The sequence below is a fragment of the Acanthochromis polyacanthus genome, chromosome 19, assembly GCF_021347895.1.
Source record: "Acanthochromis polyacanthus isolate Apoly-LR-REF ecotype Palm Island chromosome 19, KAUST_Apoly_ChrSc, whole genome shotgun sequence".
In the NCBI taxonomy this organism is placed as follows: domain Eukaryota; kingdom Metazoa; phylum Chordata; class Actinopteri; family Pomacentridae; genus Acanthochromis; species Acanthochromis polyacanthus.
In genome coordinates, this window is record NC_067131.1 from 6,228,165 (window position 1) to 6,283,245 (window position 55,081).

Here is a 55,081-nt window from a genome sequence, read left to right on the forward strand (position 1 = left end):
CTTTTTAAATCTTTTTTTTTTTTTTCCTGTGTGTGTGTGCGAGGGAGAGTGCAGAACTCCAGCTTGGCAGATCGGCAAAAAATTTACCAAACGACAAAACGGCAAAACAACGAAAAAACTAAAAAAAAAAAAAACAGTAACACGGGAAACAGAGAAAACAAACAGAAGAGAGAGGGTTACAAATAAACATCTCGAGAGCCAGGACTTGAGGGGGTGGAGATATCGGAGGAGGGCTTTTTTTATCTCGTTTTTTTTTTTTCTTTTTTAAAGATACGACTGTCGCGGGCGATGGTATGGATGAATGGATGGATGAATGGATTGGATGTAGAACAATTAAGCAGCACAGCGAAAAGGGTGGCGTTGAGGTCACACGGCAGCGGTGCAGATATGTTACAAAGCCTAAAAACACACCACCAAGGCGTGCGCTTGGGTGCATAATGATATGAGAAGACGGCTCACAGCATCGTGGGATCAGGAGTTAAGGACACTATCATGAAGGTTCTTTAAAAACTGTTGGGGGGTCAAACTACCGTCAACCTGTTTTTTTTTTTTTTTTTGCTCCCCATCTCCACAAACAGTCGTACGGCCATGGGACTAGAGCTGGCAGCCTACACGAGCGTGCAAAATTCATGTTGTTTTTTTTTTTCCCCCCCATGAATGATCAAGAGCTACCGAAGTATTTTAAAGGTGGAGGAGAACTACGGAGGAAAATGCTGCTCCTAAACTAGAGGGGGTCACAGAGGTCATGGGTGGCTCCCATGCCCAAATGCACAGGATGAGTGTCTCTGAGATACATGTACATATATTACACTTTTCTACATATATCTATACATACACTGTATTTACACAGTGATTATAACAAACCAGGCCCTTGCAGAAATCAGAGAAACATCGTGGGAGGGAAGGTTAAAAGAGAAAATGGTTTTAAGAAGAGAGAAATCAGGGGAGAGAAGGTGGGAAGGGATTAATGAGGGAGAGGCGGCGGCGGGCGAAAACATGCAAAACGCAGATGCCATTTTTAAATTTTTTTCTTCCCGGCCCACTCTCTCCCTCCACTGCATATAGACGCAACAGAAACGTGTTAACACGCAACGGGTTTAGCTTGAAATTTTGCACAATAAAATCCCTCTTTTTAAAAACTCAGCTGCTTAAAAAGGAGCCTCGATACAGAATCAGTCAGACTGACGACGACGGAAAAAATTAAAATAAAAAACACAAACAAACAAAAAAGGCTCCGGTTATTCACAGGAACGCAAATAAAGGAACAGGACACTAAAAACACAACAAATCAGACGCCCCTTCCCTCCCTCCCCAAACCCACAACAACACGATTTCCGTTGTGTCGGAAAACAAGCACACAAACGAAAACACAGAAACACGTAAAAAGCCTAAAGTTCTACACTTTGGTGCTTCATGTTTTTGATATCAAGTTTCTCTCGTCGTCAACTTCTCGGACTGAGCCAACTTGATTGTTTTTCCCTCTTTAATTCAGTCGGGGGAAAATCTCCCTACATCTTTAACAACGTCCGGGTAGCGAGCGCAACACTTCCTACCCAGTAATCCCTAAACGTGTCCAAAATCTCAGCTGCTAAACTTCACACTCCTCTCTCTCGTTTCCTCCCTTATTAGATAGTGAATATAAATGCTTGGTTGGGTTTTGGTGGTTTCTGGTACATCTAGTCATAATTTACACAGTATATTCATAACTCATACTCATAAACTGTCACAAGTTCAACTGTAAATCCTCTCCTCCCCCAGGACGTCTCATCTCGCGCGGGCAGAAAAAAGATGGCTGCCAGAGGGAGGGACAGAGGGCAAAGACGCGCCCTCCAATCAGGCGCCAGATGCATGCATCATCCCATGGGGGCGGAGTCTTGTGTTCAGCCGGCCCCCAGCAGGTCAAAGGAGGGACAGGATTGGTTGGTATCGTGGAGAGGGATGCGATCTCGCCCGGCCGGGCTCCTGGCACTAGCCAATCCACGCAGAGGACGGACCTCTTAAACACGCTCGCTGAAAAAACTGCCCCCCAAAACACACACTCCAGTAGACTGGAGGCTCAGGACCACTGAGGGGGGAGAGCAGGAGCAGCAGGTTAGTGTCACGATGCCTGAGATGGTCTGAAACCAAGCAAGCACAGGTTAGATGAAAAATCCAAGCTAACTGTTGGATCTTATTTTGGTACTTTGGTACTGTTGGAACTTTGCATGCACCAAGTTAGCTGCTTGGATTAAAGTAGTGAGGCAAGAAACATGAGCAATCAGGGGTTTTTACACAATTTTTTTGCATTTTAACCCTTTGGTGCACAATACAGGTGAAGAGATACCCATTTTCCATTGAATATGGCTCACTTTTGACCCAAGTTGTGCATCAGAGGGTTTAGTAGCATCCAGCAGAATGCTAGCAGGCTATGAAGAGGGATGCTGGACGCGTTTATGTGCCTACATGATCATCTTCTTCAACTCCGAGGCCACCGGGATCCCTCCAGGTTAGCTAAAGTTATATTTTTATAAAGCCAAACAGTTTAATTATTACCCCACACTGTCTGTTTTACACATTTGTCACAGATTTCTTTAACAACATATTGCTAAAGCATCAACAGTGTGACGTGCATGAGCAACAGTCACATAGCAGAAGTGTGATATCTCTGCCTTAACATATTTTACTCTGAATTCACAGGTTTATTTTTAGACTTTATTTGCTAGATGTGGAGTTTGTTGCACGTAGGCTCCACATGTGCACGGCGAATTGATCGAGAACACCCTGAAAAGGAAGATTTGGTAGAAAAATAAACAACTGGCTACAGAAATGTTGACCAAAAACAAACACTCTGTTGGCAGAGTCTTCAAATTGGTGCCACCACATGAAGCAACACGACTTATTTGTTTGACCATTTAAAAAAAAGAAAAAGGTAACAAAGCTCTGTAAGACGAGTGCAAACTTGAATTTACGTCATGTTTTTGTAAATTCTTAGAGATTAAATCTTTCTAAACAGAGTTATTCGAGTCATGGAGTGACAATTTGTATATTTTTTTTAAATTTGGCAGCAAAGCTCAGAAAAACATAATCAAAATGTCCTTTTATCCCATATTGTGCTGCCTTATTGCAAAGACAGTTTTCCTGTGAGATTCAGGATTTATTACCCGTCTGATCGTCTGAATGCTCATATTTTTGACCAGTGGGATGTTGTAGTGATGCGATTTTGCTCCCAGATCTCAGCAATGAACTTGGTGAATATGAGACTCCATCTTCAAATAAACCTGAATAATTCTCTTGGCAAACAAGCTGTGGAGCTGCCACAACATCACCAAAAATCAAAGCGGACTCACGGGTCTTTTAAATCAAGGTTATCAACATTTTCAGATTTTGTTTCGCCACCAAGATTTCCAATGACAGCACCACGACAGGCATAAGCGTGAAAATCTAAAGTCATTTGACTAATTTTTAAAAAAATAACTGAAATATTGAATTGCCTTCTTAAAGTGTTTTTTTCTGATGGTAAATTTGAACCTGACACAAAAAAATGTGCTCACAAATTACAGTTAACAGCGACCTGTAGCAAGAAGAAATGAAGCTACTCAACTAATAACTGTGCTTGCTTTGACTTAAAGCCAACATTTCTACAACTGTTCTGACCAGAGCCAGCTCCATTTGTAGAAAAGTGAGAATCTCAGTGAAATCTGGTGCGCTTAACATGTCAGATTAGTGTTTAATTTGCCTCTTCACGGAAACAAAGTCTCATTCTATGTACAGCCATGGTCATAAGTTTGGACACAGCATGACTTCCTATGTCTGTTTTGATGTCTATTACAGAACATAACTCATATTTTTTGACAGCACCAGTTTAATTAGTCAACAAATCAACAAGGGATATAATATTATCAATAAGTTCCAACAATTGGAACAACTTTGTTCCCAAAACATAATAGAAGAAAATAAAAATAAAAAATGCAGTACTTTCACAACCGAATTTGGTAAGAATAACAAAATGACACCAAACTCTTTTGATGTTTTTTAAACATGAAACTTAATATAGTTCTCAGGAGTTGTGTACTGTATTGTAAGTGACAATTTTGTGGTATTTTCTAAGATTCACAAGCGTCATGGTACTTGTGTCCAAACTTATGGCCATGGCTGTATATTCTGATGTAGTGATTTGTTTCTGTGCAGGTACCTGATCACTGTAGTGGTGCAGCAGGCGCTCCTGAGCAGTGGAAGTGAACGTTGAGCCACTTGCCATCGCGACGATGCCACACCCTGGTCTCCTCTGATTGGCTGGAACGAGGGCGGCCCGTGGAGTCCACAAACTGTGTGAGCCGGATGTAGGCGATGCATGCGGCGTCCTCGCCGATCAGGTGCACGTGCGGGTTGAGCAGGGTGGTGTGCACGGGCTTGCTGTTCTTGCTCAGCACTTGGAAAGAAAGAAGATAAATGTGTTCAGTCATTTCTGAATGGCAGAGACGGTCAAGGTTAATGGTTGCAGAAAGAATGGGAGAAATATCATCAGAACTGCTATTTTTCATCGCTATAAAGTGAAATATGAAAAGTAAAGTCAGTCAAACACTGCGGCCTCCATGTTGGCTGGTTGATTGGTCAGTTCATAAGCTCTCATCACACCAAAGGCTCATTGGACGGACCACCACCAGTGCTATATACATAAAAAGAAAAGTGCAACATTGCAGCCTTCCTACACTATTCCATTTTTTTGAGCAGCAGAAGCAACAGCAAACAGCTCTGAATTTGCTCCACCTAATGTCAGCTCAAAGTAATTTAACATTTACTTGGAATTAACTCCAAACTAACTGGCTTAATGTGCAAGAAGTCGTTGCAATTTGTAACAACAAATGTCGAGTGTAAAACAAAAAGCTGGCACAGCAGCCAACATGTGAAATCATCTAAAAACAGCAGCTGACATGTCTGCAATAATTTAGTCAGCAGCTCTCATCCTGGATGACAAATTCATATATCGCTATTTTAGGAACTCTTATGAAAGCAGCCACGCCCACACTGGTCGACTGTAAACCTGTTATCATTTCAGTATAAAATAAAATAGGTTAAAATGATTCATTCAGCTGCAAATAACAGCTTTTTATGATAATTTGAAGCTAATTTAGATTAATAAGGCTAGCAAGTAGAGTGCATTCACTGATAGTTCATCTAGAGATCATGTGTAGATATCTTTTATGTTGCTTAGTTGACTTTAGCCCAAGGAAAAATTGTGAATTACATTTAAGATTTCAATACACGCAATTAAACTGAAACATTTTGGCTATTAATCAATAATGTAATTGTTATTTTCATTTTTACAAGGAAATACACCACCAAAAAAACTCTGAAATATTAAAATAAACTGCTTCATTTTGATTGTAAACTAAGTATGAAAGACAAAACTAACATTTTGAAGAGGAAGCCTTAATTTTTTCTCATTTCGTTGAACCACACGATTAAGTTATAAATATTCTAATCTGGCTGGTATTCCAAGCAGATTTCAATAAAACAGAGGGTCATGTATGAACAGGAGGAGACTCACAGTTTTCAAAGTAGAACTTGTGGAAGTCCATCCCCTCCACCAGGTTCCCCAGAGCCTCGGGTTCAAAAGAGGTGAGTCCAGGATCACAAATCCTCCTGAGGAATGGCATCGAAAAAGAGCAAAAGAACAAGAGAACTCTACTGAATCCTGTTTCACTTCTTTCAGAAAGCATCTGCTGCTTTACCTTACAAACACAGCTCTACTCACGTGTAGGCATCGAAATCTCCATTGTTGATCGCTTCGATCAGCTGCTCCGTTATCTTGATAATCTCCTGTTTACGAGCTAAGAAACGACACGGGGAGACAGAAAGAGGGAGACAGATGGCGGCTGGTGAGAAGCCAGTTGGAAGGTGAGACAACAATTAACTGTGCAGTAGTTCAGCCTGATGACGTTTTCTCTCGTCGCTTCAGCTCCTGCCTTCCTTCACGCGCTCGTCCTCTGCGGCTGCAGCTCAACACTCCTCTTTAACCTCGTCACTACGTCCCAAAGCTGCTCGACCTCATCGCTGTCTGTCGCTCAGCTTCTCGCCTTCTGCGCCACACACCAGCAGACTGAAGGCTACTCTGTGCTGCGAGCAACACGCTGCCACCCAAACAGAAGCAGCAGCTCTGCTTGTAAATACCGCAGGCTTAGTTTGACAAACAAAATCTTAACACCAGGCCAACTTGCTAGATTTTCTCCTGCAACTGTTATTATGCGACGGCAGATTCATACATAATGAGAACAGAAGCCTCTCTGTCACTAGTGAGAAAACTTGGCAGTTCTGTCTGCCGAGGAAGACCACGAGATATGACTGAAAGCTACCAGAAAATGAATTCTGAATCATAAACTTGCTTCTGACAGTGCTCATTCTCTAAAAGCCCCATTAATTAACTTAAATGGCATGTTATATTTATGTCTGCTCTGACCTGGTTTACTCATAAATTAATAAAACCGAAAGCATTTTAAATCATGTCAATAGAAAAACTATCAACTGTCTCCCACTGAACACGCAGCAGTCCTGAAAAATGACCTTTAAACTTACTCCTTAATCGATATTAGTGGTTAGTATTCTGATGCCCGACAAGAGCGTGAAACATTTGCACACATGCAGCTTTAAAGTAACCAAAAGTTTCAACACTGTGCAACTTTCCCCTTCAAAATAATGGCACCCTCAAGGATAAGGCTGCTGATATTTTGCTTTTTCTCGTCCACAAATGTCATAAAAAGCACCAAAACCAACAATAAAAGTATTAACCTGATGCACTGTTTCATTCTGCCACAGACTGAACTATGAAAAACATGCCGATGAATCACACTTTTGGGCCAGATGACGTGTTTGTAGTTTATTTTGACTCGTTCCCACACAGGCCGTCCTGCTGCCGTAAAAACACAACAGAGCGGCAAAAGTGAAATAATCCACATCTAAAAATAGACCCCAACAAACTCATTACTTCTTTAATAATGCCAGAAAAATACTGCATTTTTAAAATAATAAATTGTATAATTTTTTTATCTGCAGTGAAGAGTTTTGCCAGATTTTCTTCACTAGAAACAAATGAGTTTGGCACCAGGAGTACTGGGAAGTACAAAGACAGATAAACACATTGTTGGTTCTGGTATTTTCATGGGATTTGTTAACAGTGAGAAAAACATACAATAATACCAGAGTTATCCCTCCACAAGCCATTTCGCTTAGTGTTTTTAGTGTTCTAGTGTGAATTATCTGCTTTAAGACCAGGACATGTAGTAAAGACACTGTGGTTCAACTCATTTCAAGATGCTTTAACCCTCTGAACGCCACCAATGGGTTTGAAAGGCAACTTATTAATTCAATTGCCACAAAAAACATTTATCAGAGCCAAAAAGTGTAAAAGCAATTTCCCCTCTGGAATCCATAAAGTATTTCTGATTCAAAACAGAAAACTGGTCTTATCATTTACACGAGGACGCTTGCAGGCAAAAACGTCAAAATATTTCAACAAAACACCCTATCGTTTATACGAGGACGGCGTTTTGGGGGCTTAAAAACGCAAAAATTTGAAACCGGCCTCCAGAGTGGAAAAGTAGAAAACGCTCCGCCGTTACGTTTCCGTCTAAACAGCAAAACGCAAAACTTTGCCGAGATCTGACCACGTCGCGTACTCGATTACGTCACATACGTGCGCCGGTGCTTTGGTTTGCCGGCCGGTACAAGGAAGTAAACAAAGATGTGTGATTATTTCCATCCTTCGTACCTTCAAGCAACTCTGGCAGCTCTATGTACACTACAGGAGTCGTACCAACAAACGTGCAGAATGTGCACAGATTCCATTCATGAACATTTACCGCGGCAGAGATCCGAAAAGGGAGATAGTACGCATGCGCGTAGACATGACGGAGTTTTATCACAGCGCCACCCAGCTGCCTGGCATGCATATCCAATCAAATTCCACACACTATAGAGTCACCGTATATACGCAGATTTCCTTCAAAACCGCTCGTCTAAACGTGAAATGACAAGACGCCACTTTTGCGTTTTCTGTTAAAATGGTCCTCGTATAAACGGCCCCTTAAACTCTCAGAATCCTTTAACAAGTCTGCGATCCACCGTTTTGTCAGAAAACATGATCTAAATTCAAGCTAAAAGTTGTGATTTCATCAAAATCACTTTATTCTTCAGGTCTCATTTTAAAAAAAGGAGGCAAAAATAAACTATTTGCTGACACCAGATTCTTTGAAAAACAGGAGCCATTAGTGACTCGGCTTTGACCAACAAACGTGACAAAAATTCAGTCACTTTTGGGCTAAACTAGGCTGAACTGTCAGCTCTGTATGCAAATATACTAAAAGAAATATGAATAGTAAAATATCTACAGCATTAAGAGTCACTGTTTTCTAGTATTGCTAACACCTGTGGGCACTTGCTGATTTCAGTTTTTAAAACGATTTGTAAAATAAGCGGTTTATTTTTAAGTAACTTTTCTTTTTTTAATGGTCCATAGCATTAAAACGAATGTCAAACGGCACAAAAGACCTTCCTGAGTTCTCACTACTTCGAGCTACGGTTGTTCCGTTTCCATCGAGGTGCAAGACTTTATACTGGAGTGAATAATGAGTTTACTGTGAGTAAAAATGTGACAGGAGCAAATGGCTTGGTGTTCAGAGGGTTAAACCTTCAAAAGCAGGATGAAGTACGTAAAACTCCTGACTAAAATGACCTCTTGTAGTGGACATCATATACAGCCAGCACTGAGAATACACAGATGCAAGGTTTTAGTGAGCGACAGCTACAGTGAGGAGATGGTGGAGGGGAAAAGCTGAATTAGTCAGTTAGTGCAGATGTGTTCTTACTCTGCTTAGTGTTGCTTTTAGCAGTGTTGCTCCCTATTGGAGCGGCAGGCATGGAGGACTGTGAGAGCTCAGAGTCGGGGCAGGAGCTGTTGCCCGTGCTGTTCCATGCCATGCGCTTTACGTCATGCGGTGGAACTGAAACACACAACGGATGGTCAACAAACACGTGGATGGACAGACAGACATGGTGACAGAAATGTGCGAGTGATCGTGGACACACAGGCACGGCATGCAAACACAAAACAAGTGCAAAAAAAAACCTAAAGCTGGTGTTGGTTAGTGGAACGAAGAACACGTAAAGTTAAGAGTGGGTTTCTGACAGGCATGCAGACGAAAGACATCAGTGCAGCTCTGATGGTGATGCTATGAGATGTGGGAGTCATTTAACTGCCTGCTCTGCTCACATCTACTTTGCTCTTAGTGCTCATATGCATCAACAAAGCCTCCTCTGATGAACCGGAATGAGACAGGATCGAAGACATCGTTTGTTATTAGCTCGTGTTATGCCTGTGGGGAAACTTAGCATGTTCAGGAAGGAAGGCAGGAGTGGACAAAGCACACAGGAAAGTAGTAAAGAGGAAGAGAGGAAAGAGATTAGGCTGTCCTTTAGTGCAGGTGTGTCGGACGAGAGGTCAAGAGACGAGAGGAAAGATTAGAGCGAAGAGGAGGGAAGATGTGCGAGAGGGGAGATAATGGGAGAAGAAAGAGAGCAGCGAAGAATGGCGAATCAGAGAGAGATGGGGAATAAATTAGTGAGAAGATTAACAGAGAATAAAGCATTAGAGGAGAATGGAGGAGAAAAATGTGAGGACAAAGAGAAACATGATGCTCTATGGTGTGCATGGTTCCAGGAGAGTCAGACGGGCAGCAGGGCCTGTCAGACTGGGCGGCCAGTTTAGGACACTCAGCTGCAAGGTAAGCAAGGCTTCCTCCAGCTGGAGCTGTCACATTAGGAGGACAAGGGGAGAGATGCAGTGAACACCAAGAAACACACCCACACACAGACACACTAACTCACACACACACACACAAACAGATTTCAGGGTTCCCACAGTGGCCCTGATGAAAAATGCCACGACTTTTTTTTTTTTATGACTTCCATAATTAGATCGAAATGGCTCTGTGACCTGGAAAAAAAGCATCCCTGTTGCTTCTAAAAGTTTGGTCGGAGCAGTGGAGGTAAAGTGAGTGCACAATGTACAAATAAAAGACGGATACAGCAGTCAGTGTGCTAAACAAAAATGCATCCTTGTTTGAATATATCTTCTTAAAACTTGTGGTTATTTTGAGTAGTTTTAGCTCAAAGGTGCTCCAAAGTAACTGCTGAGATCTGGGAACGAGGTGACGTCGCACTAATAATCCATCATGTAAGGTGGACACTGGGGATTGAATGATCTGGTTGGTACCAGGACATATGCCGACTCCATTAAGCGACAGGCAAAAGACTTACTGTGAACTGAGAATATGAAAAATCATAGCTAAAGAGAACTGTGGTGAATATTTGCATTCGTTAACAAAAGACGCGATGACAAGAACATGGACTCTGTTGCTGCTATTTTACTTGTAGGTATGCAAAAATTTGTGTGAAGTATTTTTAGTGAGTACTTGAGTCTGAAGACTTCAATAAGGCTGAACAGTTTATAGAAATACTAGCAGATTCCCAAATTCCAGCAACTGCATTTAAAATATGTCACAGCATACCATTACAAGTGAAGCTCTGTGATGCTACACAGATGCTTCAGCCTACAAATTACATCCTCGAGATGTAAAGGAACATGTTCTTTTAGTACAGACTGCAGCAAAAATTGCACAATGACTATAGAATTGTTTCAGTGGAAAATTCTCACTAAAGTCACAGCTCATATTGCAGTATCTGGCAGTTACTAAAGTTCTATATAAACAGTAATGTATACTGTAATAAATAAGCAAGTCTTGCACGTATGTCTGTCTAAATATTTGAAATATGATTGTTCTTACTCAGCCATCAGCCATGCAGCAGCGACGCCAAAAGGGCAACAGTGCACATACTTGGCAGTAGCGTGCATGTGTGGAATATGTAGCTACGGCCGACTGAGCATTTATGGAACAGAGTCTTCCAAGCAGATTCCCATGGAGTAGCATAAGTAGTATAACAGCAACATGTCCATAGTGTCCATAGCTATCCATATGCACAATGTGTCCAATTTGTGCAGATTGAAGGCTTAAAACCCATCAAGGACAGGTTATTGTAAGCAGTTGGTTTAAACTGATTACTCCATTTTTGTTCTTTTGACATATTTTTGGTTTCTATTTGTGGTTATGGTGAAAGGAAAGCTCTAGTGTCTGATTCACTGGATGGAAATACCCTAAAAGCTCCTTTAACTGAAAACCTGACATCCACATAAAGATGACGTGTGCTTCTGTTCAAGTACAACTCGTAAATTTCGATCTGTAAATGAAAAATTCCAGTCATGCTATCATACATAGCTAAATATTATGCTTTCTTGTCCTAACAGTCACAAGATGGATTAAAAGGATCATGACTCACTAAAAAAAAAAGGCATGATTTGTCTGAACATATATATGGGTGTTTTCTCTGAAATATTTCAGTCGTGAACCTGATAAACATGAACAGGGAGTTGCAGTGCGTGATGCTAAGACAACAGCTGTGGAACCATTTTAAAGAGCTCTGAAGGACTTGAAAACACAGACTTGTGTCTAAAAGCATCAACAAGCTAAGCTCAAGTTGTTTTCCAACGTGCACTCCAGCCCTGAACTTGTCTAGACATTAAGTGGAGCAGACGCATGTAAGAATGGAGAATGTCAGGATCAGTTGGACCAGACATTAAATGGACTTTACTCAGCCAGCACTCATGTACAAAGTACAGTCCAATTAAGCCATATATGAATGAAGCGAGTGTTGACATTTCTATCACATGAGGGGCGCAAAACTAGAGGAAGACAATCGTGTGAGGGTGAAAACGACGGTACATTTACACAAAATCACCAATGAAAGTGTCTAACTGGGAGGAAAAAAAAAAGAGATTTCGGGTGTACTCTGGGTAAGAAATTCAAAGAACAGCAGAAGACTTGATTAATTATGATCAAATTAGGAACCAGCTACATGACCACAGGGTACTTTTTTGTCTTGTGTGTTGCCTCCTGAACACTCCTGATGTGCGCTACGGGTGAAATGGCGACTCTGGACAATAACTACTTCAGTTATACGTGTACAAAAGAAGGGACAACTTTTTCCCCTCTTTCAATTCCTGTTCGAAAAGATTCTCCTGTTCGAAAAGATTCTCCGGTTCCCAGATCCCAGCTGGAGAAAGATCCAAGTTGTAATTAAGTGGAATTATCCTTTAAATAAATAAATCTGTCAAATTCTGTGGTGCTCCCCGAGTTTCCTGGATTTCCTCGGAATGGAATATGGAAAGTTTTAAAACAAACAAACATAAAAGGCAATATTCCACAAATCAAAAACCAGTGGGAACCCTCAAAAAAAAGCTTGGTGGATCAGAGTGAGGGGGAGCTCAAAGATGTAAGAAGTCATTGCCAGTGACTACAAAAAGCCAGGGTGGGAGTGGGGGGAGGTGGGTGGGGTTGTGTTAGGTCCTTGCCAGGGGCGACCGCATAGCTTCTGGTTGCCATGGATAAACTTACTGGCAGGTGAGCTTTGAGGTGAGGGCAGAAGTGGGGGCATCTCCTCGGTGGCGCTGCTCTGACTCAGCGCCGAACTGTCCGCTAGAACACACACACAAAACGCAGCCGGACACACAATAAATACAGACATACGCACACAACAGGCGCACAGTCAAGAGTGTGGAGAGACACATCTCAGCACACCTGCCAATCACTACAGTCAAATACACACACTTCACTAGATGGGAGACAGAAAGAGAGAGCGGATAAGAACAGGAAAAAGGGAATAAAACACTTGAGTACCTTTCCTACCTTTCATTTCCTCCTCGTCGTTGGTGGCGTTGCTCTCCGTGGATCCCTGGGGAGAAGAAGGTTAGAACAGAGAGACACTGAAATTAACACAGTTGGGATGCAGGAACGCGTCCAACAGGGCTGTGCGATGTTCTGTGTCGGACTTTCAGGCAGACAGAAACACACATCTCACCTTGACTCCATCGGGAGGGTTGTGCACCACTGTGCTCTGAGATTCCTGCATTGCAGAACAGAACAGTTAGTCCAGAATACATCTCTGAAACGGTGCCTCTCAACTGGAGTTTAATTAGGCCCCTTATTCTACCTCAGCCACAACCTAACATAACATCTACAGGCAGCTAATGTGTTCCCTAAACTGTCAGGACCTCCCATGTTTTGGGCTGAAAGATCAATCAATACTTTTGCTTAGTGCTGCAACTAATGTTTATTTGCATTAATCATTACTGTGCTGTTTATTTTCATAATTAATAGATTTATGGTCTGATCTATAAAGTGCCAGAAAATAGTTTTAAATGCTCATCCTGCATATTTAAATGCCTATTTTGTCCAACAAACAGCTTCAAACCAAAAGATGTTCAAAAATTTCAAACAGAAGACAAAGAAAATCAGCAAAACTGTTGGGGAATAAACTTCTCTTATCAATTAATAGACCAATTGTTTCTGCTCCATCGTCATTTGTCAGACTTCACTGTGATAAAATCACACTGTCTTAACTTTACAAAACTCTTTTGGCAAAATAAAAGAAATTCTGTGAAAAATAACAAAATTTGCTGCACCAACATTTTAATTATCAAAGAAACTGTTGAATCAGTTAAATTAGAGTTTCTTCCAATTTCCCAATGCGATCTTTCTAAACTAAAACCAACAGTCCTAAACCCGCAAACATTCATTGTGAAATAATATAACAGCAGAAGCAGCAAGTCCTCACAAAGGAAAAGCAGCTAAAAGAAAACGTGACATTTGTCTTTGAGAAATTACTTAATGAGTTGAACAGATTAATATTTGACTGATCCGCTACGTGTTCGACTCTAGTAATGCATTACACATAAGTGGGACACGGTCTTTTGCAGCTTTTGTACATGCCATTTTGCATAACAAACCCCACTTTGAGGCCCTGCACCACCAGTTGAGAAGCACAAGCGAACCAAACCAGTCTGTGTTATCCAACCACAACGCTGCAAGATGTCATTTAATGCATGCTAGTAAAGCGACTTAAAACCACAACATGCTAGTACTGGACGGTTAAGTTTGGCAGTATGATAAGGATGTCAATGATGGTAAGATAAGATAGGGTAGAGCTGGAAAAATGGTTAGATGGGTCAGATGTTAGGATGGATGGATGGTTGCAAGATGGCAAAAGGATAAAAGAAAGCAGGTCAGGCGTGGACTATTAGGGATTATATACAGACATAAACACAGGGGCCATTGCAAGACAAGACTGACTTCTAGCTGGATATCAACAACGACTGCAACTCTCTGTGCTGCCACTTCAGACGCTTACAATCCTACAAACATGCTTTTCATAAATCTAAAACAGGTGCACATGTGAGTCTGAGATTCCAACTTGGGAGGAGCATTTTAAATCATTGCCAATGCATGTGTGGCTCTGGAACACGTGCACCTTGAAGGGGGATAAAATGGCTCGAGAATGGGAATGTTACATTACAACACCTCCTGGATGGTGGATGAAGGATGACAAGCAGCGACTATGACGATGGAGGACGATGCACGACGGGCTACTATGCAGCTACTGGGGGAGGGAGGAAGGGGGGAGGTTAAGAGGCGGGAGCTGGCACTGCGGCGGCCTACTGTACCATCTGGGCGTTGGTTGCCATGTTGGTGTCTTTCAGGGCATTGATGGCGCTCACTATACTGTTCTTACTGTTGTTGGTAGAAGGCTGGGACGAGAACGCAAACACTCAGAGTGAACACATACGCACACATACACACAGATGCATTTGAATTGCACGCCTTTTTAGGGAATGGGGCTAATGTTGGTTGAAGCTCCCGGGCTGTTGAGAGCTAACAGGGGTAAATGAGAGGGTGAGTGCCACAGAATGGCCTCTAGATCATCCTTTTTACTGCCTCACTAACTCTCTATGCCTCTGCCACTTAACTACACAGAGAGACCCCTGGGGCAGAGAAGAAAGAAAGGGAGACGGGAGCAGGAGGAGGAGAGGGAAGGGAGATGCTTAATAGCGGCAGAGACTGATGGAGGCTGCTCGGAAGGAGAGCAGCAGACATCTGACTGAAACCGGCTAAAGGTGGGGAAAAAGTAAAACCAACACAGAAGTAACTTAGAACTATACATGAGAATACAACGGGAGCTGGAGAAAAGGCAGTTCTCAAACTTGCAGATGGGACTACAGGATTTGTGGAATCTAAAACCAGGACACAGAAAGTTGCCTGAGGTATAGCACCATCCCCCTACAGAAATAAACAAGGACACTGAGAGGAAAAACAAAACAAAACTGGAAAACCCTGGAAAAAAAATATCATTACTGTGTGAAAAAGAAAGAAATAATGGGAGGAGAAAGTGAGCTCAGAAAAAGAACAGAAGGTAGAAAAAGGGGGTCAGCTAACAGAGGAGAGACAGGACAAACTGTGGTAGAACAAAAGAGGGCAGAGAGGTCACGAGACAACCTTACCTTAGCAGAATCTGACTTCTTGTTGAGTAAACTTTTGCATGCTGTAACAAAAATAAAATAAAAAAAAGAGGATAGAAAGGGGAAAAAAAACAGGTACAAAATTGAGTTTCACTGATGCCACAATGCAAATCCACCTAATTCCTTCTCTGCTTTTACTCCAACTTGGATCTGCAATTAATTACCTAAGAAACTCCAATAACTCATCCTTTGTTGCAAAGCAAACTTAGACGTTTCCAGAGAATAACATGCATTTAATGGATTTCTTGGGCATTTTTCCCTTTGGCTTGTACAGGTTGCTACACTCTGCAAAACCCATTCACATCATAATCCATTCGTTGCCATCTGGGGATAAAAGAGAAACCTGAGAGCAAAGTAAACTTCCTCAATCCATTTCCTGTCGGAAAGACCCCAGCAGATCTAGCAGGAGAGTGATGGACGGACTCAAACTGCCGCCAGGACTGACAGCGATGAGCTCGGTTAATGTAAATCATTGATTTCCTTTAAGGGCTCCGGTCACTTTTCCCTTTCAGTCTAAAGCTCTCAACTCTCTCTTGCTTCCTTTTCTCCCATTTTTCTACAGACACACAGGTTCCCAAAAAATCTTATCTTGTGTTTCTTACCTTTCAATAAGAAATGGGAGAGGGGAAAAAGGAGGAGGGGGGAGGGATGGGGAGGGTTGTAAGAGAGGGCTTAGCATTTCAATACAAGAGAGTAGAGATAAGGGGTACAGCATTTACAGCAGCAAACAATATCAAGTGACAACTCATGCTCCTTAATCTGGGCTGTAGCGCTGATATGCAGCTTCTATCTCGGCCTGGCCATGCAGCATCCAAAGAGAAAAAAAATACACATTAAAAAAAAAAAGAAAGAAAAGTTTTCATTCCACAACCAGGAAAAAGGGAGAGCTGATTGTTCAGAGTGCAAACATCTGCTCCTCATTCGGCTAAATCTTCAACCAAACAGCCATCGAGGTGCTAATCGTGACAGCGGGGGACCACCACGTTCACATGCTCCCCAATTATGGCCTTCCCTCCTCCATTCAAGATGTTACAATTTCACATGAAAGGATGGGTACAGTCAAGATGCTGCATCACTCAAGCGGTATACAAGCGGCTTGAGTGAGGAACGGAGAAGAATGCATTAGAAAGCATGTGAAGGCGCATCACCCAAGAGTTTTTTTTTTTTTTTTTAAGAATTTAACCACACAGGACACCCACATGCGAAAGGCAGCAAGGCAAACACCTTTCCAGAAACATACAGAAATTCTTCAAAACGCACACTTCTGTCACATTTTTTTTTCGATATAATGTGGTTAAAAAGGAACAACATGAGCAAACTGCCAAGCCTTGCCTCAGCCAGAACTCTACGAAGAAGTGCAAGGAAGCAGTTCCAGTAAATTAAAAAAAAACAAGTGACGGGATTTTGCAGTGATGAGTGACATCATCAGAGCACCAAAAAGCCCAAATAAATGTCAAAAAAAGAGAGATCTGGATGATTAGAATAGAGGTGACATGAGAAAGTCCAATCTGAAGAGATGATGTCACACATGATATTTACAGAAACTTACAAAACAGGCAACTTGGTCCAGTCTCAGTGAGGAAGCCCGCATTCGGAGGGCTTTAGCTGACAATCAAACCACCACAGACACCCCGAATCTCAGTGCACCAGTCACACATTCTAGCAGTAACACCCGCCGCCCCCACAGGTTTTCTCCACATTTTACCTTTGCCCTGCCTACACACAGATCCTACAGAGAAGATTTATGCACACTGTAGAGCAAAGAAGACTCCCTCGTCTGGAAAAGTGACAGAGAATCTGTTCTGCTCTACACTGTCTGCTTCTAATGTACTGAATCCATGGAGCCACCATTGGAATCGCCGACCTTCACCACCCATTTCCCACCCAGCAGGATGAGAGCAGAGCCTGATTTTAGTACTTTCAAAACAAAAATTAATCCATCTCTGCATTCACTGTGGGATAAGAGATGCAATACGCATTTGCCACATCTGACGCCACATTCGCTGCCGTGTTGGCCTGTAGCATTCTTTTCTCTTTTTTGAAAGTACTAAAACAGACTTTCGGAGGGGGAGATGAGACGAGGGATGCCTTTAACCTCAAGGGACTCGTCAGGAAGGCTGCACAACGGCGATGGTGTCAACAGTTGGTTTGGGTAGCAGCATTGAAGGCAGCGCTCCCATCCTCCGTCTCTCCCCCAGCTCCTCAACATCCACCTTTCCCACCCCTTTCCCGCACCAGTCCCAGGTCCGACGATGGCAGCACGCCAACCCAGCTCTTGCCGGCCCCCTGCAATGTCAGTTCTCGCCCCCAGGATACATGCCCCTCCTCATCCCCTGCCCCGGTCCGCCCCGTGCCCGTCCTCACAGCCTCGGCCGGGGGAGAGCACAGGAGCATACAGGGTCAGCTGGAAGTCTGGATGGAGCTTGCGAGAAGTGACGACAGAACTAATTTGGAAGATGAAATGGGGGGGGATTACAAGGTCACGGCTAAGTGGCGGTGAGGTGTAAATGTAAAAAGCACTTTGGAGCGCAGGTTGAACTACATCGATTACCACTAAGTGATGTTGATGTACATGACTGCGTACGGAAAATCTGATGTCTTTTGCTGTAATGCAAAAACACATCCATAATACCCTAAATGAACGGAGTTTTGTGTGAGTCTGCATGCATATGTGTGTGAATGTCGATGAGGATGCTAGCAGAGGCTGCATGCAGGAGTTTGGGGATGGTGATGAGGGCCCACCCTGCCCTATGAACCAAAGAAGTGTGTGCAGAGAGGAAGTGGATGGGCGTGTCTCTGGGACGTACCTTCCTGAGCCAGTGAGGCCGTGGAGGAGGCGGCAGCAGCAGAGTTGGTATGCTGCCGGCCCACTATTGGACAGAAATGCTACAGTTGGGAGGGGCTATGCAAATTAGGCAGGTCTATCTCACGCTGTTCAGTCATGGGCCTAGAAAGCCACAGGGCGTGCTGGCTGCAGCCCAGATACATCGAACACTTTGATAGAAATGGGCTACAGCGAAGGCGTGCACCCCTGTGGATCTCTAGGCCCAGGGTTGAAATCGTTAGCCATCGACTGACCAATTACTTAGAGGCTGAGCACAAGGCTTCAACGAAAACAAGTCACTCTCAGCAGACTGATAAGAAAAAAAAAAACGCAGAACCTTAGCAGTCACCTGTTTTTATAACCACCACACTATGCCCCAAACAAAAGGAAAAAAATGTCATTAAAGTCTAGTCTTCCTTCTCTCAAGCATGCAAATGCTCCACGGGCAGCAGAAAAAGAGGGACACAGCCACTCGCTCGCACACAAACACACACACACACACACACAGAGGGAGAGAGACATTAGCATGGACAGAGACGTAACCGACACCCACATATAATCTGGTACATGACAGTGTATCACATTCTAGCCTGCATACATAAATCAGGATGCAATGTTCTCATCATAAAAATAATCCATCGGTATCAATACATCGTTTCTACTACAACACATACGGAGCATCATGGTTCGATTCAGTTTAACGTTGTAAGCAAGCAAACTCCTGTGCACACACAAAAACACATTGTTATTTTGAGGATGAGTGGGTGAGTGTGCGTGTGTGGTGAGGGGGTTAAAAGAGGTGCAGAGGACTCTATCCACTCTCCTTCCTCCTCTCCCTCTGCATGTGCTGCGTGGGAGGCTGAGGGCGAAGGGCACACCCACCTGAGAAGTTTCTGGACACCAGCATGGTGGTGAGAATGGCTCCCTGGAGGAGGAGAGGAAGGAGGAGAGAGAAGTGAGGGAGGTATAATGAGCACACAGAGTTTTGTCTTATTCAACAGGATTTCAGTTTTTCTTTCTAGACTGTTTTGTATTCACTTCTAACGGGATGATGACGTTTTTATCTTTCTGCTTTTTCAACAGCAGTGAGCAGCAATCGAGCTTTAGCGTTTGTTCTAATGACTTAAAGATTACTACTCTATTATTGGGAGATCCACCATCACATTAACTGTATATTCTCATATCTCCAGTGTCCTATAATGCAAATGAGTTTAAATGATGTGACAAAACAAAATAGCTGTCACTTGATCCATTAGTTTGCATGTGTGGCTGTGAATGCAAATTACAGCAACTAGAGCTGGGCATCGCTGGAATGTTTCAATACGGCTGCCAACAGAGGAGGAAGCTGAGGTTCTTAAAAGGTTAAAGACTGTCTCAAGACATGCAGCAATTTAGTGAATTGAATTTGTTTAATTTTTTTACTTAAATCTGTAAACACCCGACAGAAGACTTGACCAGATCTTGCCACAAAACGTAAGATTTGCAGCCCAAACAGCAATGTTAATGACAAAGCTTGATACGTTAATGATCACAGGAAAAACAACTTTTTAAGTGATATAATAGATTCGGGCAGCTGGTCGACTAATGATGGCAGAGTATTAAACTCATTAAATTCCGGATGATTAGCTCCACTGCAAATGACTCTGAATTTACAACATATGCACCAAGGACTGCACCCAGTCTGCATGATGCTGTCAAATGTTTTTTAAATACAGATACATGGTGGGTCTAAAGTAACTGATACATGATAGAGTAAAGAGCAAGAATATAAACTGATTTGCTATGCATGTGGGTTTAAAACCGGAAAGAACTTTTTTTTTTAAATTTAGGGTGATTACCTTGAGTTTTCGGCGAGCGTTGAACTTGCGGAGACATTCGACAGTTTCCTGTCTGTGCATCATGGATGCCACTGTAGAACGGTGCTGTATGAGGACAAAGCAAGAACACAGGAATAAACAAACAAATCAACTCTCAGAGTATGCATTAATCTGCACAGAATTATAGTGTTTTGAAGGCTGTAATGTTGTAATTCTCTAGGTAGCGCTGTGTGAATGTTTTATGTTCAGATCTACTGTACCATAATGTGTAAATGCAGAATTTCTTTTGGATGGTCAGTGAATGAATACTTACGCAGACCCATGGGTGTTTGAGGGCCTGTTCGGCAGTGATTCTCTTGGCTGGGTTAATAGTCAGCATCTGGTTGATCAGGTTCTTTGCCTCTGGAGTCACTGTGTCCCACTCTGGGGACGGGAACTGAGAAAAGTGAAGGAACAAGTAGGTGTGGGTGACAGTTGGAGGGGACAGAAGGAGAGGACAGAGGGATGGAAACGATACATGGTTCCAGAAGAAGTCCGTCACCTGCGGGTTTCTGGCCAAATCGCACCATCTGGGCTCCAGGTATTGAGTTAATTTGTCAAAATTAGGCAGATATGAGAGCAACACTGGTCATTTAACTTTTTGGATTTACAGAACACAAGCTCATGTTCAAGGTCTTTAAACTAGTGATATGCATGATGAGCCAACTAAACAATGGCTCCTTTCACACAGACTCTTCAAGGCGGGACTGTTGCACCTTTATGCTGATATGCTCTTCTGTATGTAAGCTACGGGAAAGGAATTGTGAGGCATCATGGTTGGAGCAGAGATAGTCACAGAGCTGCAAGGAAACGCCCCACTGGATACCGACGCCGTTGTGTAACATGCCATGCCTCCGACAGCAGAACGCCCGCATGAACACACTACAGCGAGATTATGCCAACTCATTTCAGAGTGAACAGCAAATGAGGGCGTAATAAGGAGGTCTTAGCCACATAAGTCAAGTCACTGTTTCTTATATAGTTCAGCAGCTGTTGCACCTAATTGCTTTCCAAAAAAATTGAAAAAGAAATGCTAGTCAGGACAAGAGATAGAAGTCGGTTAGCCTAATTATTAATATGCGATTAATTTACAACACCATTCAACTGTCACCAGTCAGTAGCCGGGGCTGCAGCCCTGTCAGACATGATAATGAAAGGATGTTGTAAACCAGAAAAACAGAGAGTGGGACAGATGTCATCTAATACAACTCGTGTAGTTTGGCAGTATTTCAATCTAGAAAATGAAAATAAGGTTGCATGTCAGAATAAACGGTCACATAACCACTCAGTTGGAGTGATGAGTAACCGCGTTCAGCCCAGGCGTATGGGCAGTTATTTTTTGTGTAGCCTGTTAATCTTTTCCTAATGAGCTGTGGGCATGTTTTGTAAGATGATGTTCACTCGCATTTCAGCTGCATTTACGAAACAATTTTGGCTATTAAAGACTGTGACTAATTGTTTTTTAAATGGTTCTTAAATAAAAGCAATACTAATTTGGACTGTGTGTACTATTATTCATCACTTTCTTCTCAATTTTGACATTACTGAGTGTTTTCCTACTTTTAGACTATTGCGTTGTAAATTTAAAATAGTTTTTAATCAACAAAGTAATTTGACAATAGGAGCATCCCTACTTTAAACCATTTTTATTAAGAGTAAAAACCGTACAAACAGGCTGCACTGTGACTTGGTTATCCAGCGACTGAGGAAGGAGGATACCCCTTCTCTGATTTCTCTCTCTCTCTTTCACACACAGACCCCTCTGCAATGCGTCAGGGAGGCCCTGATAGGATCAATAGCTTTGGACCAGATCTCAATTGGACACTATTAAACATTCAAAAACTGCTTAGCAAACCCCTGCACTGCACCCGCCACAAATACACACCTCACACACACACACACACACACACACACACACACACACACACACACACACACACAAAGCACACTTACATCGTATGCTCCAGCTTTGATCTGCTGATAAAGTTTGTGTTGATCTTCATCCCAGAACGGAGGATACCCCACTAACAAGATATAGAGAATAACACCTGGCAGAAAAAAGATTGAGAAAGGTTGTGTTATCGTTGATGTGCTTAAAACTAAGAAGAAGCTACAAGTACCCAAGAGGAATTCAAACAGGAAAATGCAACAATAAAATAATACAAGTATGTAAGCATGTTTATCTAGAGGAACCTGGTTATTCTATTTATGTGAGATCAAAGTCAAGGGTTTCAAAATTACCCCAAGTTTTAACTTCAAATGATACTTTGTCAGGCTGTAAAATCGGTTCATTCGACTGAAGACAAACACTGTCAGAGTCTGCTGCTTGTTTCTCACCAGTTTTAAAGTAAACAGGCCGACTGCAACAGGTTTACTACCCAAATGTGCAGCTCAAACTCACCACAAGCCCATATGTCCACTGGCTTGCCGTAGGGGTCCTTCCTCAGGACCTCAGGGGAGAGATAGCCAGGAGTGCCCGCAAACCCTGGCCGACAGAAAGTTCAGAGGACAAAATTAAAATCCCGACACGGGCTACTTTTTGTGCAGTCATATGAATGGTTCAAATCATTGTGACCCGTCGGACTATTATGCAAGACCGGATTATGATAGTGTAGAGTCACAAGCAAATGCACATGAATCATCTCGTACCCGCCTGAGAGTCAGCCAAATGCTGGCAGCTCGGCTGTTAGCCAAGACACAATGACCTAAGCATGAACTGGAAAGTGGCAGTGAGCCTCTCAAGCTCCCACAAATATTCTTTGGCTTCCAAGTGGCCGTGGATGTGTATCTACGCAGACGTGCTGTATGAAAGAGGGCCTTTTCAGCAGTGATTCATAGTCAGCGTAGAAACTATCTAGTGCTTAACACCCAGAGAGAATCACAAAGCAGGTAATGGTCCAGCACATTTGATATGAGTGTGTCACTGTTTGTGTTTTCTTACCAAACCAAGCCTGCTGGTCTCCCTGCACTTCAATAGCAAGGCCAAAGTCTGCCAGCTTCACTGCAGCTCCCTTCATCTTACTGGCCAACAACAGGTTCTCAGGCTGACAGACACACAAACACACACACGGTGAAGCATAATGCAGGACACGACATCAAGACAGCGAGAGACAGATAGTTACAGGCACTCTTCAGCAAAGCTCTTTCTCAGAAATATTTATATTTGATGGATTCGACACAGCTTGTGTGGGGGCGGGGTAAAGGTGTGAGAAAGCGACGGAGAGACAGAGGAGGTAGGGAGAGGATGGGTGGTTTAGAATCTCCACAACACCTTATATGGGCATGGGTTCGTAGCCATAGAAACCACTCGGGAGTCATTTAGGCAGCGCTGCAGACTGCATGCTAAATGGAAAGTCTACTTAGCAAGAGACAGTGTGTGTGGCAGCGTTCTAAATGGCCGTTGTTTGGGCAGCGGGACATAAAGGGCCGCAGTAAAAAGCCCACTCAGGATAAAAGGCCAACAAATCAGACAGGCAGCGCTCGAGGTTATTCTCCGACACAAGTGCGCGCGCACATGGAGAAAAGCCGCCCACACATGTCTCGGACATCCCTTGAGGTGTTTTTTTTCGCCGCATCTAGTGGCTTCTGCTCGAAATGGGACAATACATATTATCACCCTTCCTGCCAGGATTACGATCAACACCTTAAATTGCGTTTAGCAGAAAACTGGAGCTCTCTTCCTCTACTTTTGCATTTGAGCCTATCAGCAATTTAGGACCACTCAAGTCCCTCCCACGTTGTTGCACGGGTGGTGTGATGTCACGCGGGTTGTCCTGGCAACTCCTGAGGTTCATCTATGCCTTCGCCTCCTCCCTCAGACTAGACCCCCCCGTTCACAAAAGCACAAAGTGTGTATGTGTCTTCATGCACATACATGTTGTTTGAGTCCTTGTCGTTTCCTTGCCATAGGTGAGAGAGGAAGCCTTCCACGTGATCATGACTCACCATGTCTGTGCTCAACATGGACACACGTGCATGCATGTGCACGTACGCACGCTGGCACAGAGTTCTGGTCAAGGACAGACAAGCTGACAGATCTGACGGCAGATAGAGGAACAGAGGGAAAGAAGGGAGAGATGGGAGAGGGACGCAGGGGAAAATAAAAGGGATGGAAGCAAAACTGCAGCGAGGAAGAGAGAGAGAGAGAGAGAGAGGGAGACGGAGCAACCGAGAGCCATCTGTGTGTTGCCATGGCCACGAGCAGAGGTGTGTGAGTGTGTGGTTGTCACGGCAACGGGCAGCCACTCACCTTGAGGTCTCTGTGCACAATATCATGCTGGTGGATATGATTGACACTCTCCAAGATCTGACTAATGCAATGACTACGGAGAGAGAAAAGGGGACAAAGAAAGACGTGTCAGTCACTGGCCATCATTACAGAAACATCACACACACTGCACATGATTTGACCGTCATGCGTTTGGCCGATGCTCCGCGGAGTACGGTGTGGCTACGAAACGGATGCATTTCATTGCAACATTTCGTGGCCGTCATTAGGAAGAAAGACTTGACATTACTGTTGATCGCTAAATATTTGACAACATGATAATGGAGCTGCTGAAAGCTAAAGATTAGGCATCTTGAGTGTGTGTCAAAAATAAACATTTAACGTGTAGGATGTAGAGATGAAACAATAAGTCACTGAACACATGGCTATTCTGATAATTGTTCAAGCCATTTTTCAAGCAGAAATCCCAAACAGCATCTTGTTACAGTTTCTTGTAAAACTAATATTTTGAGGTATTTGGGCTGGATTAAAAAAGAACCAGAACCAAGATGTCACCATGAGCTTAAAGAACCTATGAAGGACATTCTCAAGTTCTGTCACTTTATTGACAAGAGTGTTAAAGGTCGAGTTTGTGATTCTGCAGACAGACCGTTGATATTTAGCTAAATGCCATATTTGGACAGATAGCATGTGGCAGATTTATCCCACTGCCCCTATTCTCTGCCCTCTCCTGTGTACAAGCACAAACATGCACAGGGCTCACTGGAACAGCATCATGTGGATCGGTCCGGCCCACTTTGTTTGCTTCCCATTTATAGAATCAGGATTGTGTACCAGCTCACACACTGTTCTGTGACAGCAAGCCGGTCTTGAGAAAAAAACCGGATGATTGAATCTGATGATTGTATATTGGAATAGAATCACATCATCCACCTTTAACAGAGCAAATAATCATTTGAATAGCTGATAAGGACAGTATCTCTGAGCTGTAGCTCTAGCAGGATCTGTAAAAGCATAAAACACCATGCTCAAACCCAGTGGATATTGAATTTCACAGTTGCACAACAAGCATTTACTATATAATCACTATTATTTTTCAGAGGTATTATCCAAGTACTATAGTTTAAATAATAAATACTGAGTAACTTGTGTGGGAGGCCGTACACCACAGAGTCAATAAATCTCTATCCCAGTAGCAATTTTAATAATGGGGGCGTCAATTCAGCTGCCACTAATACCATTGCCATTATTTCTCTATCCTGGCTGATGAGCATGTTTCACACTAGCCTGGTGAGTGCGTTGGCTCATGATGCGTCTTGTAAAATTTTCCTACAAGCCAGTACAAGACCATCTTATTACTGTCCTGCACAGTGTGGTGTCGGGCTCCATAATGCCAGAATCTGAAGCTCAAGTTCTTGTCGCATCTCTGGAAAAGGTTAACGGGTCAGAGGTCGAGATCGGCTAGACGGCGTGTTGCCCAGTCTTAATCCACACCCACATGTGTGTTTCTGACTGTGCAGGTGCATGTGCATTTCTAAAGCCCCCCCACCTCATGTATACCAACAGACAAAGACCCCTAATCCAATTCCAGACAGAATTCATAAGCTGCACACAACACAGCCACAGGGGAAAAGAAGGAAGTAGCAAGTGAGGAAAGAAACATTTCTTGTCACAATGCCAAGAAAATATAAGTAACTGTGTAAAACGCCCAACACAATTTCACAGCAGTCCCGGTGATGTCCTCAAACTGCTCGTGTTGTCCGATCAATAGCCACAAACTCCAAGGATAGTCAACTAACTATAATGCAACACCAGTAAAAGCAGCAAATCTTCATGTGAGAAGTTAAACTAACATTTCTGCTTGATAAAAATTTGAAGAATTAATAATTGATCATTGCTGATTGGATGGAAAGTGACGCATGTGATGCAGGAGGGAAGAGAGGCCGGTATATTAATGCACTTGTTGACTGGGGGGGATGCATTTCCTGACAAGAATACCAACAAACCAATTATATGCACCACTGTGCGCTTGTGTGTTCACACTCATAAAAATGAGAGCGAGTATCGATAGATTTAATGGGATTATGCTGTATGTCTGAAGCAGTGATGTTTGTGCATGTTTACGTTCAGATCAGATCGGCTCCATGTGAGTGCTTACCTGGCATCGGCCTCACTGTAGTACTCCCTGGCTACAATGTCTTCAAAAAGCTCTCCTCCCGTCACGCTGGGAGGGGGAGGGAAGGAAAGAGTCGGAGAAGCAGACAGAGAGAGACAGGGAGGCAAAGGAGAGAGAAGTTGTTAGCATACACAAACAAACCGCAGTCACATGCATGGATAAAATGTCAGTGTGTGTGTGTGTGTGTGTGTGTGTGCAGAATGTACTCACAGGTCAAAGACTAGGTAATGAAAACCTTCCTCTGAAATGCTGTCATGGAGTCTCACTGCAAGAGAGAATGTGGGAAGTGAGGCTGAGATATAAAGACAGCAGTTAGGTGGGAGAAATTAAAAAAATTGCTGCAGTGTTCGGCCGGTAAATCTCCCCATTAACTGAAGCTAAAGGGAAAATGCAAGAGTAATAAAAATATCTGAGGAGACGAAGAGAGCGAGGCAGAGCTGGAGAAATAAACGTCAACTATGATTCGTATTGATCTTTCTTACCACAGAGATATGAGCATATCCAGCGGTTAGTCAATTAACCACTATTTAATTCAACCCCACACTCCCTGCAATTATCGAAACTGAGTGATGGTGGCAAATTTCTATACGGCTGGAATGGAGGAGCTACTGTCAGCAATCGATTGCTTGTGATGCATCAAACCTACGATCGAGCTTTGCTGTAGTAGAGCCTGTCACATGCACACCCTCGTCGCAATCAACTTGTTATGACCGTTTATACTTCAACAGTCCTCCTTGTTATATTTCAGAGACACCTGCTATTAGAAAAAGTGCACAAAAATGACCGGAAGTACACATGCGGATATGTACTTAGACTGTCTGGGAGAGCTTTTCTGCTTTTATTTGATCGCTAACAGTGTAGACAGGAACCACATGCTGAGATAAAGAAGAGGATGACATTCAACAAACTTTTACAGCTAGCATAAAATCAGGGCAAACGTGCATCAACCACAGACACCTGGAAAAACGACATTTTGACCCAACCACAAAGCAGTAACTGATGCGAGGTAATTTTCAGTAGATACAGATCTGGTAACTAAATGTTGATTAAACATATATGCAGACTGATGAACAACCACTCAAATTGTTTCGCTGCATTTAGTCTGTTGTAGTTTTTCATCATTTGCAACTCTCACAGGAAAATGATGTCTCTATTCTTAATAAACTGGCACAACACAAAACGGCGTATGTGGTGGTCTGCAACTAGGCTAGCAAACCTAAAAAAGGAAAAAAAAAAAAAAAGCACATTGTCATGTTTCCTGATTACTGACAGTGACAGGAGCAAGAGCTCGGCCAAGACCAGAAGTGGTGAATACAGCCCTCATACTGCCACGATACTGCGGTAACCACCACAGCTCTGTCAACTTAACTCAACAGCAGCAGAATGACAAAGCAGGATCCAGGCGTTAGAGGATAGACTTGAGATGCAGCTTAGGTTTAGTGTCGGCAGAGAAACAGTTATCGTTATGTAAAATGAATATCAGTTGTATAATAAGATGAAGTAGGATGCCCCTGCAGCAAGAAACAAGAGCGACTGCTCTTTCCTCCTCCTCCCATCTTCTCGCTCTCCCTCCATCTGTCTCCTACTCCTGCTTTCGTCTCTCCATCTGTCTCTTTTTTCATGCCCTCTTTTGTCTAAAGTTCGAATGTAGACGATGCCAAAATATGTCAAAAAGAGGAGAAAGGACAAGAGAGAGAGGGGAATCTATACAGAGAGGGGAAGAGAACAGGAAAAGTAGGCGAGGGGCGAATGAGTGCCTGAGGGGACGACGGAAAACTAGGACATGAGGAAAAAAGAAATAAGGAGTGCAGTGGGAAAGGTGTCATTGATTTTGTCATTTCGCCCCTTTGTGCCCTTTAACACCCGTCTTCTCTGGACATCTCCATTATAGCTGCATAATGCATTTAATTTTTTATCATCACTTTAATAAGAATTTCCATCAGAGAGTACCCAAAGAATCTTAAAATCAGAAAGTCGGTAAAGCAGAGGACATTTTTCACAAGCACAACTGACATATCGCACAGACATCTCAGCAGGCAGAACAGATATCTGCTCTCCACTCAGTCAGCAAGAGGGAAAAGCTTGAAGATAACCTTCAGTGATGTCCCATTCAGACTGGGATCACTTTATTTTGTGTTTTAACTCCATGCTGGTGATGTCATTTTCTTATCTTTCTGTTTCTGCACAGCTGGTCTGAACAAGTCTGTGTCCAAAATTACACCGTCGCTCACTTTTCTATATATAATCATCAGAATTTTGTGTCATCGCTGCCAGGTGGAGACGAGCACATCTATAAAACGTGACCTGATGCATTGTGGGATTGTTAGCACAAACTAGCAGCACACATGCCAAGGACACCACTTTCTGACTGAGAACACAATAAAGCGAATGCACTTTCACACACCATCAAGTAACAAACAGCAAATGCTCTATAAAGTAAACGGATTTCCGACACAGTCACGAGCTAACAAAACCCAGAATAAGGCCCTGAGCTTGTAGCATCTTGGTATTAATTCGTAACTCTAAAGCCTCTTTGTACTTTCTAAGCTAAAAACAAATTCTGGTGGGTGTTAATGTTGAATAGTATACTGATTACGAATCCCATTTTTGACTATATTGTTAGTGTGACGTCCACATGCAGCCTGGAGAAACTTGGAGAGAGTGAGAACAGTGGCTTATCCAGTTATATTCAGAATTAACTCAGGTTTTCTGTAACACAGCTAACAGGTTAACATCAGGGGATGAGATAAAAGCAAATCAATCTGCCTTGTGATAAAATTACTGCAAAATAGAGCCACCAACATGCAAAACTGTACTGATCTTTGTCAGCGACGAACAGTGTAATACACAGCAAATATTGACACCGTATTTGTGGATTTTCATGCTTGCTTTCCATCATTGTAAATTTGTAGATATATTTGATGATAGTAGCATTAGGAACAGGCTATCTGGCAAACAGATTCTATGGCTTTTGATTTCCAATCCCAATTCTCCACACAAATCTCGCTGAACTCATCTGGTCATGCGATTATTTTTTCCATACGGACTGCCTGGATACAAAGCCGGCCAAGCTTTCGTTTTTACCTCAAGTCACGATTTGACGCTTCTTTCAGTCTGTGGGCTTTTCCGTTTGCAAAATAAGATTCACCTCCAAGACACATAGAGCACCCAGTGAGCTTCATCCATTGGGGGGGGTCACAAGCAATCCCAATTTTTCTTAGTTCGTGCAGAGTTGCAGAGTTTGAAGAGCGCTGCAATCTATTTATTGACAAGTTCTGTAGGATTCCTCTGAAAAGCGGATCATATGCCAAATACGATGCACCGAGTGTTCACAGCTTTTGCATTTCTTTCTCCATCTCTGTAGCTCAGGAATAAATGAGGCGACTGCGTGAGTATTAGATCCTTTTAGATTAATTGACACGATAGCTGGAATTTAAAGTACATACACAACATTTTGACTACACTTGCACAAACTAGCTCGTGCCATTAAGCCACTTGTGGTTTTAATTATGTGGCTTGTAAGCATTGCCTCTTTCATGTGAATGTGCTTGCAGCTGGATAGAAAAACGTAGAATTTGCAGTTGATAACTTGCCGTGTGATGCCAGACTTAGCTGAGCCGACTTTGAGACGCAGGCCTCCATTAATACCTCAATTCACATGATTATATTATTCAGGTTTCTGACCGTTTCTTGGCATCCCTATGAGTCCCTGTAATTTTTGCATTGACGAGTAATCTTCAAACTCTAACATCATTCCAGTTCATCTCGACTTGGATCCTGAATATTACCGTTAGCAATAAAAGATGCATCCTTGAGATACAGCAGCATGAGGAGCATCAAATCATCTAGCATCTATCCTACAGTGGATTTTTCTGATTTAAACACTGCTTCACTCAGGCTGAAGATGCAACTACACAGCAATCACCTATTAAGCAATAACAGCTCTGGTTTCTTTCAGAATACCCCAGTTGGTTAGTAGATATGGCTTGTTAGTTCCAGGAAAAAAAGGTTTAGGATTAAAGTAGTGTAGCTGCTTGTTTGTGCATTAATTTAATAAACCAGAAAATCAATCATCATCGGAGTACACATATGCGTGCAAGACAGAAAATTTGATTTCATACATTATATTCCATCCTGCAAATAAAAACACAAAACTGATATTTTTCTTTTCTAGGTCTTTGAGTTACATTTCAGCAAACAGGAGTTTCTAAGGTGAAGGATATACTCTTGTACTCCACATATTAACTCTAACAAACAACATTCTTAAGTGCTTCAGTTGAAGGGCTTCTTTTTTGGATCCAACCAAAAACAAAGTCCAGCTGCCGTCCACTGAGGCATGGAAATTTACTACCACCTTAATTTCTGACTTTAGGAAATTCTCTGTTGCAGATATTGAATACTACAATTGCATTATGTTCAAGGAAAGCCAAGACGACTACACAGAACCACGCAACACGCTTTTGGGCACAGAAACTCACCGATGTTGGGGTGCTTCAGGAGACGGCAGATACGGGCCTCTCTCTCAAGCTTCTGATGGTCTGAGGAGAGAAGAAGCACAGTTTAGATAAGACAGAGTCGCAAAGTATTTAAGGATATAAACAGCAAAATAACAGACAATATGACAAAGCAACATTTAGTCAAGTGATTTAGGTGACAATAACAATTATGCTTCTTAATCCGTAGTACACTGACTAAACAAACACCTAATACTTCATATCCCTGTAGTAAATGTGTCGCTCATGACCAACATAATTCCTGCAAAGTACACCAATTCAGCTTTGTATTTATTTGACATTTTCCACTTTTTTGAAGGGTGACAGTAGAAACAAACATCCCTGGTAGGAACTGAAACAGGAACGTTGCAGTTACGTGGTGTATACTTTCACTACCGAGCCGCTGGGCAAAAAATATTCACAGATTCAGAAAAAAACCCACAGTAATTTTTGATTCTCACATGCTGTGGTGTTGCCAACAAAACACCCAATAATGTCAGAGAAGAAGGGCCACATGGACCAAAAATCCACATGTAAAAATCCTTAAGTACAACATACACCTTCCTGATACAGTTTGTCATATTTAGAGTTCTTTCTGTCTTAAATAAAAACTTCAGTATCTGAGACTAAAGCAGAATATGCAATCGTTGAGTCTTTGGTTAACACATGCATATACTGCTATTTAATACTGAAATTAAATTGACTCATATGCAGCTCCTTGGGAAATAATAATTTACTAAAGCATCATTTGGGGAAAAGTGTTTAGAAGCAAATAACTTGTTTTGTGTACATGAATAAACACAATTTAGGCTTGTTAGCAACACAAGCAGAGTGGCTGTATTCGAAATGCAACAGTTACAAGGTGCATTCAAGCAGAGCTCCAATGACATCATGCATAGTTTTATAAATGTTATGGAAACATGCGTGCAAATTAATAAGCCTGTGTGTAGCAATGGCTGCAGGAATTTGCACATGCATGCATGCGTGCACGTGTATGTGTGCAAAGGAGTTAGTGTGAAGCCCAGCTATGGAACACTGCAGTATTTGCACTTCAGGCTGGGAGGAGATGCAAGCAAGATTACACACACACACACACACACCTAACGTCCAAACCAACATCCTTGTTTGAGGATTTTACTCAGTCCTGTAGCTGTGTGTGTACACGTGTGTGTTTGTGCGAGATGTCGGCTTGTAAACCACATGACATTTTTAAAATGACTCCATCTAATCACATTGGGATGCAGCGGCCACAACCATCCCACAGTCATGCAGCTGAGGTCAGAGGTCGCTTGGGGTGACTGCAATGAAGATCCAGAATGAGTCAGTGTGTGGTTGAGTGTGTGTGCTTTTATCACTATGCTAAAGCCAACTCAACTCCACAGCTCCATGACGATTACACCGCACAGAGGCAGGCACACTAAGATTTGCATTCATTTCCCCAATGCAGCAACAACCTCAGATAAAATTCACATGCTGTTGCTGAGCAATCAACTATCACCTTACCCAGCTGTTCTACAGATGCAGTATGCAATACAGTATGTACAGGCATAGTATGCGAGCACATTATTCTAAAAAGCAGCATCGCTTTCTGCATCCCTCTGCAGATTGTCTCCGGCAGCCACGTCTACCCTTTCTTCACCCGATTTTGCTTCAACTTGTTGCTAATTTGGATGAGTTTTAAAGCTGCAGTCAGGCGTTTCTAAGCTCCGTCTTCCGCACATCTCCGCATCCACCTTCCGCTAACCTCCCTGTTGTCTCCCTGCAGGTGTAGATTTCCCCTCATCTGAGAGAAAGCGAGTGAATAAGGGAGAGACCTGAACCTCCTTCTAATTACACCAGTGACGCAGGACGGCGAGACAGACAGAGAAGGAGGGAGGATTACATGGAACGTCCATTTGCTAGAAGAGGATCACAGCTCCCCTGCATGTGTGTGTGTGTGTTTGTGTATAGCCGTCTACCCTGGTGCAGTGTCACTGCAGCACTCACTAATTCATTCAATCTCCTTATTTGTTGGTGCGAGAGTGTGTGGTAGAGGAAGACAGGAAAGAGAGGGCTGGAGGGTAATTACTGGCACTTCCTGCTGCTCTCTAATTGGCCATCTGCTTTGCCATGGGGCGGGCCCACAGCCATCTTACATCAGCTGAGAAGGATGGAGAGGACCCGACACACACACACAGACACACACTCACACACTGACACTGACAGTCTGACTGAAGGCTTAAGAATCCAGTTCAATCTGTTTCAGGCAAGTTTACATCCAAACTGTTAGGACTGGGAAACACTGACAAAATCAAACAGAACATGTCAATACTGACAATGGAACAGCATTCTAGGGATGACACTCAGTACTTCTAGTAAATCTTTTACTAGAGATGGCTCTACGCTGCTTATTGTTTTTTGTATACGCTGTATTGAGAATCCAGTGATACCACTTCCACTCGCTTTCTAGTAGTTTAAGACTGATAAGGTGCCAGTATGAAATGCTAGGTTCAGCAAGGTAATCTTTTCCTTAATAGTTCCCACTTTAGTTTGTGTGGTGTGTCAGTTCAGGTGGTCAAGATTACTACACAGATGTGGAAATTAATGCAAATTTAAAACAATTTCTAGATCTTGACAAGTTGTAAAATATTACATTGTTCAGTTCCAAATATCTGTAACTAAATGTTTTGTGCCTTTGTAGCTACACTGTGATCTGTAAACTGTAATTTGTAAATGATAAACTGGTATAATATTGTTGAAATTGCACTTTTCTTTTTAAAAAATTCAGGTTGTTTATAATGTTTTGTAAAAACAATAGTTCATTAAATGTGAACATTTTCAGTATGCATTTTTCTGCACGATAACAACGGGAAAGTTTCTGAGTTGTCTTGTTTAAAAGGTTATTATGCTATGATTCATCAAATTGGGCTGAATGTGGTCCCTGAACTAAAATGAGTTTGGTCCAGCTGTTCTACAAGGCGTGTCTGGAAACATAGGAAATATCATTCACTATTTTTTTGCTTTCACAGTTTAAATATGGCTTTGTCCAAAGAAGGAAGAAGATTTGAATTTGTACTTCTCAGTGGACGTGACGACAGACCTATCAAAGATAGCAGATTAACTGAATCTTTCGACAAAGTGAGAATTCCTGTGTTCACAGTTTAGGGACCCCCTGCAGAACAAATAAGGTGATTTTGTAGGGGAGAGCAGCTGCATAGATAAAAAAAATAACGTAAAAACTATTCTTTGAAAAAGCCCCAAAAAATTACTGATATGATTACGGATATGGTGCGATGCTGGAAAAGGTTTTTGAAACAGTTTTTTTGTTTCACACAGAACATTGTGGTGTCTATTTTTTAAATTGTCAAACAGTTTGTTATGTTGTTTCAAATAGTGGCAACAACTGCAAGACACTTCCAACAGCAAACCTGTTTTTGGTCAACATCAGCTTTTCTGTAGCCAAAATATTTCCAGACCACTAGGGCTAAGGCTGCACAACGATGCGCAAAATAAATGCAGTTGTTCACTGAATTTCGAGACAGAATATGTTTTTACGCTTTCACATTTAAATAAAGAGCACTGCTTTCCCTTTCACGAGGTGCTACATCCCTGCTAATGTACAAATCTGTGCAGCGAAATGAGATTTAAGATAATGTTCTTCTTCACCTGAATTCAGCGCATCTCCTAAATGCAAAATATAAACTACAGTCTACTCAAAACACCTCACTTGTTGAATGTCTGCTTATCAATACACACCTTACAGCTGACACCGTGTTTCTTTTTTGCTACCAAATCTTACTTCTTAGTGTTTTTCTCCTCTTTCTGGCTTGTTTTGCTGCACATGTGAAACCTGCATGTTAGTATACTCCATGTCTGGTTAGTATAACTTAGTCCAACAGCCCCTAAATCAGAGTCATGACAGACTTCTTTTGCAGATTGATCATACAAATGAGAATGGTGTAAATTTACTTTTTGTATCAAGCAACAAATAAAGTTGCAACACGATGTTTTTGCGCCGATTTGCCTCACATCACATTCCACTCTCATCCCAACTTTGATGCTGAAATGGTAAATCACGCAGCCCTCATCAAATGTGGCTGATTTTTAGGTGAAGTGGTTCATTTTGACTCAACACAAAGCTGACACAAAATATGTTGTCTAATACTAGCTAAATCAATATTGTCAAACACATCAGTGAGTACACAACACTGTGAATCTGAGCAAGTACAAATACATTTTGTTGACCAAAAATTCTAAAGCAGCTTCACTCATTCTATGGCTGTCCAGACATGCACATGTGTGTTACTATAAACATATTAACACGTCATCATAGAGTATTTGTCAACAGTTTGCACCCAACATTCTCTTCATTTCCACTGAGGAAAGTTTCTAGATACAGCCATTCATAATTTGTATTATATTTTCTATTTTACTCAGCGACAACAGCATCCCAAAACTAGAAAACTGAACAAAACACCAATTATAAATAATATTGAAACTGTGTCATAATCATTACCACTTGTTTAATACACACAGGGTGATTTTCTTTATGCTATCATGTCTCCTCGCTTCCCTCACTTTTCTTGTAAGGAACTTAAGCAGCCAAATAACAAATCTGTCGTTCCCTAGTCTTGAGCAACACCAGTTACTTACAATGTGCTGCAGCTCTACCATCTGTCCAATCAAACTAATTCCCCTGAAAATGTGGCAATCATATGTCACACCACTTGATAGTCCTACACACCAGACACACCTGTACATCCTCCTCTCTCCTTGAGGTACGTTTAAGCAAAATGAAGATCCTCCACGATGGCACAGTGGGTACAATTTCCGAGCCACGAGAGAAGAGAGGACGGGAGTTAGCATAATGAAAAGCACACATAATATCCCTTTAACCCCGAGTGTCACATAAAATGTTTTAAAAAAAAAAAAAAAAAAAAAAAAAAAAACAGTCCCACCCGCCTATTTGGCAGTACGATGCCTTTACAGAGGGAAGCGCTTGTTGAAGTTACATCGGTAAAATCTGCCTCTTTAATCAGAACTTGGACTTTTGCAGTGTGATGCGAGTGCACAATTAGCAGCTATTACGGTCCCCATGGTAACCGCTACACATAACATGAGTTATCCTCCAGAGAGAAACTTTCTGATCAATAGCAGGAAACGATCTCTGTGTTAGCACAAAAAATGCTGCCAAAGCGTAGGTAATTTATTTAACATTTTTCATGACTTAACTTTTCACAATAGTATATTTTCAAATGAACTTACAAAAACTTGTACAGCTGTTATGACACTGCCACTTTTAACCTTTGTTCTGTAACCGTTTTTCATGACTAAAGGTGTGTAGGTAGCTAGCTACACATGAAGATGGTTTCTATATTTTTTTTAAAAAAAGCTATGACGGGTCGACTGTCTCTCAACTGGGGAAAACAGCCATGGCCACCGAGAAACAACTACGCTGTTTTCAGGAGGAACAGCATCTAAATCCCAGTGGTTTGCAATTATTATGAGAATCATTAGAGACTCTAGCTGCAGAGAGGGACCAACAAACCAACTGGACTGAAGTGGAAATTCAGGAAAATGCTGAACAATAAGTGCTACTCGTAAAGTAGCACAACTGAAATAAACTTCACTGGGCCAATTATGCAGCCGCAAGGCACTGACTGTAAGACACAAAGAAAAAGTATTAAGGTAGTGCATTAAAGTGGATGGTCTGTCTCACTCCGACACACACACACACACACACACACACACACACACACACACACACACACACACACACACACACACACACACACACACACACACACACACACACACACACACACACACACACACACACACACACACACACACACACACACACACACACACACACACACACACACACACAGTTGCAGCAGACAATGCAGCAGCCATCCACTTTCCACAGTCACTTCACTCATCAACAACAAAATAAAACGGAGCACTTGTTCCATGCAGATAAACTCGCATTACACCAACGCAGCACTTTGTGCACTGCTATATGATACACGATTTGTGCCTCTTTTATGATTTCTAATAGAAAGGCTGTTCATTTTGTTTTCTGAATCCAATTTATGCGATTTTTTTTTTAGCAACATATTCTCATCTTTCTTGTGTTTGCCAATCAAACAAGCTCCTACATCATTTTTAACTGAAGGTATCACAAATAACACCTGTTTCTTTGGGGCGACGCTCAGGTGTATGTTTTTTTGGGGGTGCCAGTGCTTATTGTGTTTCTGCATCAGTACCAAACTGCCTGCATGTAGACAATACTCCCCCACAGCCGGCTACCTGCATCCATCCCCAACATCATGTTCCTTCCTTCTTTGGTTTCCTTCCTTCCTTTCCCTCCCTGTCTTCCCTTTTCCCCTCCCCCCCTCCTCAGATTACTGCAGTGTTTACCAGAGCTTTGAGAGACTTACCCACCAGGCCACGCGTGAGGTCATACTCGCCCCGTCGGGCTAAAAAAAACCCACCCAAATCCTACCGGGCAAGCTGCCTGCTCACGCACCGATGGCCTGGTGTGGACGTTGTGTTGTGTTGTTGTTGTTTGCGTGTAGGTGCAGGTTGCGTCACCGAGGCAGCCTACTGCAATTGTTTGCGAAAAAAATTCTCTTCCTTCGCTCGCTCTATCGCGCCTCCTTCTCTGTCTCATTTCACCTTGCCTCCCTGGTGAGGAGTGTCACTGAACTCCTTGCAAGACTATACCGTTTTAAAATCCTCCTCCTCCTCCTCTCCTGGCCGGCTTTCTTCTCCCCTGGCAAAAACACACACATACACAGGCCTACATTGTGCTCCCTGCCTCTGCAAAGAGCCAACAGTTTTCTGCTGAGCCCTTACTTTTCCTCGGTGGGACATTAATACTGGAAGCTGCCCGATGTGGACACTTGATGGCAGGGATAGAACAATAAAGGCATTACAACACACTCATACAAAACAGACATGCTCTATTAGTATAAACCCTGCTCTCTCTGCCTCACTTTCTCACACACACACACACACACACACAAATGCCATCAGACGCAGACAACAGGGCAAACAGGGAGGCGCCTATGGAATCCGTGGGGTCTTAGTGGTTGATGAGATACATTTAGCATAAGTGGATTAGCCTCAATACAAGCCAATCCCCCTTCGCAGAAAGACAAGAGAAAGGCAATGAGGGAGAGAGGCTAGTCAAGAAAGAGGCACAGAGGTAATGGGAGAGTGCAGGAAAGGAGAACAAAGGAAACCAGGTGTGTGTGAACGCCAGGAAGGAGTTTGCGGGTCTAATTCGCCAGATATTAAAAAAAAAGAGGAGAACTCAATTAAGTGTCTGAGGGCCGAAACCAGGGGAGGTTCTGACACAGTGACACGAGTTCACGTCACCACGCCACACCAGGCATGTACGGTACACGTGGGCGGGGATCTCTGCAGGGAGGCGCACACGTAGAGCAACAAATAACTCAGGTGTGAAGCAAAGCGAAGGCACTAATCCGTCAATATCCTCCATATAACCCCTCCATTAAGAACTTTTCAGAATCTTTGCTCAATTAATTGCGCAACACTTGTTCAATCGCACTACAGAGACTCAAAACTGCTTCAATACAGTGTTTAGAAAGAGCGTCACTACACTATCAAGAGGTTGCTGATAAGAACTCCCGACAGACGGGATGACGGAATAGAAGGTTTCTTTTTTCCCACTTTTGGGATTGTGGGACTCTCATTTAAGCGCACAGCTTCCGATAAGGCCAGTCAGATGACGAAAGCCGGCAGATATGGTGTTGCGGAATATCAGTGAAGTGATAACACTAATATCTCTGCTAGGCCCTAGCTGGAAAAGATGGAAATCAATGAGCTGAACTGCTTTATTATTGAATATCCAGGATTTGTCTATCAATTGGAAGGAGGACGTTGATTTGTCAGGTGTGTAGCTCACTGGATTAGGCGCAAACAGGCATTTAGTTATTATATCTATGAACTGTTACTCAAATGAATTACCAGAAACTTGAATGCATAACAATGTAAATATTACACATTATATAGCTCTGCTTTACAATATACGTCAAACAAACCAAACATGCACATATCAGTGTCTGTGTGAGTGTGCAAGGTGTTACCATACCTCTTGCAGACAGCTTCTTAGTGTTGATGATTTTTGCAGCATATTCCTGTCCTGATGACTTCTTTACACACCTACGCACCACTGAAAAAGCTCCCCTAAGAAGAAAGAGCATAAACAACCAAAAATCAGTTCCATTTCACATTCTCTCTCTCACACATCCACAAAGTGTGACATTTGAAACTGCAATCCACACATGTGGCAGTGGTTTGTTTGTGTTTGCGAACAATATGCCTCTCTTTTTGGCTCACGTTTTTTTTTTTTTTTTTTTACAGTCATCATTACTATCACAGCATCAACGTGCACAACCTGAAAAAAGTTGAGACAATCGAGCAAACCGGCAGCGATAAAACGTGCTTCAGCTGCAGCCTTGGATTAGAAGTGAATGACCAAGTTCTTTTGCTAAGCTTTGATATGCACACAATACAACGCAACCTACTGCTCCAGAGGAAATTCAATTTGCAACAGCCAGCACAAAGACTGGGCGGCATCTCACACAACAGTCAACATTTAATACAGACACAGTTACAAATCTGCTCAAACATAAAAAAAGGAAGCGCATAATACCCAACAGAGCAACTGCTACTCTGAGGAGTTTCATATTGACCCAAACGGATGCTCTCCTAGCGGCTCTGCTGATTGTACAATTTTGAGCATTACAGAAGAAGTAATTATACATGATTTTCATAGTGCCTTGCAGGCTGCAGTTTCTCGCCTGGGCACAGTTTTCCTGAAAGAGGATGGCTGCGTTTTACTACTCTGGATGATATATGGAGGGCTGCTGCTGCTACTTTCTGCTGCACTCTGCTCTTAGTTTCAATTATTTACCAGTAAATGAGAGGTGACAGGTGACACAAGTACAAGTCAGTGCCTTTGACGTTAATAACCTGTGACGGAGCAGAATGCATTAACAAACGGCTGCAGAAACATAAGCCGGCGTGAGTGGTCAGTCTGGAGAGGGTCCACCATATAGACCTACTGTGCAGGATGTGTAGGTGTGTGTGCATGTGTGCCAGTGCAGTGGCTGTGCAATCAGTGCCATCGATTGCGGTCAATTATTAGAGACAGAGTGGAAATGGCAGCTGGAAATTAAGGCCAGTGTATCTTTATAAAGCCAGTGTCGCCCTGCTGCTGCTGCTGCTGATGATGATTTGGGTACAACAGGGGGGGAAATAGGCACCGCCGGCCAAGAACAACAGATGCTGCCGCCGCCGCCGCTGCTGAAACAGAGGAGGTAGTGGCCCGGTTTTTTTCTTGCCGTCATCAAAATACCGAGAAAATACGTCACTGGCTCCGACACGGTAAACGCCAAAAATTGCCGTTATAACCGCCAGAGCCGCACCGACATTATTGATAACGCGGCGGTGGGCTCGGCTGCTGTGCGGAGCGTATTTCACATAAAGCCGCCCGGACCGAATAACTTCCTCATTAGGTGATCCAGGGGTACGTAGCGTTACTCAACACGGTTACACAAATCATCTGCAGCTGCTCCAGGGGAAAAAAAAAAAGAGTGGTCGGCCTAGTTAGCTAGCGACCGCAGCCTCAGGTCTGCTGAGCCCTCACGGAGCTGTCAGACCCGTGGGCCGGCGAAATGTCACAGGGCTTCGTCTCCGGCGTCTCTCGGGGCCCCGCTGGCGGGTCCGGCAGACCAGAAAATACCGGCTAGCAAACACGGAAGGGGCTAACAGCTGTTCCCGCACCAGCCCCTCGCGCTGTTTATTCATCCCCAAAAGACGCAACTAGCGCTAGTTGGCTAACTCGGCTAGTTTATCAATATCAGCATGGTAGCTCGTTGGCTAGTAACTGAACGTTAGTGCGCCGTCTCCGTTACTGCGGGGGCAGCTAGTTAGCCGATAGCAGCGTTTATTTAGCCTGACTGCACCACGACAATAACACACTCCACTTCACGCACAATGACAAATCATTCAAGCGCACAACATGAGCGGACCGTGAGCTATTTAAGCTAACTATCGCCCGCTAGCTGGCTAACCAGAAGGCGAGGTTGCGGGGGTGGGGGACGAAACGACAAGACAAACACGATGCACAGTGTAACACCACGGCTGCTGCTTACTTCCCGAGCTCCTCGTACAGCTGGTACTCGTCAGTGAACCGGGTGGAAGTAGCGGTGGTTGCCATGGTCGGAGCCGTGAGCAGACGGGGGGGAGCCCGAGCCTTGGGGTACGACGGCGGCTTGGCTCTCGTACGGGGTCCGAGAGGAGGGTAGCCTAGCCTCCAACACTGGAGCACCTTTCTGACAGGCAGGCAAGACTGAAGAGGAGAGAGGCGAGCAGAGACGGAAAGGGAGGGGCTGGGGAGAGGAGGAGGAGTGATGATGATGATTGTGTGTGTATGTGTCTGTATGTGTGTGTAGCAAAGGGCAGGAATCCTCGCGAGAATAGACTCGTGCAGCACGAGATCAAGGCCTCCGGTTCAATGAAGTCACTGAAAATGTGGAGAGATGGTGCTGAATTGTTTCCCTCATTTATGCAAAATAAATCACTTTTTTTCTCTTGGGTGCATTACATCACAGTGACATGACTTATTAGTTAAAAGTCAGACTGACAAACAGCTTCCACTTTCTGCCTTTTCCAAATATTGCAGGGGAGCATCCTAGCAGTATATATTTTTTCTTTTCTTTTTTTTTTACTGCACTGGCTGGGATACACCCAACCCTGGGTCACACCTCACTGCAGCAGAGGCAAACTGTGACAAACACACACACACACACACGCAGGCATACCGACACACACTCCAGGGATCAATATTGATTAATGCAGGTCTTGCTCTGAACACAGGAGGTCTTTCTGAACCACTGATTTTGCCTTTGCATTAGAGAGCTTTGCAACAAGACAGAGAGGGAGAGAGAGAAAGATCAGGGATGGGAATAGTGTGACTGCTGTATCAGGTTTCCACTGACGAGCACACACCTATGTTTTTCCACAGTGTGAGTGCTGTTAGCTCGGCGGCGCTAAAAGATGGTGTCACACAGATCCAGAGTGCCTCACTAAATGTTTAATGTGGCATGAGTGGGAGGCCATCAGAGGACGGGCGGGTGGGGCTGGAGGGAGCCATAGAGCTTTGAGAGTTACAGTTATAGAGGCCCGGTGTTTGTGTGTTTGTGTGTGCGTCTTGCCTGGCTCAGCACTCCGAGGCGGGACAAGACCACATAGACACTGTCAGAGAAACAGAAAGAGAGAGAAAATGGTGACTTCACTTCAAAATCTTTATGCGTGGTTGTCAGCGTGGGAACACAAAACTGAAAAAGTTCAAACATTACGAGGCCATTTCTGCAAGTGCAGCCTGCTGAATAGGTGATGGAGAGCAGGGAAAAAAAGGAGGCCAGCATGTTGGTGTGTTTGCGCGCATGTTCGTGTGTTATGCGGAAGACAAATGAGCACTGCAACGTAGGCTACTGGCCCTCTCCTGCCCTCCTTTTCCTACGTGCTAACCCTGCTGCCTCTCCTCCTCTTCCTCCACCTCCTCAGCCTCCACAGAAGTTATATAATGGTGAACTCCTCAGCCTTTGTTATCTCACACCGACCACACACTACGCCTTGCCCGCTTCATGAGAGACAGTGGAGCAGAGGAGGGAAGAGGAGTGAGCGTAGAGAGAAGAGAAAGTAGGATGGTTTCAGCTGAAATTGGCCAGAAAGATGGCAAAAAAAACTCTGGCTGTTTCTTATATTTCAGTGTTATTCTTGTCATTTTTATTACACTCAGTTCTATCTTCAACTCGAACCACCTTATGTGCATCATACTGTGCAACTTACATGTGTTACATCAGTAGCAGATCACTGGATGACTAAGGCTTCGCTCTTGATTTTGCAATGAAAACTGTAAGATGACATGAGGATGCTCTTGCACTTAGTCATGTGTTTTAAATGCAAACTGGGGGAAGCTGTGGACTAGATAATCAGTCACTGAATGGGGATGTCGTGCAAAGGCTGTGTGTGCATGTTTCACTATATTAAATGCACCTCGCCAGATTTCCTTTAGTGAACTCACAGCTGCAGAAACTCATCAAGTCGGCTTTTTGTATGTCACCAGTTGAAGTTATTTCTATATCTGCAGAGCCAAAATATCACATTTCTGTTGCAGCAGACTCCAATGGCAAACCGAAGCTATGTTTGTATCCAGAATAGACTAATTTTGTGCAATCAGAGAGCCTTCAGTAGCCGCGATACATTTAGGCATGACTTTTCCTTTTGTTGTGACTAATCAGGGTGAATATGCCATCTGTTACATCATCACAACTGAGAGGGTGGACGGGGCCAAGAGCTGAGTCATGACGCTCCCATTCTCCAGTGCTTTTGGGAGAGAATCATCTGGCTGGGGGAAGTGAATGAGTAGCACGCTCCCTTCCTTCAGCAGATAACTGTCGTGATGCCTCGGAGCAATAAGCCACTGACCCCCAACTGCTCGGCGAGTCTGTCGTTTGACGGCCGTGGCATCCGCCGTGCAGCACCCAGAGCGCCAGTGTGTGTGGCTGCATGGGCGGAAAAGCTGGGTGTTGCTGATGAAACGCCGGTTTGCTCAGTCAGCTCGGACAGGATAAATAAATAATGGTAAGTCTTTGAGCATCGCAGCAAAAAAGCAGAGGCGACATGTACTCAGCTCCTGTTTTTGATGATTATATGGCTTAGTCATTTCGAGTTTGTGTAGTTTCCTCTGTTGCAGGGGCACTGCTGGAAATTCAACAGCATCTACCTCATCATGCTCTGGCCGAGATACAGGAGCAGTAACCACAACAATCCAAATAAATCAGAACTGACACTTTAAACTATGTAAAAAATGAGAAGTCCCCCATCTTGTGAAAGTCAAGTTTGTGGTTTTTTTTTTACCTTGTTAACATGTCCATATGGTGCTTTTCCTAGAACAGAAGACACATCATGAGAGAAATAAGCAGTAAACATCATGTCAGTGTACCGATTACAGTCTCCAAAACATGGATTCAGGCTTCCCGGGGTTTCGTACATATCAAACCTAAGGAACCAATCCCATCAGCTTGAGGGTGGCACATTCTGTAGCAATATTCTTCTTGAAAATCTGATTCCAGGTCAAACACCAAATTACTGAGATATTTCACCTAGTAGCATTACAGTGTTTGGAGAGGAACATGGGTGAGCTGGTGTGCTTGAGCTGCATTGACTGGTGGAGACTTGGGTGGACTGAAGATATGCAGACCCTTCCTGGGATGCATTTTCCGTGGAATTCATAGTTTTTGCAGCACGTGAACAGCACAGGATTGTGGGAAAATGAGACGCGAGCTTCAGTTTTTGGATCCAGTTGAATTACTTCTCTATTATAACTTGCCATTTTCTAGTAAAGAGTAGTTTTATAGTGGTTTAGTAGAGCTGTATGTGAGCTGGTGCGCTGAGCAGTGAACAGAGGTAATATATGGAGGTAGAATCTAGGTTGGAAAAGGTAAGTCAGTGAGGAAGTACCTCAAACCTGCATTCTCTTGAACAGCCAGCAGGAGGCGACTCTTGCTAAAAGATTGTATAGAAATCTATAAGAAAATGATCCTACTTCTGACTTGATTTGTCACCTCAGCAAGCATTTTCCTCATGAATTTATGATCTCAATAGCTAGTTTTAAGACTTTTTGAATACAATATAATGTTCTTTTAGTAAATTATGATCCAATTCAAAGTAAAATAGATGATAAAGCAGGGTATGTGTTAGGGTGGCGCTAGCTTGTGACTGTCCAGGCTTCAAAATACCAAGATGAAACTTGGGACTTCAAAATGGGACGTCACAAATCTATGGGTGATGTCACAGTGGCTGTCGATCTTTAATACAGAGTTTATTTGCATTCTAGAGGAAGCAATGCTGTATAACTACATTATCCATTTTAATGCAGGAAGACAAGGACAAAAACTTCTGACTAACTAATCCCGACTCACACATTTTAGTTTTTAGGGGTTTGATCAACAGTCACAGAGGGCCTTTAAAACGTACATTAATGCATAGGTTCACAATTTTTCAAGCTCGTCTTAAAAGAATAGTCAGCTGGAGCAGGTTTTTGCTTCCTCCTGTTCATAAGAGGCCTCTTAGTAATGTGCTTCTAGTGTAAGTGATAGGGGAGTGGAAACATTGAACTTAGTGCAAAAAAATATAGTGCAAATAGAATTCTTTTTAGTGCAAAATTACATCAGTATTGCTTCATCTCAACTCGCAACACTATGGGGAAACAGAAAGAGGGAAATTCACAATGAAAACAGAGCAACAGTGGAAGATATTTCCTTGATACTCAGACTATTGTTATTGACTTCAGATTACAGATTTGCACTCTGCGATTGTTCCTTACATAGGCAAAGATCTTTTAATGTCAAGTATGAATGTGCTGTAACAGTGAGGAAAACTGTGCCTGTATATGACACAGAGTACTTTTTATGTACTTTTCTTGTGTAGAAATGTAAAAATTGAGACTGAAGGTACTGCAGATGTTTTTAGGATGATTTTAGGATTATGCACAATAAAGGAACCTAATTTCCTGAAATAATGGACGTCTTCAGACAACTAGAGACGTCAGGGGAAGCTCATAGTCACAAGTTAAAGCATGACCCCCTTGTATCACAATTCTTTGTTTCAATGCATATCTTGTATTTTCTAACTAAGTTAATTATGTGTTTTCCTCTCCTCTATACACTACTGTGTTCTCTCCACTAGAGGTCAGCTGGATGCAGTACAGCAACTGCACTTATGAAAGTGACACAACTTTAACTCATTGTTGGTAGCTATTAGCAGCATTTGCATAGGGAAGTAAGGCGAATGGAAGAACAGCTCCTATCTGCAAAATCTTTATGAATATATAAGAGAAAAAGGTGATCATTAAATGATTTTAAAAGATAGTTTGAGTTGTTTTGATTTAGCCTCATCTGTACTGGCTACATTCATTTCCAAGGCCTGCATAAGAAACACTCTGTATTATGTCACTTGCTCTGTGTCTTTCCACTGCAGTCAGGCCTACGCTGTTCATGTTTTGTGTCGCCCATATTCCATTTGTTTTGATTTGTATTCTGGTCCAGCTCATCCTCTGTCAGTTGGAGTGGAAGACACTAGAAACTGAACACTGAAAAACTGCAGTTCCTGCATTGCAGGCCACCGAATCTCTGCAAGAGTATAAGTTTGCTTTCTGGTAAGAGACCTGTTACTTAGTGTTTGCGTGTACAGACAACATATACATCTATGTACAGTGTACCATACAAGGGACGATAAGATTTTACAGTATTATAGAGAGAAACCTAATAATTCCCCCTTGAGAAAGCACTTGGCGACGGTGGGAAGGAAAAGATGTGCGCAGTATATCTCGCCCCAGCCAGTCGAAGCAGTCAGCCACCCACCCTGAATCTGCTTCTGTCGCAGGGTTCTTCTTATTAAAAGCGAATTTTTCCTCCGTCCTGTCGCCGAGTGCTTCCTCAAGGAGGGAACTGCTCGTCTTCTTTCTACAGTTTTGTCAGATCTTGACCTTGCTATGCAAAGTGACCCGATATGACAAACAGTCTGTTATGATTTGGCGTTATGCAAATAAAACTGAAGTGGAGTGAATTGGATCAGTCAGAGCACGTACTGTACATGCAGCAAAACCAGCAGAGCACAGCCTGGGCTTTGCTTCCACCCTGTGTTCAACAGGCACAGCTGCAGCACGGGAGACAAAAAACAAGTGTGACCTTATCAGGAAGACAGTTGTTCTCCACACTGATACCACACTAATGACAAAGTTTGATATTGTGGTAAATGGAAGGAGGTTTATTAGAATGGATGTTTGCATACTGTAGATTTTTGTCTCATGTTAGATAAAGAAAATTGTAAAATCAAAATGAACCCCTAAAGCTCAATATTTTAGCCAGGCATTATACTTCCCAAAAACTTATAGCGCCCTCCATAATTATTGGCGTCCCTGGTTAAGATGTGTTGAAAACCTTAAAATAAATTCAGTTTTTATTGCAGAAGCATGCTCTCACACTGAAAATTGTAGAAAAATGTATTATAGGAGAAGATTAGGTGCTGTTTTGTTGGTAAATAGGGGGTTGTACAATGTATTAACATTAGTGGTGCCAATAATTGTGACACACATGATTTGATGTAAAAGAATTATTTATTAATGTGTGATTTTTTTTTTTCCCCACTGAATAAATGCACTTGAATTAAAGGTTGGATTTTCCTCTTTTCTTCATTGTGGTCCTATATTATTTAGAAAAAAAATGAATTTATCAGAAGCTAAAGAACAGTAGTTTACTACACAACACTCAAACATTCATTTCAAATAATGTAGAAAAGTCCATTAAACAACTTATTCTTTATCTTTGTGTAATTTGTGTTTGTGCTACCAAACATTAAGTAATTAAAAATACCTTTGATGGTAGAAGAACAGCTAATTCCTCAGTGTAGTTTATCTGACTGAGCATAATTTCTTGACAAGATTGATGCAAACACAACACAATTAGTGTCTGAAACTATTCTACACGTTAGTGCATTAGTAAGCTCCTAAATGAGGCTAAAGTGTTGGTATTTAGTGAACTCTAAACCACCTGGATGATGCATTTTTGTGATGAAGGCACATTTGATTTTTGGTAAATAATTACATTATTACTTTTATTTGGTATTTTTACATGTTAGAACCAAAATTATGTGACATTTTAATTTTGAGACTAGTGGAAGACAGACAGGACTTCAGCTTCTCTTAAGGATTTGGAGAGAGCTGTAGGAGAAGTAAAGAAGGGGAAGTTCATACGTCAGGTGGCAGATGAAGATCGACAGAATGACTTTTCAGCCCATCAGGTCATCCATGAACAAATGGAGACAGATCTTACATTATATGAGATGGAACATTTAAAATTTTACTTCAACATAATTGATGGCACAATTTACCCCCAACATGTTTTCTCCAAAGGCTCAACTAACTCCAAGTTTGTTCCCTTTGGAAAGCCATATTCCTCATATACAATGACTACACCAGTGTTTCAGCATTTTACATGAACCCAAATCAATCCACTGTGTGCTTTCTTTACAGTAAATATGACAGCTAAAAGTTTAAAAAATAACAACATTACATATATGCTGCTTTGTTTACATTTGAACGAGGTAGTGCTGCATTTAAATCAGGGTGCAGACAGTTCTGCACAGTGTCTTCCAGATTTCAACAAGACAACAGGACTACTTGAAACGAGCAGGACATCGAGATTAATCTCAGCGTTAAACTTTCAAGAAAATCCAAAGAAGCCAACATTTTTGAGGTAAGTGACTTCACTGCTCTGTTTGATGAAGCAAACACCAGAGGAAACATTCAGAAGGAAGTTTTAAAATCTATTTTTCTACAACTCTGTCCAATTTGTAATGAAATCTGTGAGTCAGAACAGGATGTAACACTCAGTTTTGTACTTGTCTTGTAATTTTTAACGTCTTGTTATTAAAAAGTAAGATCTTAGCAGTGTGGAAGGGAAGTGATGTGTTCAGGTTTGGTCATAACTGGATAACTAAAACCAACTCCTGTAAAGAGCAGGACAACATTTTTGTTCAGACAAAATATGGTTTTAAAGCTCCAAACTTGGAATAATTTGACTATAACCATGACCAAATGCATAGACATGTTGGGATAGCAGGATTTTTCTACTGGGAAATATTCATTTTGGAGAATATAAAGATAATCTGATGTGTTGATGTGAGCAAGAGTTAAGATCACTTTTTTCTGATCAGTAAATTCATTCAGTAAGTGTAATAAGTAAGGTAATAGCTCATTCTGTTTCCTTAACTTGCAACATGGAATCCAAAATGAAATTGGATTAAGCTATCCAGCAATATTTCTGTTTTTGGTGCTACAACTTGTCATATCTGCTCCATCAGTTACTAAAGTTCATCACAATTTCTTTTTCATTTTTGTGACCAAGCATTTAATGTTAAAAAAAAAATCTTCTGTATGTTTTATTTTGTATTATCCTGGCATGAAAGTACAAAAGTGTCAGAAAATATCATTGGTTGATTTCTGCATTGTTGTTTTTTTGGGGTAATGTGTGCTCAAAGATGAGACTTTCAGTGACAATTTCAATTATTTTTTAAATTTGATTTTGATTTGTAAATAAACATACTGAACACATTTCTAAAAGTTAGCCTTTTTAATATATTTGAAATGTATTTTATGTGAGAAAAAATCTGTCAAATGAGACATGGTTGAGCAGAAAATGTTCTAATAAATGAGAGATTTCAACAATTTCTAACAACATTACTCAGAATATGTCACTATAAGTTATTAAGTGCAGATAGATGAGAAAAACAGGGCCAGTTTCAGTAATTTAACAATGCTGAGAAATTTTAAATTGTTTTTAAAGGCATTGTAGAATTCATGGCAAACACAAAAACTCTGAGTGGAGACACCATTTCAATTTATTTTATTGAGTTATTTATTCGTTTATTGAGTAGTTCAGTGAAACCAGCTTAACACCAAACTCAGAGACATCCACATTTCAGCAAAATCTAGATAACCAGACTTTTGTGAAGTAAGTAACTCCACTCTTCTGTTTAATGAAGTAAACACTTCAGAGTTTCTGAGGAAACATTCATGTAGTTTTGCTGCAATACTGTCCAATATGCCTTATAACACAATTCAGAACAGGTTGTAACACTCAGTGCTATTGTTTTATGATAATTGGTTCAATATTTAGCAAATATGATTGAAAACTGAGATCACAACAGTGTGGTAGATTACCAATGGTTTAACAAGACATCCATAGATTATGTTTCTCATTTGTGTCTGCTTCACTTTCAGTCTTTTTTGACAAGATCAAAATGAACATCCAAAGTTCATCCTCATCCTCATCTTCCTCTGAGGAGAGTACTACAAGGCATCCTTTCAAAGTCCCAGAAGGCTACACGTTGATGCAAACCCTGGAACATGGAAGCTGTGGATTTGTGCCGGAATCTACGAAAAACAACACTGAAGAGCACGAGGCCATAAAGGTGTCCGAACGGAACTGTCAAGACCATGAGGTAGGACACTGATTCCAGCTGAACAGTGACACAAAAACGACATTGTTTTAAAAAGAGGTAGTACCACTACAAGATTCTGAGTAGTGGTACTGGTCATGTTATGTACTTTTTAGTTGTTGAGAAGAACTGATTGGACTATGTGGCTCAGCAAACATATTCTCTCTCCACAGGTGAAAATCCTGAAAACACTCATGAGCCACAACTCAAAGGAGAAGGACAGAATCACCCCCAGTGATATCCTCGACCATCCCTCTATCACTAGAAGCGACCTCAGCAGCAACTCCCCCACCAGCAGTTGGTAAGTGTGTTTCTGTTTACTTTGTACACAGGTTGTGAGACATTAGCAGCCCAGCAGGTGACAAAAGACTGATATGGACTTTTGTTGATTTCCATGTTTACGTTCTCTGCTTGTCGGATGTAAACCCAACCGTGTATGTTTTCTTTTTTAGCGATGAATCTAGACCCTCCACCACCGTGTCCATCATGGTTAAGCCTGCAGACCCTGCAAACAGAATCAACCTGGCAGGCTTACCTGATGAGGAAAGTGACCTGAAGAGCAGTAAGCTTGAGGACAGTGACACTGCTGAAGACAATGAGAACAACAAGGACAGAAACAATGATGAAGACACTCAAGTCAATAAGAAGGCGCAGAGAAAGACAAAGACAAAGAAGAAGAACTACTTCCAATGTGCCTTCTCCTGGATAAAGAAGAAGTGTTCAGGTTTGGTCATAACTGGATAACTAAAACCAACCAGTACTCCTGTAAAGAGCAGACTTCTGTTTAATGAAGTAAACACTTTGGAGTTTCTGAGGAAACATTCATGTAGTTTTGCTGCAATAATGTCCAATATGCCTTATAACACAATTCAGAACAGGTTGTAACACTCAGTGGTGTTGTTTTATGATAACTGGTTCAATATTTAGCAAATATGATTGAAAACTGAGATCACATCAGTGTGGTAGATTACCAATGGTTTAACAAGACATCCATAGATTATGTTTCTCATTTGTGTCTGCTTCACTTTCAGGCTTCTGTGACAAGATCAAACTGAACATCCAAAGTTCATCCTCATCTTCCTCCGAGGAGAGCACCACAAGCCAGCGTTCCGAAGTCTCAACAGGCTACACATTCGTGAAAGAAATAGGACATGGAGGCTTTGCATTAGTGGTGGAATGTGTGAAGAACAACACCGAAGAGCACGTGGCTGTAAAGGTGCCCGAATGGAGCAATCTAGACCATGAGGTAAGACACTGATTCCAGCTGAACAGTGACACAAAAAAGACATTTTTCAAAAAGAGGTAGTACTACTACAATATTCTGAGTAGTGGTACTGGTGATGTTATGTACTTTTTAGTTGTTGAGAAGAACTGATTGGACTCTGTGGCTCAGCAAACATATTGTCTCTCCACAGGCGGAAATCATGAAAAAGCTCGTGAGCCACAACTCCAAGCAGTCCAACATCATCGACTACAAAGGAGACGTCTTCATCAAAAATGAGCGGCAACTGGTGTTTGAAAAATTGGACATCAGCCTGTGGGACTATTTGCGGAATTCACAACAGCCAATGCCACTGGAACACGTCCGCACAATTATTGAGCAGGTGTGACCTTCTATTGTCTCCTTATATTTCTCTCCTTGAGTGGTGCTAGAATCAACATCGGTGTTTCAGGAACCTTTACAACTTCTGCTTTTATTGTCATGTGACAGATTTCTTTAACAAACTCCTGATAAATGTTGTTACTTGCAGCTGGCTGTAGCTCTGAATACGACAAAGAGTGCTGGCATAATCCACGCTGATCTGAAGGAAGACAACATCATGATGGTGGATCGTGTGAAGCAGCCATTCAGAGTCAAACTCATTGACTTTGGTGAGGCCGAGTACAGCTCCAAAACCAAAGCGGGAAAGCTACTCCAAGTAGTTGCATATAGGTATGAAATACTGATACTTCTGAAACTTCTTTAATTCAGCGCTGTCTCCTTATTGTCTACTGTGTAACATCTTCATTTGATGTTTTTTCCACTTTCAGAGCTCCAGAAATCATCCTGGGCCTGCCGTATTCTGAGGCCATCGACATTTGGTCATTAGGCTGCGTGATGGTGAGGATGATGACTTCAGATTGTCTCTTCGGAACAGACTCCGAATACTGGACAGTGAGTAAATTACTGCAGCTGAAACACATTAGAAGCCGTCACAGGAATAGCTTCAGGTCTAACACGGTGTTATGTTTTGTTTGCAGCTCCTACGCATGATCGGTCTGTTGGGTCCGCCACCGCAACATGTCATCGATGCTGGACGGAGATCAGAATTATTTTTTCAGAAAATGCCTGATGGTTTGTGGCAGCTAAAGGTACAATACTCCTACTGTGATTTTACCTCTGACCTTTACTCACTCAATAAGATAAAGACTTTAGTAAGCATGATTGTTTTCTTCTTTCAGAGACCTACAGAGTGTTTTGGGACCCATTTTGACGACGCAGTTTACCAGTTCAGCTCTCTGGATGAAATCGAAACGGTACTTTAGCAAGCAGCAGCTAGTTGCTGAAAAGTCACATTCATTTATGGTATTCACATTTCACGGTGGAAGGTGATTTGACCGCTGTTGGACTTTCAAAATGTTTTCTGCACCAGGTGTGCTCTGAGACGGACAACCTAGCAGAGGCTGATGAGAGAAAGGAGTGCATCGAGCTCCTGAAGGCGATGCTTCAATGGGACGAGAAGGACCGAATCACCCCCAGTGGTATCCTGAAGCATCCCTTTATCACGAGAAGCTACCTCAGCAGCAACTCCCCCACCAGCAGTTGGTAAGTGTGTTTCTGTTTACTTTGTACACAGGTTGTGAGACATTAGCAGCCCAGCAGGTGACAAAAGACTGATGTGGACTTTTGTTGATTTCCATGTTTACATTCTCTGCTTGTCGGATGTAAACCCAACCGTGTATGTTTTCTTTTTCAGCGATGAACCGAGACCCTCCACCAGCCTGTCCATCACGGTTAAGCCTGCAGATCCAGAGAACAGAATCAACCTGACAGGCTTGCCTGATGAGAAAAGTGACCTGAAGAGCAGTGAACATGAGGACAGTGACACTGCTAAAGACATTGAGAACAGCAAGGACAGTGACAATGATGAAGACACTCAAGTCAATAAGAAGGAGCAGACAAAGACAAAGAAGAAGAACTGCTTCCAGCGCATCTTCTCCTGGAGAAAGAAGACGTTCTGCTGCTGCTGCTGTGTCCAAGTTTAAGGATGTGATGAACTGAGCAGCACTAATGGACTGGAACCACATTTCGGACTCACAGTTCCTTTTTTTTTTGTTTTTTTTTTGTTTTTTTTTTAAAATCAAAAAAAGTCCATATGAGTTCCTGACCTCAGCATCCTTCGCTGGGTTTCCCCTCACCCCAACCGGTCGAGGCAGATGGCCGCCTTGTCTGAGCCTGGTTCTGCCGGAGGGTTCTTCCTGAAAAGGGAGTTTTACCTCCCCACTGTCGCCAAGTGCTTGCTCAGACAGGGAATCCAAAGGAAACTTTGGATTTGTTGGATTCCTCTGTATAATTGTGTCTTTACTGTTCTCATTGAAGTGTCTTGTGATGACCCATTTGAAATGGTGAATAAAATGTATTGAAAATGAATTGAAAGTTTCACCTAAAAAGTGTCTGGATTTTGGTCACATGGTTGATGCTCACAACTGCCCCGAGTCAGTCGTGGCTTCTCAGTTGCCGTGCAGAGCAGAGAGTCTTTGGGTTTCTTTTTTTACAATTTCCATCGTTATTTTTGGTGAATTTTTAAATTTGACATTTTAAATAAAGTGACTAAAATGAAATCTGACAATTTTAGGCTTATTTTCAAGATGTTTTCTCTATGTAACCACACAAAACTGATGATATTTATTACAAAGTATACAAACAATATTTTTTTTGGTGCCTGTAAATGAAGACAACAGGAGGGGTTAAAAAAAAAAGGCCAAATGAACTTGATTGTGATTCAGTTTTGAATAGCTGTAAGCAGGGAAGCTTCTGTGGGGGTTGAATACTTTTTATAGGCATCATTTACGTGCACTTTTCACTGCATTGGACTGCAGTTCTCAGCTTGTATTTGGTTGGTAGAAATTGAGATCAAACTGTATTTTAAAGTCTTAACATATGAAGGCGAATCCATCAGCATGGCTACTAGTAAGAGGGAGTGAAATAATGTTTTGTAATGTTTAAAAAAAAACATGAACAGCTCTAGACATGACGTGTGCAGCAATATGAACAGACTGTGTTTTGGTATTATTATTATTAAATCACATTTGTAATAAAAAAAAATCTTGAGTGAAGTCATGAACGGGAGAATCACAAAGATGAGTTTCACTTTTAACAATCATTTTATTAGCAGTCCCAAGAGGCAATGAAAAAAAAGAATCAAAGAAAAAAAAAAGGGACAGAAGTTAAGATTACAGTCAAGACGGTGGGTCAATTAAAGTCAGTGAACAGAAAGACGGAACAGAGGGCTGCACACACACACCAAACACAAACAAAAAGAAACAGAAAGTGATAACTGAATGTAATCTCATGGGTAGTGTGTGTGTGAGTGTGTGTGTGAGTGTGTGTGTGTTGGCTGATCCCTCTGTTCCTCACGAGAAATTCACCAGGACCGACCCCACATTCACACACACTCGCACACAAACATATCAAAAAGCCTGTCTTCCCCTCTTCAGTAAAAGATGATTTTATATTTTCGGCTATTTGTGACAGAAACCAACCACCGGCGAACCACAGCTGTTCAGGCAGGTCTTTAAAATTGTTATTTTCTATTAATTCTGTACAGACTATATATTTTATTTACACACTGAACAGGTTTTTTTTTTTTTTTTATTCAACTTTTCAGTGCGGAGACAACTCAAAATTTGCAAACATCTTACTGGCGTCTTCGTGGATCTGCTGTCATTCTGTGCTCATTTCTGTCTGCTGGAAATTTGCCTCGAGTACAATTCTGGACATCGAC

At 42.3% G+C, this 55,081-nt stretch overlaps 2 protein-coding genes across 8 annotated transcripts; one reads left to right on the forward strand and one right to left on the reverse strand.

Moving 5' to 3' along the window:
• Positions 1-578: 578 nt before the first annotated feature.
• On the reverse strand, positions 579-41,424 carry LOC110948379 (calcium/calmodulin-dependent protein kinase type II subunit gamma-like). Of its 7 annotated transcripts, XM_051940004.1 has the most exons (23): positions 41,186-41,424; positions 39,118-39,212; positions 31,002-31,061; positions 26,734-26,788; positions 26,506-26,571; positions 24,369-24,441; positions 23,061-23,163; positions 22,521-22,604; positions 22,073-22,167; positions 20,394-20,516; positions 20,102-20,185; positions 19,146-19,188; positions 18,247-18,309; positions 15,422-15,462; positions 14,588-14,671; positions 12,946-12,990; positions 12,774-12,819; positions 12,483-12,563; positions 8,841-8,975; positions 5,735-5,810; positions 5,528-5,622; positions 4,172-4,408; positions 579-2,065 (listed from the first exon to the last, which is right to left on the reverse strand). In XM_051940004.1, the coding sequence occupies exons 1-22, from the start codon at positions 41,248-41,250 to the stop codon at positions 4,176-4,178; spliced, it is 1,845 nt and encodes a 614-aa protein (XP_051795964.1). In that variant the 5' UTR covers positions 41,251-41,424; the 3' UTR covers positions 579-2,065; positions 4,172-4,175. The 7 variants fall into 7 exon arrangements, with proteins under 7 accessions (XP_051795964.1, XP_022045559.1, XP_022045560.1 ...); XM_022189867.2 differs by lacking the exon at positions 8,841-8,975 and having other exon boundaries at positions 12,765-12,819; positions 41,186-41,423; XM_022189868.2 differs by lacking the exon at positions 8,841-8,975 and having other exon boundaries at positions 41,186-41,422.
• A 10,096-nt stretch (positions 41,425-51,520) lies between these two features.
• Positions 51,521-53,384, forward strand: LOC127531191 (dual specificity tyrosine-phosphorylation-regulated kinase 3-like). Its single transcript, XM_051939972.1, has 5 exons — positions 51,521-51,633; positions 52,128-52,251; positions 52,539-52,613; positions 52,730-52,902; positions 53,054-53,384. The coding sequence occupies exons 1-5, from the start codon at positions 51,521-51,523 to the stop codon at positions 53,340-53,342; spliced, it is 774 nt and encodes a 257-aa protein (XP_051795932.1). The 3' UTR covers positions 53,343-53,384.
• The last annotated feature ends 1,697 nt before the right edge of the window (positions 53,385-55,081 follow it).

Bases quoted from the DNA above. Each gene is read 5' to 3' on its own strand.
- LOC110948379 (XM_051940004.1), bottom strand. From the start codon at position 41,250: ATGGCAACCACCGCTACTTCCACCCGGTTCACTGACGAGTACCAGCTG. The intron at 18,310-19,145 runs GTGGGTGTGCCC...TCTGTCCAATAG, and splicing joins GGTGTCCAGAAACTTCTCAG to TGGGCCGGCAGCATACCAAC. The intron at 14,672-15,421 runs GTAAGGTTGTCT...TTCTCGTCCCAG, and splicing joins AGAAGTCAGATTCTGCTAAG to CCTTCTACCAACAACAGTAA.
- LOC127531191 (XM_051939972.1), top strand. From the start codon at position 51,521: ATGAAAAAGCTCGTGAGCCACAACTCCAAGCAGTCCAACATCATCGAC. The intron at 52,252-52,538 runs GTGAGTAAATTA...TTCTTCTTTCAG, and splicing joins CAGACTCCGAATACTGGACA to AGACCTACAGAGTGTTTTGG. The intron at 52,903-53,053 runs GTAAGTGTGTTT...TTTCTTTTTCAG, and splicing joins AACTCCCCCACCAGCAGTTG to CGATGAACCGAGACCCTCCA.